Below are 72089 nucleotides of genomic sequence, written 5' to 3' on the forward strand. Positions count from 1 at the left end.
CTGAGATAGGGAGAAAGGAGATGACTAAGAAGGACTAATTAAAGAAGAAAGAGCCAAAGAAGTCTGTATTACCTGGCACCGATGACACATATTAGGACATTGTAGGGGTTGAGATTAGAAGTGGAAACTGAGAGACAGGTTGTTAAAGAAAACATCCCATGCTCTGCTAAGAAGTTTATAGTCTGCCTATGTTACAGAAACCTGTAAGAGAATTTATAAAATTATCTTTAGACAATGGATTCCTTATTCTGGCGGTTCTCTTGGAACTAGAGAAGTCTCTCTGCGATTCCCTCACATTTCTGCACATCTTCCAAAAACAGAGGCAATATCATCTCTTTCCCCAGCTTTTCAAGGACTTTTGTGCAGCCAACAGTCTTGGAAGAATGCCAGTGTTGTCCTTATGGCAGAAGGGAAGTGGTCTCATGAACAGATTTCAGTTTCCCAATCTGGTATCCAAAATTGTGATTGAGACTTACTCATGGTCCCTCTACCTGAGTTTATAGGTATCTCTGCTGGGAGACTTGAGGAGTCCATGCTACTACGAAACTCATCAAGTATGCCGTGATAAGGTTCATATATATTTGTATTTGAGGCTGGAATTGTATGTCTTGGTGACAATGATCATTTAACTATGGCAGGCTAATTTGTAATTTGAAAGTATAGGAAAGTCTCAGCAACTTAATAGTCTTGGCAGACTGAAGTCGTGAAGTTTCCACAGAATTCAGTAATACTAGGTTACTGGCAGTGGGTATGAGGCTGGTTATTGCAGAGATAATGTAACCAAGAAACAGGAGCAATTTTGCACTTACTGGATAAAGCCAATGGCTCAGGAATGATGAGACAAGAAAGACCTTTCAGTGGTCAAAAGATACCTAAGTGGGAGCCTCAACTCCCAGAAGAACCTCTTAACTATAGGGTGATACAATCAAGATGGGCATGCTGAAGAAGACAGGCAGGACAAGAGAGGGGAGGAATAATCATATCTTTTCTTTGAAAAGGCAGGTTTCTTCCAGGAACTTGGGTGCCATCTTTTTCTACTTCTTTTATGGCTTAATATTCCTGGTTATGACAGCAGATGGGTTAAGGCTACAAAGGAGACACCATAGCAATTTGGACACCAGTGCTTATAGTCTTTTTGCAGTGAGCTTGTGGACCTTCTGCGGCCTCAAGAGAAGAGGCAGTGCTTCCAGAAAAGTAATCTTTAAGTCCCTGAAAAGAGGCATAGGCAATTGTTATTGAAAGCCAAGTGACTGAGGGGTTAAATATAGCAAAGCTAGGAAGAGACTAATATTTTCTTGACTGCCATGTTGTGTGTGATTTCCAAAAGTAATGACTGATAAGCTAGCTGAGAGCAAGCAATCATTTAAGGTTTATTTAGACTTTTACTTAGTAGCAATAACAAAGTGTGTACATAAGGAAAGTCTCTAAATCATAATATTTCTGAGCCCTATTTTACATGATATGATATTTGTCTTATGAGAAATCAGTAGCAAAAAAATAAAAAAGACAAATCATAAAATGGGAGCAAACATTACTATCATGAAAGCATGTTATTAGGAGTCAGAAAAAGATGTCCCCAGCTACGTCACTTTTTTAATTTTAATTTTTATATTAATTACAGTTTATTCACTGTGTATCCCAGCTGTAGCCCCTCCCAATCTTACCCTCCCTCATCTTCTCCCTTGCTCCTCTCCAAGTCCACTGATAAGGGAGGTCCTCCTCCCCTTCCATCTAATTCTAGCCTATCAGGTCTTATCAGGATTGGCTGTGTTGTCTTCCTCTGTGAATTGATAAGGCTGCTTCTTCCTCAGGGGGAGGTGATCAAAGAGTCAGCCATTGAGTTCATGTCAGACACAGTCCCTGTTCTCATTACTAGGGTACCCACTTGGACACTGAGCTGCTATGGGGTTCTAGGTTATTTCCATTCATGGTCTTTGGTTGAAGTATCAGTCTCAGAAAAGACCCCTGTGCCCAGATTTCTTGGTTTTCTTGCTTTCCTTGTAGAGCTCCTGTTCCCTCTATGTCTTTCTATCTCCTCCTTTTTTCATAAGATTCCCTGCACTCTGCCCAAAGTTTGGCTATGATACTCAGCATCTGCTTTTATACACTGCTGGGTAGAGTCTTTCAGAGGCCCTCAGTGGTAGGCTTCTGTTCTGTTTCCTGTTTTCTCCCTCTTCAGATATCTATCTCATTTGCCTTTCTGAGTAAGGATTGATCATCTTACCCTGAGTCCTCCCTCTTGCTTAGCTTCTTTAGGTGTACAGATTTTAGTATGCTTATCCTGTATTATATGTCTAATTTCCACTTATAAGTGAGTATATACCATGTGTGTTTTTCTGCTTCTGGGATACCTTACTAAGGATGATCTTTTCTAGTTCCCATCATTTGTCTGCAAATTTCATGATTTCCTTGTTTTTAATTGCTGAGTAGCATTCCATCCTGTAAATATATCACAATTTCTGTATCCATTCCTCAGTTGAGGGGCATCTGGGTTGTTTCCAGATTCTAGCTATTATGAATAAAGCTGCTACAAACATGGTTGAGCAAATGTCTTTGTTGTGTACTTGAGCATATTTTGGATATATGCCCAGGAGTGGTATAGTTGGATATTGAAGAAGCACTATTCCTAATTGTCTGAGAAAGCACCAGATTGATTTTCAAAGTGGTTGTACCAGTTTACATTCCCACCAGCAATGGAGGAGGGTTCCCCTTTCTCCACATCCTCTCCAGTATATGTTGTCACTTGAGTTTTTGATCTTAGCCATTCTGATGGGTGTAAGGTAAAATCTCAGGGTTTTTTTGATTTGCATTTCCCTGATGCAATTCCCATCAAAATACTAACACAATTCTTTACAGACATTGAAAGAACAATTCTCAACTTCATATGGAAAAGCAAAAAAAACCCAGAATTGCCAAAACGATCCTGTACAACAACAGATCGTCTGGAGGCATCTCCATCCCCAATCTCAAGCTGTACTACAGAGCAATAGTGATAAAAATATGCATGATATTGGCATAGAACCAGAATGGTGGATCAATAGAATCCAAAAGAAAACCAGAAATAACCCCATACACCTATGGATACTTGATTTTTGACAAAGAAGCCAAAACCATACAATGGATAAAAGACAGCATCTCCCCCCCCAAAAAATGGTGCTGGTCTAACCGGATGTCTACATGTAGAAAAATGCTATGTCACTTTGAACTTTAAAGAGAGCACCTGCGGACCTGAGGAACAACAAATGCAGCGAAGGGCCTTTTCTGCAATTCTGCTTCTTCCTAAAGCCTAGGGCCATCAGTGAGCATACTTCCTTCCAATGTTATTACAGATTCTCTTAACCAAGGCAGATTAAACTCACATATCTGAGAAAGAGAGTAAGAACTCAAACATTATATTCGAAGCCCCAGAGAAATTTGCCCTACACCTCAATCTTTCATTTTCTCTAAAAGTAATCATCGGCTGGATCCAGGCTGGTAGCTCATATTTGTCATCACAGCACTTGGAAAGGCTAGTCTGGGCTACATACTGAGTTTTAGGTTAGCATAGGCAATAGAATGAGAGTGTCTTAGTCACTTTTCTGTTGCCGTCATAAACAGTATGACCAAAAGCAATTTGGAGAGGAGAGGGATGATTTCGGCTAAGAGCTGTAGTCTGCATGAAGGGAGGAAAGGGCAAGAGCTCAAGACAGAAACCTGAGGGAGGAGCTGAAGCAGAGGCCACAGTGAAACACGGCCTACCTGTTTGCTCCTTCTGCTTGCTCAGCTTGATTTCTTATACTACCCTGGTGTACCTGCCCAGGGTTGGCACAGGTCTCAGTGGACTGCCCTCTTCTGTATAAATTAGTAATCAAGAGTATACCCCACAGATTTGTCTACGGACAATCTGATGGAGGGAGCATTTTTTTTTTTCTCAATTGAGCTATCTCTAGGCAGCATGAGATATATCAAGTTAGCAAAAGACCAACCAGGACAGAGAACCTCAAAAAACAAAACAAAACACTGATATCAAACAGGGAAGAACTGGACCAAAATAATCAAACATCGACTCACTCTGGTATACGTGAGAGACTGAGGCTCAGTGGACCATTCTACACAATACACCCCTTTCTTAGAGCCTAGCATGGGTTCTCAACCTTTCAAATGCTGTGACCCTTTAATACAGTACTTCATGTTGTGGTGAACCCCTGAGCATATAATTATTTTTGTTGCTACTTCATACCTGTAATTTTGCTACGGTTACAGACTGTAATATAAATATTTTTTGGAGATGGAGGTTTGACAGAGGGGTCATGACCCATAGGTTGAAAATGTCTATCTTATGGCATTCCTCAAATGTTCTCTGACGACAGGGAGGAGCTTTGCCAGTCAGCCTGCATAGCTAGCTTCTTCTTCCTGCTCTTCCAGAACACAGCTGGCTGAATTCTATCAAGAGTTAGGGGGTTCCTTGCCAAGGCCATCTACCCAATGTCTGTATCAGGCATCCTGTGTCCCTTGAGTCATATCTGATGAAAAGCATTTTCAATAAAGTCTTTCAAGCTGAGAGGAAAATTTGGAGGGAAGGCCACTCCCTCATCAGCACCCTTCTGGGGGAGATTGCTGAGTGCACTGAGAAGGCCCATGAGAGGCTGCTCTTCCTCCACTTGGGTTCTCTCCTCCAGCACACTTCAAAAGAGACTATGAGGAAGAACAAGCTCGTAACTGTTAGTTTTTGTTTGTAAGGTTAAAGACTGGGCAAAAGAGCAGAAGGACTCAAAAGAAGATACACAGATGGCAACTAAATGTGTGGAAATGTGCTCAATGTCAAATGTTATTAGAGAATTGCAAATTGAGTCAATAATGAGATTTCACTGTGTATCTATTATGTATCTATTATGACTAAAACCCAAAGCCATGAAAACATTTAATGCTGATGAAGATATAAAACAATTAAAACTCTTATTCATTGCCTGCAGGAGTATAAAAATAGTATACTGTGTAACATTTTTTTAAGGCTGCTTATAGGCCTAGACATCTTTACCACATAATACAGAACTTGGTTTTCCTGGTAATTAAAAAATCCCACTACCAAGTATTAGGGAACCTGTTCCAATTTGTTGATTAGGGGTCTCAGAGAGCCCCACAAAACTATACAGGCTATTGCTCTTGGTTGCCCACCAGGTCTTGATGGCAAGACCTGACTGGAAGGAAGATGCCACACTTTTTGATCACAGAGTATGGAAAAGCGAGTGCATCTTGGTCTGGAAGCTAGCTTCTATAGTGCTGGAAGATGCTAGGCAAACTCCTGAGGAAGAAAAATCGACAGGTTTACTCAGTTGTTAATCCTATAATATACAATAATGGTTAGTGTGGCAAGATATGCCAACTGGGGCAGTCGTGGGATGGATGTTGTGGAGTGATGAATTGGAGTTGAAGCTTACCCACCCCAGAGCAGGAAGCGTGCCTGGTATCAATTAATTGCGCCAGGAACCTGTGCCTGGGGAAGTCATACGCCCCAGGAGAGAACACACTACTATCAGTTTACAAAGTGTACATAGCATTAAAGCTGCTTTTTAAATACCTACCCTTACCCGCAGAAATTAGTGCAGCCTTCAGCACTCTTCACAAAAGCCTCCTTTTGCTGATAAAAGGGCAGAGCAGAGGAGCCTGTAAAGTGCTTATCCATAACAGGATAGCGACATCATACCACTTCCTGACCAAGGCTTAGGAAACCTCTGCAACTGGAGCGGAAAGGTTCTCAGAGCCCGAAGTCAGCGAGGATTACACAAAATGGTGTCTTCTGGACACGGAAGGGCTGTTGCTTTCAGACACTCACAGGAGCCGTGGTTTCCTATATAAGATCAAACCAGCTGCCATTCCAGCACAGATAGGAAAGGAGCTCGTGAGGGCCCATCCCTAGCTGAGGAGCCATGGCAGTTGATGGTTGTTGGAGAAGGGACTGTCAATTTTCCTAATGGGTGAGGTTCTTGCTATGTTGTCCACACTCAAATTGATGGCCCCACAGACCTTATTTAATAGTAATGTGTCAACAGTGGCTCACTGGCATTGTGTATATTTTACATCGATTCGAGATGTTAACCTTTTGGGAAATTGTGGTGAGGCTTGGTTTTGGACAATGTGGGAAATCCTTATTTTCCCCTCGATTCCTTTCTAAACCTGTAACTATTGTAAAACACAAGTGTATTAATTCTAAAGCAAATATATCGGATCCCAGTTCTTTGAAGGAATAAATAATTTTAATTTGACAGCATTGGGGTTGCGGTCCTGAGAGATGCTATGACACCAGGGAAGAAACTGGTGTCAAGAGAAAAAGGTGGTGGTGGTGGGGGGGACAAATACAAAAGAATCAATACTAAGAAGAGTAATCTTGAGCGGGATGCTCAAGATGAACCGAATTCAAAATACTGCTTGTATCTGGCTGGTATAACCCCACAGACATTTAACAGAGCTGGGACTTAAGCCCCAAGGGCAGGTCATACTTTTCCCTCATGATTGTCATTAGTTTCCAACTTCAGCAGAACCCATAATATCCTGTTTCTCTAACCTTGCAACCCAAAGAAAATCATGACACGTATCTCTTTTTTCCTTTTATACTCAGGGAAAATTCAAGGGAAAACCGGGAGTGAAGAAAGTCCTCATTCTAGGATGGAAGTTTGTGGGAAACATTTCTGTCTGTACATGCCGTATGTAGCTCAACGAGGAGCGGCATGCAATCCTGGATTCCTGCCTCTTTCTTTGGCCTCATAGAGCATAGGATTCTGTTCCCCAGTATGATTTCTACCTACTGTGGCATTTGAGAGAGATTTATTTGAGTGTCCATTTAAGAACTTATTTTCCAAGGAGCCCTATATTTCTATTTTCTATTGCATTGTACTTAGCATTTACTGAATTTAAGATTTTCGACAGGCTTTTACCCACGAAGGGTTTAAATCCACATGACACAATATTACTTGTCCACACGGTAAGAAACACGTTTCTTTTTTTTTTATATGAGAATGCATTTTCACATCCCTCTGAAATTTCTAGAGGACTCTGGGATATATCCATATATTGAGTGCTTCCTCTTGCGGTAAAATTTGAAGTGATCATTTAAGACATAATTTGATTTGAACACTTCTCATCCTTTCTTCAGTCCTTTTCACTGGGGCTTGGTTCCGGTTAAGTAACTAAAACTGGTTTTCTCTTGAGCACAGTAGTGATCTCCATCCTGCTCAAACCAGTGGCAAGGGGAGTTCTCATCTTACTAGACTTCTCTCTTTGCAACTCTTGGCAGCTCCCCATCTCTCTTGGAATGACATGTTTTTTTTTTTTTTCTCACTTACTTCCTGGACACCACACTGCTGGTTTCCCTCTTAACTCCTTATTAAATGCTTTTGACTCCTATATCCTTACTTCTCTTTTTTTTGTTAATTCTGAATACTGTTCTGAGATAGGACACAGGTCAGAGTTCTGTTATCATCTTCCTTCTCTGGAGGGAGCTTTATTTGGTTCTTTGCTTCTAAATATCATCCACATCACTTGGATATCTACAGTCATGAAGCTTTCCCTAAATTTATATTTTGAACAGCCTTAGGTCACCCCATGGAATTCTCAAGGGACAACTCTCCCTCCTCTTTCTGATAATTTAAAAATCGGTATTAAACACACATACACACACACACGCTCATCAATTTAACCAACCATCATCTCCCATGTAGGGCACTGGATTATATCACTCCACAGCATTAAACTTCTGCTAACTCTTTTATTTCTTAAGATTTTTAAATTTAATGATTTTATTTATGAGTATGTGTCTGTGTGATTATATATGCTTATTTGTGCGTATGGGTTTATACATCTGTGCACGTGCACAGGCCAGAAGAGGGCATCTGGTGTCCATATCTACCCGTCTCTGCCTATTCCTTTAGAGCCAGGGTCTCTGTCTCTTTTTAAACTCAGGACTCACATTTTTTTTTTTTTTTTTTTTTTTTTTTTTTAAGACAAGGAAGCCAGCAAGCCCTATTCTCATGTTCCCAGCGTCCTCTGACCTGGGGTTATAGGTGTGTGCTGATGTCCAGCTTGGTTACTTGGTTGTTGAGGTCTGAACTTGGGTCCTTACAATTTTCCAGCAAGTGCTCTTTAATTACCGAGCCACCTTTGTAGCCCTCCCCTTACTAACTGGCAAGCTCCACTCTCGTTTCTCTGAGTCACAGCCCTCTACAGGATCAGTGTCTGTGTAGGGATATTCACATCGGAGTACAGGTACCCTTGGAACCTCAGAGGCATCAGCTCCCTCTGGCACTGGAGCTGTAGGTGCTTATGAACTGCCTGATACAGGTGCTGGAAACTTCAGTCCTTGGCAACAGTTTTAAAGGTGGAACTGTTACTCCAGCCCCTGTGTTTTTCTCATGTTTGACTCTTCATACTACATACACATGATGGTCAGGGTTTTGTTAGTGTGCCAAGTGTATGTAGTGAGAGTTTTGGTTTCTCTTAAAAAACCCAGTTATGTTGTGTGGATACATTTTGTTTTCATCCTAGGTTTGGGATATGGGGCTGCTTCAGTTTGTCCACAGCCATCACTTGTGATTGTCTCTAGGAGGGGTATGATTTTTGCCAGCTGTAGATAGTTTAACTCTGGGGACTCTGAAGAGGGCATAAACGGGGGAGCCAGCCTGATAGGTGCCTGTGGTGGCTGCTGCTCCCCTTACTCTTGTCCCCACTGCTGCTGGTCCTGGCTGGTCCCTGCTGGTTCCTGTTGCTGTAATTGCTGTTTTGTTTGTTGAATCACTAGATTTCTGGATTGCTGGATATTCTGATGACTAAGATGGGGACTTGCCCCTAGTAACCCAACACCCCTAATCAGCAGGAAGAATTCTAAAGAGGTCTACACCCTCTTTCCTCTATAACCTTCATTCTTTCTTACCTAGTGTTGGGGTGTGGCAAGGGATTAGGGTGGAATAAAGTTTGGAAGGGAGGAAGAGGTATAAGAACTCAGCAAAACAGCTAAACAAATAAGCCAATATTAGAGCCATCGTGTCATTGCCTCCAGCTGTCTGGAATGCTCTTATCATAGGCCTGGGCACGGCTGTGACTTTCAGATCTAGCGGTCCCCGGGTTAACTACCACCTTCCTCATAAACTTTCTAACTCATAATCCTGACACTTCCTCTCCGTCCGCAGTGATTGTTCTTTGCATGCTGTCTAAAACTGGCATGCTGCATGGCCTGCTAGAGCTGTGTGGGCTTCCTTTTTCTTCTGCGGTGCTGTATCACAGCACATGCGGCTGACTACAATCTGCAGTTACTATGTGTCTCATTAGGGTTCCTATTGCTGTGATAGAAAAGTTGCTTAGGGGAAGAAAACTTTTATTCTACCTTACATCTTGTCAATCCATCACTAAGGGAAGCCAGGGAAGAAACTTGGGGCAGGAACCTGGAGGCAGGAACAGAAGTAGAAGTCAAGGAGAATCAGTGCTTACTGGCTTACTGTCATGGCTTGCTCTGCCTGCTTTCTTTATAGCACCCTAGACCACTAGTGCAGAGACGGCACCTCTGAGAGCAATCTGGCTTCTTACGAATCCCTCATCAATTAAAATTCATCACAGGTTTGCCACAGTCCAATCTGATGGGGGCCTTTTCTCAGTTGAGGTTTCTTCTTCCCAAATGATTACAGCTTGAATCAAGTTGAAAGAGAACTAGCTAGCACACCTTGCCAGACAATATGAATGCAATAGTAAAAAAAAAAAAAAAAAAAGATGCTCTTTATTTTTAACAACTTAAACTTTATTTAATTAATAATTTATTCATTTTATTATGTTAATCATTTTAATTTATTATGTTAGTTATATAGTATCTCAATTATTATAGTTAACAGCAATAAATAATTTATTATTAACAACTATTAGATTACTTAGGCTGCTTGTTACTCAGTCTTTGGCTTAAGAGATAATTATTACATGTCTTCTCCACTTCAGAACATGGAGATTTTATGTCACTGTACAGTAAGAAAAAATATCTCCCTTACTTCCTGAATTAAAATTCAAGAAATCAATCAGAAAAGAAAACAATAGGTAGACAAATACATAATACCACGAAAGAAGAAGATGAAACATCCAGATGTGCCAGAGGTGTGTTCTGAAGTGGGAAGAATTGGAAAGCTCTCAGCAAAGATATACTTAGCAAGTCTCAGAAATAGCAAAGGATGCTGAAGTGTTTAGAGAGTGTCAGGAGGGAGGGAAGGAGGCTGGGCAGACAGTTGGGAACCCATTATGTATGGCTTTGGGTTTTATTTTAATAGGGATGGGAATCCATTAGGGTTCAAAGATGAAGAGTGACAATCTTTTGCAGTACAGATTTCTTTTAAGAACTATTTCTTGCTCATGGAGTTTCTGAGGAGATTGGCTGAGAATAGTTTCTAGGACTCTTGACATTCCTTCCTTGTTCTCTGCACACACCAGGCCTTGTGATGGTAGCTAAAGTTTCTGGAATGTGTTCCCATATTTGTACATTTTTGGGAGGGTTCTGGCTTGGCCAGTATGTCTGGCTTAACAATATCTCTTCACACTTATGTGTAAAAAAAAAAAAAACAAACCAAAAACAGAAAAACGCAATTGTGAAGTGAGAAGAGGAAGGATTACAGAGTGATAACAGAAATTCACTGGCTCACTGTAGCTTCAAGGAAGAACATGGCATAAATAAAGAATATACATAGTTTAGGTCCTTTCCACAATCATAATTTTTTTAAAAAGACAGAAACCCAGGCAGGTCTTCTGTGGAATATATTTTTTTTAAGGTTTAATGATTAATGCGGGCAAAAGTAGAAGTCAACTGACTGTGCAAAGCAAAACAATCCCTGGGATTTGTTTGACCTACAGGCATTTGGATGACCCCTAAGACTAATGTTTTTTGAAACACGTTTCGACTTTATCACATGGTTTGTCCACGGAGAGACGTTTCAGAATCAACTATGATGTTAATAAGTAAAAGAATTTCTGAGAAGGTTGGGAAAGGACGCGGTAAGATCTGACCATAAATGAAAAAGGAGCCAAAGAATGTTCTGAGGTACTCAATGTATTAACTTCCTGGTTTCTAGAAAGACTGTGAATGCATTATATTCTCTTAAGGCCTTTTGTTTGTTTGTTGATTTTAGTTTGAGGATTTCATATGCGAGTACACTGTATTTGCACTCTTCCTACCCCTCTTCATTCTCCTCAAAGTCCCCCCATATTTCCAAGCACACCCTCTCAAATTCATGACCCCTTTCCCCATGCATCAGCTACTACCACTCAATCTCCTGAGCCCTATTACCATTTCCCCAATTGCTTAGGTCTGACCCCTTAGGATTGGGGATCTCATCCCTGTAAACAAAAAAGAAAAAAAAATATCTGGTCTTTCCTCTTTCAGCTGTCATTGACTACCTATAGACACTCATTTAGCGATGGGGCTTGTAAGTGGACATGTTGATTGGTGTAGTCTTCTTGGGTCTGTTTAGGCTCCTGTTGTGTTGAGAGTTCATGGAAACAACATTCTATCCTTTCCAGAAGTAACCATCACACAGCAGATGTTCTGGGATTCAGGCTCTTAGAGTTTTTCTGTCCCTTCCTGTACCATGTTCCCTAACCTTAGGTGTAGAGGTCATGTTACACCTATCCTGATTGGGCCTGGGTACCTCATGCTCACTCATTTCTTGCATTTTAACCAGTGGATCTCTATACCAGTCTCCATCTGCTACAAAAGAAACTTTAATGAGATGCGAGGATGGCACTTATCTATGAGTATAAGGAAGAGTCTTTAGGAGGTATTTGCAGGCTATGTTACTTTAATATATGGATGGAGTAGGTTCTCCTGTAGGGCCTATGACCTCTCTAGCCAAGAGTTCTTGGTTAGGTTTACAGTGCCAGGTCTGAGTTCTTTCCAGTTGAGCAATCTTTTGGTCCAATTCAACAGATATTGTTTGTCCCTTAAAAAAAAAGTACTATTATTGTTCCCTTAGGGACATCTTGCCAGTTGTATCTTGTTGCAGTTTTCAAGTTTTATAGCTAGATAGAACTTTGTTAACTTTTGTCCCTTGGTAGCTTGCATAATACCTATGATTGCAAGGAAGGAGACTTTCAGGTCAGAATCAGTTTTGTTTATCCAAGTCCTATGACCAAAGTGGGTGGTGTCTACAGAAATAGATGCTTACTTTTATATTCTGGTAAGAAACCAAGAGCAATGACAATAGTCTATATTGTTTTAGGGATTTTTTTTGGAACCTTTGGACCAACAACTCGAAAGGGTAGTTCCCTGTCCTAGACCTTGGTTAGTGTTAAATAATCTATAGTTCATATGATGAGCATTTTTCCTTTGTGGAATAACTACTGTAAAACTGTAAGTGCATGAACATAGTGTGTTCTTCAAGGAACCCACTTCAGTTGATGGGAATTGCAGCGGTCCTTTTATATGGAGTGCAGTGAGGATAATGGAGGCAGATTATTGTCTTCTCATCACAATGATCTAGGTATTTAGCCACAGGTTTCTGAGGACAATCTCTCCTTTTCCTCTTTCCCTCTCGCTTCATGTCTTTTTTTTTTTTTTTTTTTTTTTTTACACTGAGGAAAAAAATATCAAGTCTCATAAGAAAAAACTTAAAAGAAGAGACTTGGTGGTTTAAGAATCACTTAAACCAGAACAGGTGTTTATTTTTGTTGTTATTTGTTAGTTTTTTTTTCACCTGAGTTTATTTGGGATATATTTTGTTGTTTCTTATGAAGGTGGGAAATGGAGATTGTACGATTTCCTGATAAACGAGCTTTCCCCAAAAATTCCTTTTATTTATTCTTTTCTGGAAACCAAAATGGCCATGCATCATATTCTTACTCTCTTGAACAAATCTTTCTGACTTGGAATTAGTCACTTGTGAGATCTTAATTTGTATTATGAATAAAATGTCTATTTATTCATGGTCAGTCATGGGGAAAGCCTGCGTTGAGCTCAGTGGGTGTTCTGTTGGCTTTCTATTTTAGAGGTTAGTGCCTGACATAAGCCTTAAATACCACTGCTTGACTCTTCTGTTACTATTTCTTTACTTGTAAGTGTTCGTCAGTGACTTTTACTCACTTCTTAATGTTTAATCACCATTAACTCACAACCTAGTCATGCTCAACAGCTAATGGAAGCCCTGAAAACAAGGGAGTCATTCAGAAAGCTCACAGAAAATTGGGCTGTCATTTTAAACTTAAAAGGTGAAAAAAACAGGCAAATATTTGGTACAAAAATGGTCTGTCCAGTGAAGCTGTCCTGGTTATTTCAAAGTCCTGTTTTATATTCCTTTGTCTCTCGGTGAGCGTTGTACTCTGAACATGGTTATGAATCCTAATTTGAAGAAAAGAAAAAATAAATAAAAAGAAAAAAAGCAAGATTAACTTCTGAGATAAGGTAGTAAAGTCTTTAGGATTGAGCAGGTAGGTCAATCATATGTAAGCGAGGGATTTTAAAAGAATGTTGTCTTAGAAGGGGAGACTGAATTGTACTGACAACCCAGCACCCAAAAACCCAATATATAACTCTGTGCCTTGTCTGGAGATTGTTGGCAATCAGACTGGATAGAGCAGAGAGAAGAGACAAAAAACAAAACAAAACAAAACCAAAAAAAAAAACAAAAGCAAAAATAAACAAACAAACAAACTGGTCATAGGTCACGGCAACATTTACTGCAAGGATGCTGAGCCCATCGAGAGCCCCATCAGGAGGGTCTGCCTGGTTGATCGGATTCCAGAGTGAGGCTCAGGAGCCTAGCAGATCTTGGTGAAACATGCCCCGACCCCTTTACTGAATCTCATCTATGCTTAGGGTCTTGTACGTTTTTATTTTTTATAAACAGGAAAAAGATTTTTCTGAACAGTTACTGTCATGTTATAGGTGGATATGTTTCTCATCATAAAATAAAGAAAATGGCGCCTCAGCTCCTGGGAGAACATTTAAGGTAAATCCCTTAAGAATTAGAACACCCCAGGAAAGGCTGGCAAAGCTCATCTTTAAGGGCTGCCAAAGGCCTGACCTTGAAGCCCAGGCACTATCTGGATTTTTTCTCAACTTGCTTAAAAGGAGTATGCAGTGCGACAGAGACACCAGGGAAGACCAGCATCTCAAGTCCACCACGATCTTCTTGCACTTTTAATCACTACATTGTTGTGACTCAATTTTTATCTATAACCATTTATTAATAGATGTTAGAGATCTGCATTCTCTTTCTCTCTTTCACACTTTCCTATTTTCCCTCATACCATGCCCATGGTTAATTGTTTCATGGTCAGAAACAAATCGTGAGTGTTTTATTCTATTATTTTTTTGAGAGACGGTTTCTCTGTGTAGCCTTGGCTGTTCTGGACTCGCTTTGTAGACCAGACTGTTCAAACTCACAGTGATCTCCCTGCCTCTGCCTCCTGGAGTGATTGGATTGAAGGGATGCACCACTGTGCCTGGCTATGAGTATTTCAAAATCAAAAAGATTTATAGAGGGTGAAGAATATTAAATACTGGCATTTGTAATTGTAACCACATTTACTTCTGAGTTATAATTAATGTAAGCACAGCTTGTTGTTTAAAATGTTCTACAAAGGAGTGAGGGGAGTGTCCTCATAACATATGCGTTTTCCCCTCCAGTGGGAATACAGGAAAGGCTTCCTGGGCTGGCTGTGTCAACACTCAGGAAGGAAGCACCAAGCAGAACACCGGATTCGGGCAGGCAGGAGTTAGATTAGAACACAACACACTGGAAGCTCCACTCTTTAGATTTCTACAAAGGACAGGGGTGAGGGCTCCAAATGAGACTAGAGAACTTTCTTCTCACTTTAATAATTTAAGATATAAGATCTGGCTGAGACTCAGAGCCAAACTTTGGGCAGAGCACAGAGAAGAGTTGGCGGGATAGAAGGACCCGGAGGGGACAGAAGCTCCAGAAGAAGACCAACAGTGTCAAAAAAATCTGGGTCCAGGGGGGTCTGCAGAGACTGATGCGCCAACGAAGGACCATGCACGGAGAGGACCTAGACCCCCTGTTCAGATGTCGCCGATAGGCAGCTCGGTCTTCATGTCACCTAGTAAAGAGACCAGGAGTGGTCTCTGACATGGACTCTGTTGCATGGTCTTTGATCACTTCCCACTGGTGGGGTGGCCTAGCCAGGCCACAGAGGAAGAGGATGCAGGCAGTCCCGAAGAGACTTGATAGGCTGGAGTCAATTGGTAAGGGAGGAGGCCTCCCTCCTTCTAAGAGTTAGACTAGGAGAGGGATGGGGGGGAAGAGAGAGGAAGGGTGGGACTGGGAGGAGACAAGGGAGGGGGCTGTGATCAGGATGTAAAGTGAGTAACAACAATGGTAATATGTGGGATTTGACGCCGTTACAATACTCTTCTAAGTACAGTCATCACAACATTACAGCATCAATCTCCTCCCACTGTTACTAACCTTTGAGAAGATGAACTCATTATTTACAATGTGATGCATGTATATCAGAGTGGCAGTAACATGAGCATACAGAGAACAACAGAAAAAAATCTTTTTTTTTTCTTTCTAAAACATGTCAGTAGTTTTTTTTTTTTTAAAATACTTCATTGAGAATTATTGTTTTAATCACTGGATTTTGAAAATATAAAGGGGAAGTGATCTTAGTATAAAATCTTTGAAAACAGATACTTTAAACCTTGGTTTCTAAACTGCTGTGCTCACAACAGTTCGTAAGGTACCCAGCATGTAATTTGGGGGATGGAATTTAGGGCGGGTCCTGTACAGGAGAAAAGACTACCATTGTGACATAATTGTTATGACTACTTTCTCAACAAGCTCTGCCTTTGTGTCTGATGCCTTTAAAACAGAGTTTATAAGAATGCATGAGTCTTAAAGAGGAGAGTTTCCTTTCTTACAGTTCCACAGCTTAGGAAAATTCAAGTCCAAGAGGCTGTGTTGGATGAGTGCTTTCACGCTGCTGCAAAACTCCATGGCAGATGGCGGAAGCTCAGAGGAGTGTGTGTGTGTGTGTGTGAGAGAGAGAGAGAGAGAGAGAGAGAGAGAGAGAGAAATGGAGAAAGGGAGGGAAGGAGAGAGAGAGAGAGAAAGAGAGAGAATGAGCATGGGGGAGAGCATGCTGTGCTGGAAAGGGCACGTGAAAGGTTTACCATGCTTTTACAAAACGATCCATTCTCAAGATAAGAACCCACGAACCCACTCACACCAGAATACGGTAAATCGCTTATGATTACAGCCACCTCTTACAATCTCCACCTCTTGACACCGTTGTATCAGAGATTACATTTGTAGCATGTGAACCTTCAGGGGCTCATTCACATCGTAGCAGCTCCCACGTGGAAATTTGATTGCCTGGAGGAAATGCTGTATTAAAACAAGGACCCTGACCTTCCTGCTTATGCCCTTTCCACCACCCTGAGAATAATCTTTCTCTCTCCCCTGCCAGGATTTTCGTACTGAGGGCAAACTTGACTCAGTGGTGACCTCGTCACGGAGGTTTCTATGCTTAGTCAGACCTGAATTCTACCCTCCTTTATTTACCCTGCACATTGTACTATGAGTAACAGGGATCGGCATGATGGCAATACTAGGGCAACTTTATCCAAATTTATTGGAAGTTTCTGCCCTTTTTCCTAGTTGTCTTCTGTCCTTACAATATCCTATTTGCCATTGCCCCCCTTTCCTGGTTTGATCTTTTATAAGGTCTAAGATTTAAGACTGACATCTCCAACCTCACCTCACCTCACCCACCGTACTCCACCCTACTCCTGCTATATTATCTGAATAACTGGACCACAATCCCCGTCGAAATTAAGGTGCTAAATGACTCAAACTTCAAAATTCAACAGTTGACGCTGGTGGACAGAATCTAGATCTGATAGTCATCACACGATTTTGTTTCTAGAAGAGACATTGTCACAAGCCAGTTTTCGTGAACAGAGTGACACTTTCTTTTTTTTTTTTAAAGATTTAAAAAAAATAGTCCTTGCATTTTGTACTCACATTCTTTTTTTTTTTTTTTTAATTTTAACTTTTATGTTAATCACAGTTTATTCACTTTGTATCCCAGCTGTAGCCCCCTTCCTCATTCCTTCTCAACCCCACCCTCTCTCCCTTATCTCCTCCCATGACCTTCTCCAAGTCTACTGGTAGGGGAAGTTCTCCTCCCCTTCCATCTGACTCTAGCTTATCAGGTCTCATCAGGACTGGCTGCATTGTCCTCCTCGATAGCCTGGAGTGACACTTCCTTAAAATATCCAATTTGAGCTTTTGTTTACATCCACCTTTCAGAAAATATGCCCATATCTGTGACACTGGTTCCAGATATCTTTCTGGAAAGAAATTTTATGGGTGTGTTCATTTGGGCATTGCAGCATAAATGTTAGAAAGTTAACAGTTCCTGAAGGGTTTTAAATACAGCAATGTGATTGATGTTTGGATACTGTTATGTTGTGTAGGTAATTCAACTGGCCTGTCCTTAGGGACCTTTAGGATCCTGACAATGTCCTATGTGTACCTGTATCCTATAACATCATCTGGGCCAAGTACTTCAGGTCTCCCACTCTCTCTCTCTCTCTCTCTCTGCTCTCTCCTCCTCCTTTCCCTGTTGGGGCACCCCCTCTTCCCCATGTCTTTCTCTCTCCTTCCCTCTCTCTCTCTCCATTTCCATCATGCATAGTTTAAATAAGTCATAACAAATAACATGCTCATAGTTTCCCATGGAGCCCCATGAAGGAGTCACTAATTGGACTTTCTGGGCGTCTGGATTGCAGGCCCACTCTCTTTTATCTCCGGTGTAAGATGCTATGACTATCAAGGGGAACGGGCCAGGACCTCTGCTTTTCTGGCATAAATAGTCAAATAGAGAGACACAGATAAGCGAATGTAAGAGGGCAGAGGGGTCTGTGCAGATCGTGGGCATGGGCTGGGGCGATGCTGGCAGATCGTGGGCACGGGCTGGGGCGATGCTGGCAGATCGTGGGCACGGGCTGGGGCGATGCTGGCGCAGCCAGTAAAGTGTCTGTGACAGAGGCCCAGAGAGCCGAGTCTGTTTCTCCAGCATCTAAGTGAAGAAGCGATAAGGCAGATCACAGACATCTGTAGTGGCAGTGCTGGGGGGGGGGGGGGGGGCAGAGACTGGTTCCTGAAGCTCACTGTCCTACTCATCAGTGGAGAACTAATCCTAAATTTGACCTGTTACAGCAAATATTACTGCTAACAGTGCATCAGAAATATATTTATAGTTGCAGAGTAAAGCCATATATCAGTGAAAATTAGAAAGATTCGTTTTGTAGGATAGGACTCCGGTTACTTTTTATAATTGCATTTAATAAAGACTTGAAGGAATTATTTTTCAAACTCCTGAATATACTTCAGGGTTGTTTTATTTAGGAGGCAAGGAAGGTCCTCTGAGAGGCAGGATATGGAAAGATTCAAGATCCAGGTTGTTTTCTCAAAGCAAGTTGTCTAAATAGTTCCCAGAATCCTGCATTTACCTGGTGAAGGTTAATCTCATTAGCACCACAAATAGCTGAATGAGCTGCTTTCAGGAGCCCACAAGCATGCTCCCAAAGGAATTTTCTTTGTCAACTGCCTAGAACCCGAAACTGAGTTAGAGTGGAACTGCTGCTGTAGGTCATTTCTCAGAAGAAAGAAACCAGAGTCCACCTTAAAAACAAACCCGGCTATCAACCCTGGCTACTGAGTCATAAACTGAACACAGTGGGGGCAGTCAGTAGCAGCTCTGGAGATTTTCTTTCTTTTTTCTTTTCCATACAAAGAGGTAAAGAAAAACCCTGAATGGTTTTACCCTAACTTACAAGGCCACCTCTCCTTCAGTTCTTGAAAAAGACAGGTTTTTAAGGGAGCTCTTTTGGGATTCCTTTTGGAGAACAACAACAACAACAACAACAACAACAACAAAACAAACAGGACACACAGCGTAAGAAAGAGAGCACGCATTAATAGTTGTTTCAGGATGCAAGATTGCTGTAACTTAAGCCTGGACGCTTTGCAGGTTTCCAAGTACCTACTGCTGCATTTGAAAGAAACTTTGTGCTCTTATCAAAACGTAATGCAAAATGAAGTAAGACACAAGGCCCATTTATCTGAGAGCATGACAGCCTATTTCCGCATGGTTAGAATAGAGGGCAGCAGTGCCAGCCTCTCCACCTACTATCTGGCTGTGCCATTCTCCACCTCTGCTCCGGCCACTCCCTTAACTTGATATCTGTTTACTCTAGAGGGAGCAGGCTTTGAGAACAGATCATAAATATCCTGGCCCAATGCCTTAGGAGCCATAACAAGGGAAAAGAACATACTCGCCTCAAGATAACGTTTGGGATATTTAAATGTGTGGGTTAATTTTTTATCCACTTCAATAACTGTTTTTTTTTTTTTTTCTTCTTCTTCCGTCTACGTCTACTTCCCTGCTCTCTGTTTTTGCTCTGAAGCTGCAGGCACACAGCTCTCTGCAGGCCAAATCCCCCAGAGCCTACTGCCGGACTCTACTGCCTTAGAGACTAGTTCATCTGCTGTACCTGGGTGGCTGTCCCTTCTCCGATATGGCAGGTGTGAGTGGCTGTTTAAAATATACCATGTTTTTCTTCAACTTCTTGTTCTGGGTAAGTATTTTTCTTTTAATTATCAGTTTTGTACAAGAGAGAGGATCTTGAGATAAATATCATAACCAAGAACAGACTTATGCAGAGCTAGAGGATGAGGAGGAAAAGACATTTTCCATTTAAATGTTTAGATTTGTTTGTTTCTCTTTGGTTGTTTGGAGAACTGAAAATAAGCCAATGACTCAAAAAAGTGTACTCAAGTTCTTAGAAGATAAACATTTCCCAAATGTTTTCATATTGTTGCAAGACTAAACACAGAAGAAAGTATCCCTTAATTAAAGGACAATTATTCTTAGTGTATGTCAATCAGCGTTCTCTGGTTTTAGGACTCCAAGGAAAACAGTTTGGTTCAGCATGGCTTCTAGTTCCCTCCCTTTCATATCTGGGTTTAAAACAGGTGACTAACTAGTGGCTGATGGGGTGATAAATAAATGAGAGGACCATTTTCAGAGCCCCCAGGAAAAATAATAGGTCTTGAAATACTCCAGGAGAAGCAGTAGGAGTATTTAATCATTAGATTGAGCTTAACCAGTGACTACGTATTAGTATTTTGAAGTCAGTATTTTGATGTGTCATCAACCCACTTTTTCAAACAACAGGGTTTGTATCTTGCAAATTATGCTTTGCTGAAGTCTGTTGATGTTGCTAAAACGAATACATTGAAAGTATCATTTAACACTGAAAAATGAGTATCATGATTTGAAGGGGTGGGTTGGGATGTTGGGGAAACAGCCTTACCGCTGTGTAGGTATATGGAATAACTGAAATCTGTCCACAAGTAAAGCAATGGATATATTCCAGGGTGCTTTTTCTAGATTGAAAAGTAGCTATGCATTATTAAGAATAAGGAGCTCTGGCTTTGTGTCTTAACCTTTTGGCCTTTAATAGAGAGATGGCTGGTATCAGTTCAATAATATATATATATATATATATATATATATATATATATATATATATATATTTCTCTTCTTGTCTTTGGGTAACGAGCTAAATAGAGAGATGGACAGGGCATTGGGGTGAAAGCAAAGCTCCAATCTCATAAATTTCTATTTCATTAAAATAATGATAATTTAAACAAACTAATGTAACTTTATGGTCTGAAATGACTTCCCACTCAATGGCCCTAATAAATATAGGTGACATATAAGTGAATGAAATTAATTAAATAAGTATTTATTTATATAAATAAGCAAGAGAATTGAATGTTTTGTTCTTTCTACTTTGTCATTTTTTTCCTAAAATGGGCTGATTCTGAAAATACTAGAAACTAGAAAACTATTCTGAAGCTCGAGAATACGTGCAAATTTTAAAAAGTAATCTTATATACGGCTTCTCGAATTATAAAAGTCATCAAGGGGAATATAAAGGAAGAAATGAATCTGTTCTCTGGCTTTTTAAAAATCTTTCCAACATTCACAAATAAAGACAAATTTGGAAAATGAACTCCATTACTCAGCCTCCGAAACCATGAAACCAATCTGTACATGCGTGTTCTCAGTTACTTGCCCAGGTAATTTGGAAGAAAATACTAGGGTTATTATTCATCTCTCAATATGTTAGCATATGTCTTGAAAGGAAATCACATTTACTAATGTATCTACAATATCGTTCTCATACTTTAAATTTTTCATATGAAATTCTTGATCAGGGTTTAAATTTCCAATTGCTTCAAACACCTTATTTGAACTGTTTTCCAGAAAAGGTCCACAAATTGGGTCAGTTGAAACAGCTTGTGCAGCAATTTTAATCTGTAGATTCTCCCTCAAACCTTATCATTTACCTCCATTTTTGAAATTTTGTGTAGTTTTTTTCTGTTGGTCTTATTGAAGTTTCTATAGTTTGAATTTTGCTTTTCACATACCCAAGGTGTACCTTACTATACTTTTCTGTCTTCTGTATTTCTGTAAGTTAGTAATGGCATCAGACCGCTTGACAGGATTTGGTCTTTTGTGGGGGAGAAACTACTATTACATAAATAATGCTATGGTCTTTCATCAGGATGCATCACTGTTTGTGATGATCTTTCAGTTCATTCTTGGTTCATCAAAAGACTGAAATGACTACTAACCTACGGCTATCAGTATTTCTTCATATGTTAATTGAGGAGAAATTTGTTGTTTGGTTTCCAGGGCATCCAGTGTGTATGCACCCACAGAGGTATAGATACATATATAAATATATGTGATGTTTTATCATATATATATATATATATATATATATATATGGATGTTTTCATAAGGAAGACATATATATATATACAGTTCAACACAGTTTTTGTCCTTATCAATATATAATTTGTTCTGGCTTTTTGCCAAAAAGCACTTCAAGTTGGTTTCTGGTTCTTTTTCACATGATTATAATAATTCTTATCACTTTTTTATTAATAAGTGCTACAAGAGTCATTTATTCATTTTCTGGAAAGAGTTAGAACTACCTATATCTTTAAAAAGTACTAATCTCTTTATTTCTTTTACAGAATTGTAGTCATTGTTTATGTTTCTATGATATATGTATGGACTCATATATTTGTGATAATTTAAACAAGAAAAAATTAATAAATATTAATATAATAAATGACTAGGGTTTAAGATGTTAAAAAATGTGTCTGACAATACAGAAGCCAGAAGCGACCTTCAAATTAGGAAGAAATTAAAATACATCTTTATTGTATAAACAGAAAATGCAAAGGGATGATGGAAATTGTGAATTCATTGTCTAATTCACAAACAGGAATTTGGAATAGATCCAAATTTTAACCGAAAACAATACATAAAGATAATCCAGGAAAGGAATATATATATAATGGGTTTAAGATAAAGGTTCAAGGTCAGTTGCAGCTGTCTTCAATGCGCACCTTTTTATTCCCAGACACTGTCCCAGCTTTCCTGGGGAACTCTGATTACTTTATGGTTGCAATCTAGTCTTCTTTGGGGTCACACCTGAAATCTTTCTGATATTACAGATTTCAGTTAGATTAACTTCTTTCATGGATTTGACTCATCGTCCTGTGTGGTGGGACCTGCAATCTCTGTGTAAGGGACGAAGAGTCTTGGTGAGAACAATAGTTAGAAAGGCCAATGAAAGCTTCTTAGCCATACATCACATCAGCATTTTAAATAAAAATCTAGGCATCTGGAGCTGGTCCTGAGGCAAGGGGACATTCTTATTTTCCCTTTCCTGTCTCCCCTCAGTCCAGAGCTCTCAGTTGGAAAGTTATGATCCTTCATAGAAAATTAGCAATTTGTCACATTCTTAATGTTTACTTAAGCAAAAATTTTAGTGTTCCCATTGATGTGGTTTTCTTGGAGATGTCCCTGGCCTGGTGTGTTTAAAATGCATTCTTTCTGGTTCTGACTTGTGAAACTTGGCTTTGGTAAAGTTGGGCCAGATGTTGAAATATCTCTGAGATATGCATGTGGTCATTTGATCTGAACATCCTGGTTTCCCTTCAGGACGAGCTTGATGTGCCACACAAGTATGTGGTGGTTTGCATTTGACAGAGTTGCTCTTGGGAGAAAAACACATGCATTGAAAATCACTCCTAATCATGATGGAAATTGCTGCAAATGGGAGAATTGGAGGCATTATCAATAAGAGAAACATTGCAGATACAAAACCTATCTCCCTGACTATTATGTCAAACACAGGAAATGTCCAAATTTTCTCACACCCGTCTTAGAGAGGACAGGCCTTGGAGTATCAAAGAAATTGTTTCCTAGGCTTCTGGATAAGCAAAGAGTATGGGACTTCTGTAGGAAGAGGCAGGATAAATTCTAGACTCAGAGCATCGTGTGGCCAACAGGTCTCATGGCGAAAAGCACAGTGACACATTACTAGTTTTCTAATGAGCACAGAGAGGGAAAGGGCTTAAGCCAGAAGGCCAAAGACATTTACCCCTGAAATGATAAATGCATAAGGAAGGGAGTTTGAAGTGTTCAGAAAGTAGTCAGAACATGAAGCAAATCCAGGAACCAGTGACTCAATGTTCATTGTCTTTTCTACAGTGGATGTGCTCAGCTTCATTAAGAGCTTGGATGCAAAGCAGACATTGAGATAAGGGTACATCACAAATGACAGGACACAATTTTATTTTATCCTGTCAGCTGATGAAAAGACGCACAATAAACAGCTGAGCGGGACTGAAATTTATGAACTTTGTTAATACAGTAGCTGCTTTTCATTGCGCTATTAACGCTATTCAGTTGAACTGTGGCAACAGTGTTGGTATAAATGCCCAGTTGTCATGAGCTTAGGTAGAACAGGTGCTATTTCTTCACCAGCTGTCTTTCCATGGAGGAAATAGCTTCTTGATACTTTACAGTTTGTCCTCTCCACAAATTATGACCATAGCTCTGTCTACCTCTTTAGATCATTGTGATGATTAAGGGCGTTAATGTGCATAAGAGACTCAAAATAACAATAAGCCCTGATGAAAAATGGCATTTTAGTCAACATTTTATAGGCATTTTAATGAAAAAAGATAGGAAGCTATTCATATCTCAATGAGTAAATTTTTATGTTGGATTTTGGAACAGAAGAGGAACTAAGACAGAAAGAATTTATGATAAGGCAAGAATTCTTTTCATCACAGTTAAACAAATTTGAAGAAAATGTGAGTTCACACCAGTTGCAATCCAGATCCTGAATCTTGCCCCCTCTTGCTTTGTGTGCTGACATGCTCATTGGCTACTCTGTGCTCCACTTTGTGCATGCATCCAATGCACTTAGGAGGATTAACTGTAAAGATTAACTAAGATACTTTATGACAACTTATAAGTAAGGATTGGTAATCAGTAATTTAATTGACATTATTTTTATTCCAATGATGGCTCATATTGCTTCTTAATAGAAAAACTCACCCCTCAAATGATACATATATATATATATATACATATATATATATATATATATATATATATACATATATATATATATATATTTTTTTTTTTTTTTGCACTGTTGGATTTTAAAACATTAGTCCTAGTCTACCCTCCTCTTTTCTCACAAGGCAAGAAGTCTGTGAGAATAAAGGTAAGATACCCCCAATGATGTGGGCCTCCAGTCTGCATAGAGGAGACCCCAGATATCCCCACGCAAGTGGCTTCAAGCCTGTTGTGTTGATTATACAGACTCTTTCCACTAATGACCATTGGGAACTATTGTAAGCTGAGCTTGGGTTTCTAGGTACCTACATACATGTCTGTCAAGTCCTGCAGAACTCAAATCAAAAGATAGTTCCTTATGATGTCTTGCTATTCTTTCTGATATTTTGTTGATTTCAGCATATTTTTTTGTCTTAGTTAGCTTGGGCCTCTATAAGAAATTACCATGGATTGGTAGTTGAAACAAAATTAACTTCTTACAGTTCTGAAAGCCGGAAGGTCTAAGATTGATGTGCTGCCAGCAGGGTATCTGGGCAAGGGTCTTCTGCCTTCTTCCTATGTTCTTACAGGGTCCTTCCTAGAGGTTAATTAATGGGCAGAGAAAGATTTCTCTTCAAAGGTCCAGAATTTTACTGGATTAGGGGTCTACTTTGAAGACCTCATTCAACCTAAATTTTCTTCTAAAAGTCTTATTTCTTAATATAGGCATTGAAACAGGGTGTGAGAGTAGGGAGATAGTGATCAGACCATTGCTTGTCCATACACAAACACCAAAATTGCCTCTCTTCTCAGAATACTGATTCAGACCAGCCACATCTTAACTGTAAAAAAATCAAAGATGTCAAATTAGAACTGGGTAAAAAGCACAATGTCTCTCCTGAAAGTGAGACCAGAATAAAGATGGAGCAGTTAATTATACATGCCCATGCCGAGAGCCAACTAATTAATTCCTTTCATTTCACAGTCTTACAGCTAAAAATATCCACATCTAGGTATATCTTAATAACTTAACAAATCTTTAGACTTAAAGGAAAAGCATGGGGATGGCCTCATGAACTCACTATGTTGGTCTGCCTAAAAGTAATAGGAATGAACTGGTCTGTACTTAGTCAACTTGACAGAAGACACATCTACTTTTAAGATCAGCGGTAGCATTTATGAAGGTTCTAATGATATTAAGCTTGTGATCCTCACATATGAGCTGATCCAATGAGATGAGAAAGTTTTAAACAATATATTTTCATTTTAAAACTAAAATATTAGAAAAGAGGGGTAGCAGTGGGAATGGACGTGATATTTTAGCCAATTTCAATATCTGCAGAAGGATTTGTCTAATTGTGAAGACTGAAATTAGACAAACTATTCTTGACTTTTGAAATAATTAAATACTCTTCCTTTTCAATGTTTTTGTTACAGATAATGTTCAGTGGCTGAGAAAACCTAATATTGTTTGAGGGTCAAATGAATAAGATATATATTTAAGATATAAGTATTCTAAGTACTTCAAAACAATGAAATAAATAGAAATACAAAATGAAATAAAGGTTTAAAGAATATCACATTCTTACTCCAAGTTTTCTTTATTATTCTTATCTTATTTTTTGAGGGGGCTACAGCTGGGATACAAAGTGAATAAATTAAAATTAAAAAAGAAACAAACAACTTTTTCTTTGACAGTATGATAAATTCTATATAAACAATAGTTACTAGGTTAGTTGACATTACTTGCAGGTAAGTTAAAAGCCAGAGTAGCTATCAATGTGATCAGTATAAGGGTGTGAGGAATTTAAGATCAGGACAGAGGAGGCAATATGGAGAGGGATAAATAGCACGTAAGGCCTTTTGAAAGCCATATGAAAACCTACTACTGTAGAAGCCTCCTAAAGTCTATACACATCTAAAAGGAATTTAAGTGGAGTTACCATATAATAGGAGAGATAGTATTCCAACTACACATCAAACGCTACCAAATAAAACTCCCAGTGCCAGGAATGAGTTACATATTTTTTAATTGTTGGCCAAAAGTGTCCCATAAACTCCCCCCAAAATTGCAGGCAATTGCTAATGCTATTAGCTACCCTCTGCAGCTTGATGGTAACACCTTATTGCTTAAGACATCACACACTCATGTTATCAAACATAGAGAAATCCGACTGGTACCCAGTGAAAACCCCATTCCTACTGCCTAAGTGTTATACAGGCTACTCAAGGAGAAAAGCAATCATCAGTTTCTCCCAGCTATGACCCCTGAGTGCTATTGCAACAACCTGCCTGCAAAATATGCCCACTGGCACACAAGTGGCCCGGCCGACATCAGAGTAACCAACCACTGTTTGAGGGCTTCCATGAGACAGAACCCATTCCTGCTACCGTTGAAGAGGCCAGGAACCTGAGACTAGATAGGTCATGGGGCCCCAAAGGAAAACCTATTATTATTATTTTATTGCTAAATGAACATAGTGATAAAATGACTCCTGATGACATATCACTACACTCAGATCAGCGCGCCCCTCAACCCTCATCAGAGAAGGTTCTTCATGCAGTAGATACATATATGAACTCACAGAGACAGTGAAAGCATGCTTGAGATCTGGACAAACTCAAGGGAGACAAAAATCCCAGCACAAAAAATGAGCACAAACTCCCTGCCCTAGCCAATGAGCTATTCGTAATTGATAGCAGCTGGGAGAGTGCAAATCAGTTTTCATCAATGGAGTGATACTGGCCATAGCAACCATACTCCAAGCAGACTGGCTACTCATGGGCAGTTGGCCAACTCAAATCAGACTCCATGCTTTTTTAGTGGATTTTTATTTTGTTTTTATTTTCAATAGAGAGAAAGAATATGAAATTGGGTGGGAAGAGAGACAGGATAGCTTGGGAATTTGGAGAGAAAAAAATAAAATAAAAATATTCTGTAAGAAATTATGAGGGAGGGGGCTACAGCTGGTATACAAAGTGAACAAATTGTAATAAGTAAATAGATAAGTTAAAAACTACTTAAATGATGCATATACTAGCATTGTCTGTCTAAGTAAATAAAATAGATCATCGTCTATGCTGCAAAAAAGAGTAAAATTTTAAAAATATGATCACTACAAATATATTTGCAAAGGGAGTAGAAAAAAACCCAGAAAATATCAGTAAGAAAATCAATTCATAAGCAAGAAAACTGTGATTATTACAAAATCACTATCAGAAAGTCTTGTTATTATTTGACACTAATTCTCAGTTTCTGACTTGCTAACTAGTAACTGCTTTCATGGGCCTTTATCTTCATTTGTAAATATTAGCTTTATTGGAAACAAGGGACAAAAAGGCTTGCAACTCTAAACTTTTATTAATTTATGTTGTATAACATCTATGCATGCCTGTGTATAAGATAGTCAATTGCAGAGGCTATTGGCTAGTAGACAAAGAATTTTTTTTTTAATTGTGTTAGGATAATTGGGGCAATTTTTGTAGGAGTTAAAGCATGGAGGAAGGATTGATTGGTTAGGAGTTGGCCTGGATTTCAACCTTGTGACTGTAATCTATCAGGATACAGTTACTTTATCTTAACAAACAGTTTGGACTTAGAAGACTCTTGAGGTCTTTTAGGCAGCAGAGATTCCATGTCTCCTCAGCTGCTCAGTGCACTGCCTTTAAAAAACATTTTTTTAAAAAATAATCCCCTTGACCTGATTTCTACTGAAAACTTAGTGAGAAAGCATTAACGGTTCTGCTTGAGGGTTGCACGCATATGGTTCAACCATGTATGCGTGAAAGCAATGACACTCCAAGGTCACTGGATTTGGGAGACTTCAAAAATTTGTTTGTTAGAGTACAGAAAGGTCAGAAACATCTAGAAAGTCTGATAACACCTACTATGTCTGGTATGTTACTGGAGCTGCTCTCAATGTTTCTATGGAATAATGCATCTTTGATTTTTCTGAGGCTGTTAGTATATCTCTTCCTTTTTTAACCTTGAGAGACAAGAGTTTTCCTGACACTAAGGTAAAATGTGTTTCAGATTTTATGTGTTGGCCATGGTCCAAATTAAATAATCTGGAAAAGCCATTAAGGGGATTTAAGACTTCAAATACTGTTCTTCATTGTTTCTTTTCTCTGGGTAGCCTTATTACCTGAAATAACTTATATTTTTTAAAAAAAGTTTATTTGCATGAAAAATATTGATTGATATATAGTATCATTGCTTAGTTTGACATTTTGTCAAATGTTGTACTATTGTCTGTCTTTGCAAACTTTTATCTTCTTCAGAAATACTGAATACATATTGGATGATTAGTAAGTTATGATGACTGGAGTCCAAGAGTCAAATTCAGGGGTATATTAAGGCTATCTTATCTTTAAACCATAAGGAAAAAAAAAAAAAACTGACATGACTGGAATTAGATTATGGGAAATGTCTTTTTTTCTCCTAGCAAAAGTTTCTTCCTGTCTTAACACTATGAATGGACTGCTATTCTTGTCATTCTTATACACCGTAATGGTCTGGTTATCCATGAACTGTGGCAGCAGCCAGATAAATGGAGTTTATGGAATTAGCATTTCACTTATCTCACTTATCTTTGTATTCTAACATTTTGTTTTCCTTGTCTACAGGTATGTGGTACAGTGATTCTGGCACTAGCAATATGGATAAGAGTCAGCAAGGATGGTAAAGAGGTAAATATGGATACACGAAGCAACTTTATCTCCGTAATGAAAGGCAATGACAAATAGTAAATCTTCTATACCATTCTTCTTATAATGCCTCAGTCATCACTTGTGACGTCATGTTGGTTTATAATTGAGGCAATCAAAATTGCTTATTATGTGCCTTGCATGGAGCAGTCCTTCTGCAGAGCTGAGAGGAGCATGCTGTTACTACAGAAACATCCATGTGACTTAAAGGAAAGCTATTTTTCTGGCATGGATAGAAATCTAAGGTTCCAAGCTACACAAAATGCTAAGAGTTGGTCAATCCGATTGGACTAGTCAATCACTTGGCCAAGGGACCAGTCCTCAGGAAGGCCGATCTATCTTAAGCCATTTAAAAAACACAGAAGGAATTATATCCTTAATGAGATAGTGAATTTTGCCATCCCAGAGTCCCAGCCCTCTATGTAGTCAATAACAGAGCACACACATACAACTGAGTTAAGCCTGCCTGCTTTTCTGAGTCCTTCATCTGCCTGGTGCTGATATGAGGCTCACTCTACCGCCATCCCACCCAGCCTGTTTTTCCATATGGCTGTTCGTCTGATCTCTATGGCTGAACATGCATGCTAGCCCAGAACGAATAGCATGGTGGCTCTCATTCTCTTAACTATCTTCCTTATCCAGGAATCTGCCAAGATTTATAGCTCATCTGCCCTGCAGTTTTTCTTTCAAGCTCAAATAAAATTTTCCTTAAGCTTTCTTCTGAGTCCATTCTTAAATTCTTTTTTTTCAATGAGACTAAGGACACTGAGCAATGACCCCAATTTCACTGATAACATGTGTCACCCCAGGTAGGGCTCTTTCCCAAGTTCTAGTATCATTATTCTCAAGCTAGAAAGACTTCAACAGAAGGAGATGTAAGAAGGGGTCTAAGCAGAATCTTGCCTTCCTCCACTACTAAAGGCCAGGTGGTGAACAGCTTAGAGACACAGAACATCTTTCCTCTCCACCAAGAACAACTTCTATATTACATTCTGATTATCACGTAGCTCATCCCAGGGTGCTTGGTCCAAACTGAAAGATGAAATGTCTTCTTGGAGAAGAACGTGACTCTAGATTTCAAGGGCAGCACAGTTCAAGGATAGTTGGTATTTACCTCTTGCAACTGGAATTTGAGGCAACCATGTCAAGCAGAGGCTGCCACTCACGGTAGAGTGACTCAGGTAGTGTTCAGCTTCTTGACCGTATGACAGTTAACAAGACCCATTTCCCCACATTACAAGACTTTTCATCCCAGGGACAAAGCTCTTAGCAGTATGTCCTCAGGTTTGGATGTTTAGGTTATAGGCACAATTCCAGCCCTTTGGACTCAACACATTCTATGTCTATTCCATGCTGAAGTGCCACAAATCTGCAAGAAGGGAGAAAGTGCGAGTGTATGGGGAGGTCATTGTTCCAGATTTACCCAAAATAACACCAGGCTGGCTCCGTTTCTTGTCTCTCTTATTTTCATTCTCTGTTTTCCTCTCAGTTCAAAGAGTATCCTGTCACCCCACTTTACTGTTCCTAGCTCCTGCAGAGCAGCTTTCTCACCCTTGGTTGTGAGGACAGGCTCCTGTCAGGGTCAAATTCTCTATTGTTAGAACCTTTTCAAAGGTTTCGCTCCAATGGTTTTCCTCCCTTAAGAAGAATTTTGATTCCTATAGAATATTATAAAGATAATATTAAGCTAGAAGTGAAGATAATGTTTTAAAATTATTTAGACTATATTATAGTAGAACTAAATGCCTTGGGACACAGCTTAGTTGGGAAGAAGTATTAAAAGTAAACTGATGGCTGGGCTGGTTTGTTTCCTTTTCTAATATGGACAGATTTTTCAGAAATATTCTCTTTCTCTCTCTCTCTTTCTTCCTCCCTCCCTCCTACTCTTCTTTTTTTCCCTCTCTTTCTCTAGCTCTGCCTTTTGACTTTCTTCTGTCCCAAAAGAGTTCAGCGAATCCCAGAGGCAGTTAGCTACTTCCTTATTCTGTACTTCACCAGATGAATGAACTGGGAGAGGCTGGATGAAGCAGGTAGTCTTGCCCTCCCAGTTCATGAGAATTCCATCTGTTATTTATGCTGATAAATGTGGCTCTAAGTTCCTGATGGCCCCGGAATCTGGGGTTTGAGAGGAGGGTTTGTATATACTCTGTCTGACGTTAAGGTTCATAATTAAAAACAAAAATTAACAACCGTCCCTTTAAGAGTACTCCTCTAGATTATGTTGCAAAAGTACTTTTAAAGATGTGTACACAGCCTGAGTTTTATATCATTATTTGATTTCTGGTCAACATTTTCTTTCTCCCAGTGTTTCTGTTAAGCAACTTGGTGTTTAGTCTGTTAGGAAGCACACACTGAACATATTAAAAGAGAGCTGTTGTCCTTGAGAGAATGTGACTCCACATCTGGGAATGAAATGGACTGGAGGGGTGAGACAGCACCGTTAGCTACATTTAGATCCTTGCACTGTCAGCCTCCTACCCAGAACACGACTCAATACCAGGACAGCATCAACCAGCCTGGTTTATGTGAGCTCAGCTTGATTTGTGTTCATCTGCAGTGAGCAGCAAAGAATCAACACTGAGTGAAGAGCTGAATTTTATTACTGGGAAAATACAATTAGTAGTTTTACAAGGGCCAACATGAGCACAAACACATAAAAGAGTGACAGGGAGGTGACATCTCTTTCTGCTAACGTGCCTTGGAAAGATTGTTTGTAAGGATAAACTCAGTAGCTCCCAAGGCCAAAAACATGGGCACCATGCTTGTTTCAGGACATCTCTGCTAATCTAAAGAAGGTCCTAGCATCCTCATCTTTCAGACTCACCAGCCCCTTTGTGTGTTTCTTCAGAACCACACAAACTCTGTTTATCCAGGACAACTTTGGCAACCTTGCTGGGTTTCTGGCTGTCACAAACACCTAGCTCAGATTTCTAGTTCATTCTTCAGTAAGAATAGGTGTTTGTTGGGCTGAGCTTGCAAGAGTGACTGCTGGTGGGTCAGCAGGCAGCTTTCTTTCTGTCTGGTTCCTGGCACTGGGTGGCCCAGCTGGCTCAGCATCACCATGGGTCCTACTACTGCCTGCACAGATATCAGTACTTAAACTCCCTGCGAAGATAGCCCATCTATTATCTCTGTCTCCTGGCTTTCTCTACTGAGTCCTAACAACCTTGCTGGTGTGTTTAGATATCACAGCATGTCCTGATGATCAGACAAAGCTGCCTTCCCAAAGCTCTTTGTCTGGCTTATCTGTTTTGTCTCTGATGTTGTGCCTGCTTGTTAACAACAATGATTTCTCTGGCTTTAATAATTTCCTAACCCTTTAAAAGTATATTTTATTAATTCTTTGCGAATCTCATACATTTATACAAGGTATTTTCATTGTATTCATCACCCAATCCTCCCTTGATTCCAGATCCATCCAGTCTACTTCCCACCTTGTCCAAATTTTTGTTTTTTAATATTTCTTCTTGTTGTAATAAGCCACCAAGTCCAGTTTGCGCTGCCCATGTACTCATGGATGAGGCCATCCACGAGAGCAGTGTGGTCTCTCTACCAGGAGCCAGAACCTCAAAGGAAACTAATTCTCCCTCTGGAGATGTCTGGCTCCGATCTTAACAACAAAACAAACAAAAATCTCTCCCCAAAATATAAAAAAGGACATAAGCAAGCTTTAAATTTATAAATGTAAGCATTATGTGTCAACAAATACTTTTACAGACAAAGGAGGCTTTAGAAATCACAGAACTGGCCTATTTCCCTTTGACAAACCAAAAATGGTCCCAAAGGCTCAGGTTAGCCTGCTGTCCTAGGGTTACAAACTTGTAACATATTGGGACCCCATGTAGGATATGGATATTTGTATTTAGGCCTTCATAATATTGGTATACTCTATCATACCAACTGTTGAGTCAATGTTTCCTATAGGGTGTGAATGGATTAAAAAAGCCCTCAAAACAAAAGGATCACTAGTTGTTCACTTATTTTTTTTACATTGTTTGTTAAAGGAGGTAGGCTATGAGTGGCCTGGTAGAGTAGAGAAGGCAGAGTCTTGAGTACCTTCCTGTAGAGGTGGCCCAGGACACAGGTTCCAGGTAGCATGGGGAATGTATATAGCATGAATACGAAATGCTAGCCCAGAATCTCCACCTTTAATTGTGACTGACCGCTGCTCATGCCTGCAGTAGGACAAGCAGTATGTGGTTGGGGTGCTGTGAGGTTAATGGGCAGGAGCACACTTGTGTTTCATGCAGAAGAACTGAATTATACCAGATGGGTAGCCCACCCGCCATAAGCAGATGTTTTCCACAGTATCCCATCATCTGACAGTCAGGTCAAATTAAAGTGTCTGGGCTAAGTCCTTCTGAGAATGAGAAGATAAGGGTTGATATGAACGACTCTGACATTCATTCACGTAACCAGCAGCGACTTGAAGATCCTGGGATGTTTTCAGGTCAAAGTAATTAGAACAAAGGCTTCATAATGCTACTCTAAGTATAAAATATACAATGTGTAAACCAAAAATCCCATCAAAAGGACCAAATGCACCTTTCCTTTTAAGCTTTTAGAAGCAACTTTAAAAGGTCATTATAGTTCATCCATTCAACATCTACCATTTCATTCTAGGACAACGCAAGGCTGGAAATACAGCTCAGGAAGGTGGCCCTTGATAGGATTTGAGTTCTTCTGGGCAGAGATTTTCACTGGTTTAGATCACAAAAACTCCTCGAGGTCTCAGGATAAGACCTGGCACCCAGTGGGTACCTGCGGGGTATTTGGAAAATAAGAAACATAAATATGAAAAAAAAAAAGAATCCATGCACCAATCTCGTCTTTATTTCTAGATCGTCACTTCTGGAAGCGCTGACACAAACCCTTTCGTTGCTGTGAATATCTTGATTGCAGTTGGAGCCATCATCATGGTTCTGGGTTTCTTGGGATGCTGTGGAGCTGTGAAAGAAAGCCGCTGCATGCTTCTCTTGGTGAGTTCTAGTCCAACCCAAATACCCACCCTTCAGGCCTCAACGGTTATCTGTCCTTGTGATCTGTCAAAAGACTTGCCAAGCTTGATGAAACCCTAATTTCTTTTAGAGAATTTGGTTATGGAAGATGCGACGGCATAGGTTTTGAATTACATCAGCTTAAATCTTAGTTTACTCTGCACTTTAGAGTCTAAAAGAAGACACATTTTAGTCAGTCATGCCTTCACTATTCCATACTTCAGTGTGTCAGACACAGGAAAACTTAAGACAGAACCCATTGGGGGAAGAATAATAAGTAAAAACTACAGTGAGAGCAGCTGAAAAGAAGGGTGAGGGTGAGGGAGAAACTCTCAAGCCAGAGGTAGAAGTAAATAATCTCTCTGTATGGGTGAGGGTGTGCTGTAGTCTCAAGAAAGAGAGCCTGGGGTCCAGGGCTGCTGTGTTCAGGGAAAGGGAATGTCTTGGGTGTGGCTGCAGAGGGCAGAGGCTATTTCCAGCCATTATAGGAGATACATTTGTGTGCACTGTAGCCAAGTCATAAAGTACATGCTGTGCCAACAAAATTGCAAGAAAGATAATTGTATTTGTCACTTCAAATTTCCCAGAAGGATGGATGAAGCTGGGATAGCTCAGAGGCGTTCACTTTCGAACTTATACACTAGAAAGTAATGAGCAGATCTCATAAAACTATTAGAAAGTAAGAGTATTTGTTGGTTATAAATTTGAATGGATCTAAACTTGCCTGTATAATAAAATAAGCATTGTCCATATCTTAGAGTAATGGCCCTTAGCCATCTATTATGAGGGAAGGCAGAAACACGTTTAACCAGAGTCCAGTAACACTTCCTGTGAGAGCTTTTTGAGTAACGAGGACTCTTTTGCCATTTGGGAAATTTAATTACTTGAGGAACTTGTTTTCAAAACAGACTGGTACATGGGTAGAGTTCAGGAGATGCACAGAGAACACAGTTCCAGTGATTTCCACAGTGAAGACGCTGTTTGGAAACCAGTTGTAAGCTTGTATGTGTTCACCTTGATTTAAACAGGAATAGTGAAATAAAATTCAGATCCTCTAGGCTGTCAAACCTACTTCCCTTTCATACGCTAGAGTCTTTCCATTGAAATTTAATTACAACCACTTTTCTCGATCAATTTTTGAAGCAGATGTTTCTGGTCAGTAAAAGATTTTGAATTTGAAGCTTCAACACAACTGCAAAATAAAGTTAGGCTGAGGCTGAAGCTCCACCTTCAGGCAGTTCTGGCTGCCAGGGGTCACGTGACCCTGGAATGCTGTGGTAGTCACTGGCAACTCTGAGGATAACCCATCCTTGTGTCTTTCAGTTTTTTATCTTCTTGCTCCTGATTCTGATTCTGCAAGTGGCAGCAGGTATCTTAGGAGCTGTTTTCAAATCTGAGGTATGTTCACAGATGATGTTTGACAGCTCTGGGAAAGCCTAAAACACTGAAATTCTACACCCTAACGCGAATAACTTAATATATTTTCCTCCCAATTTTCAGTCTAGCCGAGTTCTGAATGAAACTCTCTATGAAAACTCAAAGCTTTTGGCTGGCATGAGTGAGGAGGCCAAAGAATTCCAGAAGGCCATGATTGCATTTCAAGAAGAGGTAATTAGAATTTCTTGACCACTTGGGAATTTGAATATAAATCTTCAATGTTTCATTTTAAAATTAAAAAAAAATGTTGTTGTTATTATTATTTTATGTGTGTGGTGTTTTGCTATGTGCATGCCTGTGTACCACATGTATTCCCGGTGCCTGCAAAGACCAATGATGACATTTAATCTCCTGAAACTGAAGTTATAGGTGCCAGTGAACTGCCCTGTGGGTTCTGGGAATCACACGCTGGTCCTCTGGGACAGTAACCAGTGCTCTAAGCCAGCGAACCATCTCTTCAGCCCAATACCTATTTAAAAAAAATTATTGTATTCTGTGAAGATAAATTCCCCCTTTTGAAGATTTTTGACTGATTGTTATTTCACAATGTAATAAGAAAAAAAAGTATTTGTTACATTCAAATCCAATCCCTTATGAGTTGAAGCCATTTAGGGCATAAATTAAGAAGATACATCTATATCAAAGTAAGCTTTTATGGAACCAAACTAATGACTATTTTATTGTTTATAGTCTAAGAGGGTAGTGTGCTAGGGAATTTACCTCCTTCTCTTCCTCCCTCCACTTTAAACTAACATTTTGTGCTCCTCACAACCCCATGAACTAGTGTCTTAGTTTGTTTTGTATTGCCATGACAAAATGCCCAAAACTAAGTATAAGTATTTTATATATAAAATACATTCGTTTGTCTGTCTATTGGGGCTTTTGTTTGTTTGCTTGGTTTTTAGACAGGGTCTCACTATGCTTTTGTTGTCCTGGAACTCATAATGCAGACCAGGCTGGCCTCAAACTCACAGAGATCTGCCTACCTGTGCCTCCCAAGGGCTGAGATTAAAGGGGTGAGCCACCATGCCTGGAAGAAAAGGGGCTTGTTTTGCTTAACACTCTGGAGGGTGGAGAGCGTAGTGTCATCATCATCATCATCTTCATCATCATCTGGGAAGTTCTGTGAGGTCCTCATGGAGAAGGGCATTACAATGGCGGAGGGAATATGGAACAGATCACTTGAAACAAGAAGCAAGAGTCTAGAAAGACATGCTCTTTTATTGTTGGTTTTTACTTATATTCTTTGGGTGCTCAGATTGTTACAGAGTGTTAATTATTGCTTTCATTGTGTCATTTTCACACATACCTTGCTGTGTGGTTGGTTGGCTTCCTCCATTCTTCTCCCAGATCCTCTTGGCCTCTCCTGCCCCTGGTACCCTTCTGCCCACGGTAGTCCCTTTCTAATTTCATGTCACATGTATCCTATCCCTTTCTCGTTTTCCCTTCTTACGGCAATCCGTTCTTTTAAGAACTAACTCAGTCCTGCAAACCCACCCACTCCTCACAGCGAGCAGTTCCCCACTCATGGGAGCGATTCCTCTTGTTGCGGTTCCCACTTCATGTAAGTTCTCCAATGCTGCAATACAAGATTTCAGGACATGAAGCCTAAGCAGATGGTAGCATCATCTGACGCACACCATTGTTGAGAGGGCTGACAGGTAACAAATGAAGGGGTTGGATTTTGAGTCTAGATCCACACAACAGTTTTTTTTTTTTTACATTTCCTTTTTTAAAATTTTATTTATTTTTTAATTTTTTATTAATTACACTTTATTCATTTTGTATCCCCCCATAAGCCCCTCCCTCCTCCCCTCCCGATCCCACCCTCCCTCCCCTTTCTGCATGCATGCCACTCCCCAAGTCCACTGATAGGGGAGGTTCTCCTCTTCTTTCTGATCTTAGTCTATCAGTTCTCATCAAAAGTGGCTGCATTGTCCTCTACTGTGGCCTGGTAAGGCTGCTCACCCCTCAGGGGGAAGTGATCAACGAGCAGGCCAATCAGATTATGTCAGAGGCAGTCCCTCTTCCCATTACTATGTAACCCACTTGGACACTGAACTGCCATGGGCTACACCTGTGCAGGGGTTCCAGGTCATCTCCATGAATAGTCCTTGGTTGGAGTATGATTTTCTGGGAAGTTCCCTGTGTTCAAATTATCTTGTTCTGTTGCTCTCCTTGTGGAGTTCCTGTCCCTTCCAGCTCTTACTATTTCCCACTTCTTACATAAAATTCCATGAGACCCTTAGCCCCTAGCCCTTTCCCTTTATTCCTTATTTCTTTTCTCTTTCTTTCTTTCTTTCTTTCTTTCTTTCTTTCTTTCTTTCTTTCTTTCGTTCTTTCTTTCTTTCCTTCCTTCCTTCCTTCTTGGCTTTCTTCTTCCAGTTTCTTCTCTCCTTTTTTCTTTCCTTTGCTCTTTCTTTCTGTTTTCTTCCTTCCTTCATCTCTCCCCACTCTTTTTTTTTCCTCTTTTTGCTTTTAAATTAAAATCAAAACTTATGGAAGCACTAAGAGTATTCAACTATCTGGTTCCTTCCTAATCTTCACTAAGTTCTACTTCTTGAGAAAGCTGTGTCCCCCCAGCTTTATCTAGTCAAGGTTCCTTGAACAACTCTGTCTTCCTGTCTATCATTCCGCATCCTTGGAGTGAACTTACTGTGTTTCTTTCCCTTTGTGAATACATGGACTTTAAAGAATGACACCGTTAGATTTTAGAAATCTCATTATAATAACTACATGTAGTATTTCCCACAGATGTGGCTTGGCATAGCAATTATAGCATGGCTGGATTTTATACATTATTCAAGCTGAATTTTCATCAGTTGAAATATTTTACATTTACCATCTACTGTTTAAATATTGAAGTGAAAGCCTACCCTTTTTTGCTCATCTCACTTATATAGTAGTCTGAATCAGTTTGTTCTCCCTCAATTAAAAAAAAAAAAAAAACAACAACAATACATCACCCTAGATAGAATTCACATCATTTAGTCTTAATTATTTATAAATCTCATAGGAAAAAGAAGTCTATGGATGTCTGTAAACATAGCGTTTTCTTTGAAAATAGCTGTTGTTTGACTCCCTAGTTTTGTTTTTCAAGCTGAAATGACCTTGACTCTTTAAAGTATTTATAATATGGCACTGTTTCTCTGGCCATTTACAAGTTCTTATTTGGACAGATTCTAACTTACATAAATTCTGCTTAAAACATTGTTTTCAAGAACAGAGCAGAAATCTGATGTGAACCAGTTCCCACCTAAATTCCTGCTGTTTTTCTAGCTGTACCCTCTGCTTGCCCAGGCCCCTCCTGCATGATTCCTACCCTAGAGCACAGACTAATTCAAGTTGATGCAGAACAATATAGGCAGCCTCCATCCTTCCATGAGGCACACAGAGCAATCTTGGCCTTCTCTAACAAGATGAGCTAGGATAAAAGACCATAGAGATCCAAAAGGATTTTGGGGCAGGTGTTTACTGCCCATTTCCAGGGATTTAAGGATGCTGCCAACTGTGACTTACTAAATGTGCTGTGTGTTGTCTGTGCTTGTAGTCCCTAACACTTAGGACCATATTGCTTTATTATCCCGAACATGTTTTTGTCTGCTCACCCATCTAGCTTTCTTTGTTTTAGTTACATTTCTTTGGGAAGAGGGTCCTATTCCAAACTCTGTTTTATCTGCTGACACAATACATATAGACAGAAGTTTCAGAGATTGTATGTCTTTCTCTGCATTTCAGGAAATTCCCACACAAATTCCCTCCTAACATGCAATGGAATGTCCCCCTCTAGAATTCTTGATACGTATTTATATAAGGGTGATGTGTCATTAACTCTGGCCTTTTCCATCCAATGGTCGTACAACTTACAATTTGTTCTGACAAAAATTTTTCGTTAACTGCTCTATTGCAAGTCCAGAAAGTAGATAACATAACAAGTTTTAGCTTTTCTATCTCCTTCCCTTTCTTCTTTATTTCTCAGGCATTCCTTTTTTTTTTTTCAAATATGGAGTGATATAGATATATATCATATATATGGGATTTATATTCTATTTTATACAGCAAGTCCCCAATGATTGATATTATTCAAAATTACATAATCAGAAAGAGTAAGCCATTAGTAGTCTCTATTATGGGAACAAGAAGGAGGTTGTTTGAAGAAAGCCCTCCTTGCTAATATTGACCTTGGAACTACCTAAAATTTCAGCTTTTTATCATAAGAACATTGAATCATGTGTTTGGACATCAGTTTTTGAACAAAAGCCCAAGAAGATTTACTTGTCTCAACTGAACTTGTTAGTTTAAGCTCATTATTTGGACCTCCTTTGCAACTTCACTGCTCTATAGTGTCTGACACATACTTCCCTGTCTTTACCTAAATCATTTATAATGATGTTGAAGTGATCATGTTCACTTGAGAGCATAGCACAGACAGTATAACAGATAGTGATCAGAACATTATAGTGGTAATATATTTAGAAAGTAGATTTTATATGCTGAGCACTGGGCCTATCACTTTATATAGATTTTCTCATTTTTCTCTTTACAGCAAATCTGGAGATTAGATCCCATTATCAGCAACTGAAACTTTGGCAAGATGGGCTCTAAATAAGAATAGTATGGCCACCTAACTATAGCCATTGAATGGAAGTTCTTTGCCTATTTTTTTTGTGGTTAATTTCTTTCTTTCTTTCTTTCTTTCTTTCTTTCTTTCTTTCTTTCTTTCTTTCTTTCTTTCTTTCTTTCTTTCTTTCCCTCTCTTTCTTCTTATTATTCATTTAAAAGTAGATTCATCTCTCATACAATACATCCTGGAGAGAGAATCTAAACTGGAAAAATTGGAAGTCCTCATCAAATCCTTAGTCTTTATCAAATCCTCCCTTAGATCCCAGATAATCTTGCTGGAGAGGAGGTGGAAAGATTGTAAGAGCCAGAGGGTATGAAGGACACCAGGCAAAGAAGACCCCCTGAGTCAACAAAGCAAGGTGCATATGAGCTCACAGAAAAAAATGCAGCAAGCACCAGGCCTTTGTAGGTCTACTCCAGGTCCTCTGCATATATATTATAGCTTGATGTTTTATGGGCCTCCTGACTATAAGACTTTTTTGCCGGCTCTTGGGACTCTTCCTCTTGTTGTGTTGCTGTGTTCATCTTAATATGAAACTTTATGCTTCATTCATCTTATATATTATTTTGTCATGTTTTGTTATCTTTTTCTTTTTAAAATTAAAAATATATCCTTCTCTCATATAATGCATACCAACCACAATTTTCCCTTCTCCTCCCTTCACTCCTAGCTTTCCATTAACTTCTCCTCTTCCCCAGACCTACTCCCCCTTCTTTTTTTCTTCAGAGAAGAGTGGGTCTTCAAGAGACAACAACCAAACATGCCAAAACAGGATACAATAAAACAAGGCAGAAGACCTCATATCGAGGCTGGACAAGGCAGCCTAATAGAAGGAAAGACGTCATATGGGCAGGCACAAGAGTCAGAGATGCACCCACTCCCACTGTTAAGAGTTTCCCCTTCCCCCCAAAAAACCCAAAGCAACACAACTAACTATAACTTGCATTCAGGAGACCTGCTGCAGACTCATGCAGGCTCTAGGCTTGCCACGTCAGTCTCTGTGAGCCCATATGACCCCTGTTCATCCAATAGGCCATGTTCTCCTGGTATTCTCCAGCCTCTCTGACTTCTATATTCTTTCCTTCCCCTCTTCTTTGGAGTTCTCCAATTTCCAAGGGGAGGGACCCAATGGATATCTCTAATTTAGATTCTCTCTCTTCATAATGTATGGTGTGGGCACCCACTCCCATCTTCTGCTCGAAGAAGCCTCTCTGATGATGACTGGAGAAGGTACCACTCTATGAGTCTAGCAGAATATTATTAAGAAGCATTTTTTTTCTACTTGTGTTTAGTTCTACGCTAGGTCTCTGGGCTATCCAGGCTCCAGTTCCTGGGCATCCAGGCAGTCTAGAACACGGGCTCCCTCTTCTGGTGTGGGCCTCAAGTTAAGCCAGATGTTTCTCTGAGTAGCTCTCTTTGTCCTGTAACTCACTTTATAAACCAGGCTGGCTTCAAATTCACAGGTCCACTTGCCTCTGCCTCCCAACTGCCTCTGAGAGTTAAGATGTGTGCTCAGACTTTGTGCGTGTGTGTGTGTGTGTGTGTGTGTGTGTGTGTGTGTGTGTGTCTATGTCTCACAACATAGTCTTGACTGTCCTGGAACTCACCCTGTAAATCAGACTGTCCATGAACTCACAGACATCTGCCCAATTCTGTTTCCTGATAAGCTGGGGTTAAATCCATGCCTGAAAGATCAACCAGTATTTGTTGTTGTTTAATAACTTTTTCTAACAGTTTCTTCATGAAGTGTTCTCTCCAATAGATGACTTAGGAGATGATGGAGAGATTTTCTTCCTCATCCTCATCCAGTAATGTTCTGTGTCACACCCACTTTCTTGCTTTTCTTCCTGGAGCACAGCCACATCCTCTTTTCCTTTAGTGAGATTAGTTTAGGCTTTCATCTCTATGACATTTTTTTTTTTTTTTTCCTGAACGGTTAAACTTTCGTTTGTGCTTGCTTTCCTATTTTAAGGATCTCTACGAAAATTCAGTCTCAGGGAGGTCCTGGAACCTTTAGTCTTTAAAAAGTCTCTGGCACAGAAATAATGGAATAAAATTTTATTTTCAAATTTTCTTAGAAAAATTGAGCAGTATGTGTATTTTTTGAACTTGAGAACTTGACTTTTTGTGAACCTAAGATGCATAGATTGGACTCTTTCTCTTTTTGTTAAAACTAAAAGGTTAAGAATTTTGTTTATTTATTTAATTTTTAATTTTTTTCTTTACAATTTATTCATTAAATATCCTGATTGAAGCACCCTCCCTCACCTCTCCTCAGTCCCACCCTCTTCCCCCCTCCCCTTCCCCTAATCCACTGAAAGAGAGAATTCTCCACTATTGCCATCTGCCCATAGCTTGCAAAGTCTCATCAGGATTGCCTGCATACTCTTCCTCCATGGCCTGGCAAGGCCACTTCACCAAGGACAAGTGATCAAGGAACAGTCAACTGAATTCCTGATAGAGGCAGCCCCTGATCCCCTCATGGAGATCCACATGGAGACTGAGCTGCCAATAGGCCACATCTGAGCAGGGTGTCTAGGTCCTCTCCATGTATGGTTCTCCCTTGGTGTCTCAGTCTCTGCAGGACCCCCTGGGCTCAGATACTTTAGTTTTGTTGCTCTCCTTGTGGGGCTCCTGTCCCCTCCAGGACACTCTATTCCCATTTCTCTCTTCTTCCATAAGATTCCCTGCACTCTGTCCAAAGTTTGACCCTGAGTCTCAGCATCTGCTATGATCCCCTGTTAGGTAAGTCTTTTCAGAGGACCTGCAGGCTCCCATCCTGTTGCCTCTTTTCCGCTGCTTCTGGTGTCTGTCCTGTTTGCCATTCTGAATGAGATGTAAGCATCTTCCCTAGAGTCCTCCTTAGTGTTTAGCTTCTTTAGGTCTGTAGATGGTTGTCCTATATTATAAAGCTAAAATCCACTTATAAGTGAGTGTACACCAAGCCTGTCTTTCTGTTTCTGGGTTACCTCATTCAGGACGATCTCTTATTTGCTTGTAAATTTCATGATTTCCTTGTGTTTAATAGCTGAGTAATATTCCATTGTGTAGATGTACCACAATTTCTGTATCCATCCTTCCATTGAGGGACATCTAGGTTGTTTACAGATTCTGGCTATTACAAATAAAGCTGCTGTGAACACAGTTGAGTAAATAGTATCTTCAACAAATGGTACTGGTCTAACTGGATGTCTACACGTAGAAAAGTGCAAATAGACTCATATCTTCACCCTGCACAGAATTAAAGTCCAGGTCAATCAAAGATCTCTACATAAAACCAGGCACTAAATCTATTAGATGAAAAAGTGGGGAAGAGTCTCAAACTCATAGGCACAGGAGACAATTTCCTGAACAGAACACCAACAGCACAGGCTCTAAGATCAACAATTAATAAATGGGACCTCATGAAACTGAAAAGTTTCTGTAAAGCAAAGGACACTGTTAATAGGACAAACGACAGCCTGGGAAAAGATCTTCATCAACCCTGCATTTGACAGAGGGCTAATATCTTGAATATATAAAGAATTCAAGAAATTGGACATCAACAAATCAAGTAATTCAATTAAAAATGGGGTACAGAGCTAAGCAGAGGATTCTCAACAGAGGAATATAGAATGGCAGAGAAACACTTAAGGAAATGCTCAACATCCTGAGTCATCAGGGAAATACAAATCAAAACAACCCTGAGATTTCACCTTACACCCATCAGAATGGCTAAGATCAAGAACTCAAGTGACAACACATGCTGGAGAGGATGTGGAGAAAGGGGAACCCTTCTCCATTGCTGGTGGAAATGTAACCTCGTACAACAACTTTGGAAATCAACTGGAGCTTTCTCAGATAATTGGGAATAGCACTTCCTCAAGATCCAGCAATACCGCTCCCGGGCATATACCCAAAAGTTGCCCCACTATTCAATTAGGACATTTGCTCAACCATGTTCATAGCAGCTTTATTTGTAATAGCAATAATCTGGAATTTTGTTCATTTTTAATTTTTTTTTAAAATTTCTTCAAACATTTTCTATCTTAGTGACTTTTCCTTTATTGCTGTTCAGACCAAAATGAACTATTCCTTCCTTTCTAAAAGTAGATTTCATTTTTAGTTTATTTTGTTAAATTATGTGTGTGTGTGCTCTGTATGGATAAGGTGATGTATCATATTTCAGCATAAGGAGCACTGCAGAGGTGGTTTGGGGGCTCAGAGCCACTGAGTGGCTAAGAAAATCGCTGGTGTCAGAGGACTGGAGGAGCTCAGTTCTCAGCAGCTGTGTTTGCTGGCTCGCAACTGGCCATAACTCCCTTAAACACAGCTCCAGCAGCTCCCATACCGTCTCTGGCTTCTGTGAGCATGTGACACACGTGGCATACTTTAGCATATGCACACACACACTCATACACAAATGCACACACACAAGCATACGAACACACATAGTGCAAATGCATGATCACACAAATGCGATGCAGGCAAGCACATGCACATAACCCATAAATAAAATAATATTTATATTTTAGCATAACAGACACCTTTGCAGTGACATTCAGAAGAGCAATTCAGTGAATGCCAATGTTTCTGGTTACATTAGTGACTGAGTTCCCTTCTGCTTTTCTTTTCACAGTTTAAATGCTGTGGCTTGGCCAAAGGACCTGAAGACTGGGGATCTAATTTTCAAGCTGCAAGAGAGTCATGTAAATGTACAGAACCTCCTTGTTCAACTTATCAGAATACTAATGTTTATTCACAGGTGAGAAAAAGATTTACTTTGGCGCAATAAGTAGTTCTGCTATATTTTTTTCCCAGTGGCCTTCTCTATAAAAACTTAAAATACAGCAACCACCAGAAGAACTGAAATATGAAATATGCAATTATACAAATATACAGCTAATCCTTATTAAATATAAAAGAAGATATTTTTAAAAATGAACGTGTTTTTGTCTATGAGCTTAGCATCATTTAAAACCAACTTTCAATGGTCAAAGTTCAGCCAAGTGCAAATTAACATAAAAGTTAATTTTTTTTTCTGTCTTTGGTGACTACAGTTACTATCCTCTAATTTTTTTATCTTAGTAAACGTTCTGGAAATTAATATTTTTACTTCCTTTTTCAAAAGTCAGTCTTTTTCTTTTTCTTAGTCATAAGACATTTTCCCAAGAACCCATGTAAGTATAAACAAAAGTTTTATTTAGGACTTTAGTTTCCAGATGTTAAATATATTTGTTACTCTATCTACTTATCATTAAAATTGAGAAATTGTTTTGAATATGCAAAATTGATTTAAAAGGTGAGTGTCTATCTTCCATGTATTATATACAATTTAGGCATCTGACTTGTAGTTTCCACTTTCCACTTTTTATGTATTTTTTTAATAAAAAATTTATGACTACTTATCAAATAGTTATTGAGTACCTCCTGTAATCCAGGCTATCTGGAGATCCATTCTTCATTCACATTTGATTCTGAAAATCAGTATGGTATAAATCATAGGGTATAAAATCTCTGCTCATGGAATCTGACTGTCGAATAGGGGAGAGAGAGAAGAATAGCCAGGCAGCTTTGAAAGATAACTAAAATGCTTGAGCTGGAGACAACACAAGTGTTATGGTGGTCCCCATCTAAGTTAACCGTTGAAGTTCCAAATATGGGCTCATGTGACACCTGACATGTATTCCCTCACCATAAGGCTTTTCACTAAGCTGTTTCTGCTGCCTGGAAAGGCTTAGTGCAAACAGGAAAATTGTCATTAATGTTTAATTTTTTTTTTTTTTTTACTGCTGTTCTTCAGAGACTACTTTATATTAATTATACCTTTGTAGCATCATAAAGGCTTTAACATCTGATTATAATCTAGTCAGGAGAGAGCCACAAAAGCTACTGCAGCCCACAATAAATAAGTGTCTAGGATACCCAAAGATTATTTCCAATTTATCATTGTTCTTATTTACCAATTGTGGTATCATTAATAAATGAAAGAAAACACCAAATTATAGAGAAGACATCCTCTTCTCTAGACTACTGTCCTTGATCTCTTGAGGGCTATCGAGGCTCTGGTCTGAAGGAGCATTGGCGTCACTCATATTTACAGTAATTCATGGGGAGAAGTTACCAGATGACAATATTATTGTGTCATTTCACTGTCAAAATAATAGCAATTAGATCTCTTTTATTCTAACATTTTACAAGTCTCTCTGATTCCCTCCTGTGTACCAAAATTAGCAACACATTATTTCCAAGTTAGAATGGAAATCATTATCTGGTACCAGCGAATGTATGTATCTTCCCCTTAGGATGATGAGGAAATTCACAGACTCTGTTGACATGAATCTCTACTTCCTATGAAAGACTCAGGAAAGATGATTTTCCTCAAGATATATTCTGAAAAGCACTTATAAAATGATCTTTCCTGAAAGTTCACACATAAGTCTTTTGAGTCTAAGCCAACAGCTGCCCTAGCACCCTACAAGGAAGGTCATACATTCATTGACTACTTCTAGCTGCCGTGTGTCATTTGCAAGTCTGGAAAAATAAACAATCTGCAATGGACATCATTCATGGCTCCTTTTATTTTCTTCCCTCCCTTCTGCCAAGCTAACCTTATTTTCTTGGGTGTAGGAAGACAGGGATATGATGAATATGAATCAGTAGATGCAGTCATTCATCTCCCTCTTGCCCCAACTGCCAGGACAGTCTCAGATGTTTACTCCTTTGGACTAGATGTGAAGGAAGAAGTCCATTACATTAAGGAATGGAGCTGCGGAAAGACCTTTCCAACCTTGGATATTTTGTTTTTCTGCTTCTAGCAAGTAGAATGATTTCGGTCAGTCTTCATAAACATATGGGTGCCACAGGGATGACATAGTTCATTACATAGTTCATAAATAACATTGTGCAGTTTTTCCATTTTACAAAGTTATCCTTGTAATTGTTGGAATGTTTAAAATTTGTATGAAATGTTTTAGAATTTGATTTCCAGGCTGTTTTGAATACATTTCAAGTTAATGTATTAGAGAAACAACTTTCTAAACTCTTTTTCTTAAAGTAATATCAGAAAAGCACACATAGTGGATCTTTTAAAGATAAAAATAGTGGTCTTATTTCTTAATTAAATGATTTGAAATTCTTTGTTTTTAAGAGGAAAATCTACTCTACATTTAGCCATAACCTCAGCAGTAGATTTCCCTCATTCAGGTCACAAGCCCACATAATCCATGATTTTTTGTTTATGAATATTATAGCTTGGAGATATATTGTTACATATTTACTTATAAATTTCTTTTCAAAATTTCACCAGGTCGTATTAACTCCCCCCCCCCCCTTTTTGATTCCCTGGATTCTGCTGGAGGTTTGGTTATGAGTCTTAATATCCACTTTGATACACTGCGAGGTAGAGTCTTTCAGAGGCCCTCTGCGGTAGGCTCCTGTCCTGTTACTTGATTGCTCCTATATCCAATGTCCATCCCATTTGTCTTTCTAAGTGAGGATTGATCATCTTACCCTGGGTTCTCTTTCTTATTTATCTTCTTTAGGTGCATAGATTTCAGTATATTTATCCTATCTTATAGCTCTATATAAGTGAGTATCTACCATGTGTGTCTTTCTGCCTTTGGGATACAGTTTGTCATTTTATTATATCTTAATACTTAAAACAATTTTTAAATTTAAATATATTTTGGTCATATTATTTTCATCCCTAAGTTCTTCCAGATCCACTCTCTCACCTTACCCTCCCACGTTTAAGTACTTTTTCCAAAAACAAACAAATAAAAATCCAGTACAACAGCAAGACCCCCAAGAAACAAAAACAACTCCCCTTCCCCCACCAAATTGTAACCAAATAAACACACACACACACACACACACACACACACACACACACACAAACTGTGGAGTCTGTTATTTGATGGTCAACTTCTCCTGCATATGAGGTGTGTCCAGGAGTGGTTGATATGCCTGGTGTCTCTCTATTGAGTATCCCGTCTCAACCATCAGGAGCTATGTAGCTAAAGGTTAAAAAAGAATGGCTCAAATGATCTTTAGAGTGAAGGCTAGGAGTAGAAGAATAATAGTTCAATTTATTTTTGTTGATTTTGGCACTAATATAAAAAGTCTACCGGAAGTATTAAAACCAATATGAGATAAAAGTTTCACTAAAAGCAATGCTTCTTTCTTTTTTCTTTTGTAAACAGACCTGTCTTGGTTTTATAAAAGATATGGTTGAAAAGAACATCATTATAGTCATTGGAATTGCTTTTGGACTGGCAGTTATCGAGGTACAGTATAACAGCGCGATTGTCTCTGCATTCATTCCACTCTTCATTACTTGTAACAATGAAGAGCCAAATAAGAGTGTTTCAAAAGCACCTGGTATACATGGCCAGCATGTAGCATCTCTTTGAATCAATTCTTGAGTCTGGAACAGGTAGGATTATAGTCCTCTAAACCAAGAAGTACTGAGGCTTGATAGCTATACAATTCTTAGTTGTAGGTATCCTTTTTGCATCAAAACTGGTACAAGTGTTAAAATTTCCTGATGTGGGGCAGAAAGCAGAAAACAAACACGAAGGAACAGCCCTCAAAGTTGCTTATTTCTAGCCACCATCTTGAAGCAGGACATAAAAGCTAAAGTCAAAGAAATGAGTAAATGCTTTCTTGTCACTCTTTCTAGAGAAATCCAAGAACTATGAACAGTAGATGTCATTTCCTTGCCTTTTCTCAGCTTAGGTACTATAAACAGACTTGGAGATGTTTCCAGGAAAGCTCTGAGTGAGGCAAGAGTATCACTTCATCATTTCAATTATTGATGTTGAAAAATACATTCTCTATTGGATTTTTATCTTGATAGACTTTCCTGGCATTTCTTTTTATAACTTGAAGAATAACTTTTATATTGCCTCCATATACTTGCCAAGAAGATGAAATAAAACATTTTCAAAGGAGCATTTATGAATTATCTCAGATCTTGAAAAATATAGATATCAAATGAGTCAGAGTCACTCATGAGCTTATGTCAATACAGTAGCAAGAATTAAAACACTGTGTGGTATCTCCCTGCTAATCTCTGCTGAATGACATTTGCTTCAGTCTCATGGAATTCTGGGCAATATTGTTTGGGTTCTTTAGTAGACTGCAGCCTCCTGTTTCATCAGTGCTTGGTAGGAATTTTTGCCTGAGACTAAAGTAATATAATTTCTAAGTGGTTCCTGCTGGAATTTCTCAGCCAAATATCACAAAAGACTAGGTACTACTAGCATCTAAAAAATATTACTTTCTCATAGCCCAAATTAAACAGGTTATGCTGATAGAGCAAGGATTTCTTTGTATCTGATGGTCAAAGTCAGAAGTTACTTTGCTTTAGGTCTATTTCTGTTGATTCTGCCATTTGTCTCCTGCCCTTTGTTCATTTGCTTTATATTCTGGCTTCATGCCAATTTAAAAATTAGAGACATTGGCTACAAAGGTGAGAAAAGACTCACATATGTACTCATGTCATATAAACACATGGCACACATTCACTTGTGCTTCGACAGAGTTGAATTTAAACGAGTGATCATGCCTGAGAATATAGCTTGGTGGTGGAGCATGAGGACAACACGACCAGAGACCTGGGTTTACTCACTAAATAACTAAGATTGGGTTAGCAGGCCTTAAATGAGGTTAAGCATTACATTTCATGCTGGACTCAAATTTAGAGAGACGGCTATGACAGAATAGAGCTCACGTATGCTTTTAAGAGGTTTGTTGAAGCTGAGCCAATAGTAACATGACTGGTTGGAAAGATTGGTGGCTTACATATTGTAGCCAAAGTTATTGCCAAGAATCTTAACAGATCTAGTGGAAAATAGGATTGTAAGAGAAATAGCACATATCAATATTTTGTGAACTCGATATACTCCTTTTACTTGTTACACACTCAGGGACATTATTAATTCTCCTATATGTCTTTCCAGTGAAATACCTGAATAAAACCATTATGTTCAGTAATTTACCACTATGGAGTTAGAATGGAGCTGTTATTATGTGTAACCATTAGTGAGATGGTTAAATGGCGATGTCTGTACTAAACATAGATATGGTGAATAGTTGATTGAAAGAACTGTTGGATATGTTTCTTGTTTCATTTCTCAATCTAAAGTCTGCCTTCCCTCTAGAGTTTGATGTAAAGGAAAATATTTGATGCCTTATTCGAAGGAGACCTTTGCAAATGGTCCTCTGTTACCCAGTCAGTAGAACTATGCCCCCAGTGAGACTTTAGTCTTAGAGTCATTCAGTACACAAGTCTCTTAGCACTTTTCTTTTTTGCTTCCTAATTCAAGGGAACATGAAGATGCATAGAGAGAAAAATCTCTTTTTATAAACATTTTAAAAGAAATAGAAGTAGTTTTCCACAGACCTAATACAGAAAATATACATAGACTAGCCTCTCAGGAACAACAACAACAAAAATCATATTGATATTTAGGCTTTAGGTGGAAGTTTTGTTAAGACTGTGTACCTAAGAGTGCATATTAGAAACTCAAACAAGGTGCTCATACTTGATTCTGAAAAAGAAATCATCTGTGGATGTTTGGATTCCTTATCTAGAGTTAAATAAGCAGATTATTATTCTTATTAAAGAGTTGTCAGCATTTTTCGGTTTTACCTTAACTAAACCAAAAAAAAATTGTCATATGACAGAATATTCATCACTTAATAGGATGAAAGTTAGCTTCACAGGAGGTCCCAGGAACAAAGCAATTGTTTTACCACATTTGAAAAAAACAGCTTCTGCATGCGGGAGTCTGTGAAGAAACACTGAGTGTCAAGTTTGCCTTGAGTCTTAGTACACGTATCATAAAATGATGAACATATTTTATGGACATAAATATTCTTAACAGATGTAAAGAAATGAAGGAAGTGTGCTCTTAGTAATAAAACATTGATATAAACAACCGTTCAAATGTGTTTCGTTCAGTTCTTCAGTCTAAAGCTTTTTCTATCTCGATGGGTGATAGGCGTCTATCTCACGGCAATGAAGGCTATAGATGCTGTAGCTCGATATTTTGGACATTTTCTTTATTTTTTGTGCCCCATGCTTTAGAGAACTGCTATATACTTGGATTTTGTGTGTTGTTTTGTTTTGTTTTTCTTTTAAGACAGAAAAAAATTGGCAACAGTTTTCATCTGAATTATGTTTCTAGGAAGATATTAGTGAGAAAATTAACACAGTTCTAATGGCGCCTTCTTCCCCGCCCCCCAGGCCTCCTTTCAAAGGAGACAGGGAAGGGTACAATTTCCATTGATCCTGCACGCAGCTTGTTTCTATCTTTTGCACATCAAAAAGCAAAACATTCAAGTCACCAAGTACAAAGCCAATTAGAGCTAGTTCCAAGGTTCCTTACTTTTGGAGATGGAATTCACGCCCTAGATTTTCAGTTGTGTTTTGTTACTTCAAAAGGAACTTCCGGAGTTAACCTATTACCCATAATTTATAAGTGCTTTTCTTCTTCAAAAATTACTTCCCCCCCCCCACTTCTAAGCATTGCCTAAAACTTTAGCAGGAGAAATTTTAGACCCCTTGATTTCTGTGCAGATGATCCAAACCAGATGACCATGGTTTTTCAATGCAATCAATAAGTGTATTTACTGCGCAGGTTGGCGGTACCCTGAGCTCAGAGGGAAATGTTTACTGAAAAATGTGTGTCTGCTACAAGAGGAGAGAATCCTGTAGTAGTAGCTGGTACTGCACAATTAAGCAGGGTCATTGAAGACTGAGTGACAAACTGAAAAGCCCCCATTTCTCTCTCTCACAGAGAGAGAGAGAGAGAGAGAGAGATCTGCAATCAGTCTTCCGTATTGCCCTGTTCCACTGCAGTCTAATTTCCCATAAGACAGTCAATAGACATCTTCCCTTTTCCGTGTGATCCTTTACAGTCCACATTAATCCTGTGCTTTTTTTTTTTTTTTTTTTTTCTAGATTCTTGGTTTGGTGTTTTCTATGGTGCTGTACTGCCAGATTGGGAGCAAGTGAACCTGAGCACTTACCAAGTTATCATAAATACCATTTCCGTTTTTGCTTTGGGTTTGTAACGTTAAATTCACAAGCACTGTAAATATCAGGAGCAAATGTCTTATTTGAATGTCTCGCCTAGGTTGGCTACAGATATCTTCACATATAGTCAGCATATTTAAATGTGAGGGACATAATAAAAATGGCTGTTTACTTTTTCTCAGAATAAAATGTGTTTGTGTCGAAGCTTTTTTTTTTTGGTGTCTGGTCATTGTGTTCAGGTGGTTCTGTGCCTCTAGTAACACTCATCTGTGGCTTCGCAGTGCAATAACCACATTTCTAAGTGACAAGATTGTAGAAAACAGGGCAATGAATCTGGGATTTTTCAAAAACACAGGTATATCAAGTGCTGATGATGAGATTGTCTGCAGTTGAAATAATTAAGAATGGTCCAGCTGTGTAAATCACCATCTTTAAAAAAAAAATTTGTGCCTCTATGGTGCAGGTGAATTCTGAGCACAAAAACCAACCAACCAAAGAAAAAACTACCCAGAACAACAAACAAAACCGGTGCCCATACCCCAACCTTAGAACCTCCTCTACCTCTCTGGATCTTCCTATGGGACACAACAGTTAAAACAACATTTTTTTTCTAGTTTGTGGAAATATGTTTTTAATTTTACATTCTGCTGAAATATAACATACAGTGAAATTAATAACTTGTAAGTGTGAAACTCTGGGGTTGTGCGTACGCCTGTGTGAGCACTGTCCAATGAGGCTGTTCTTAGTACACCGCATTGCTTCCTAATGCTACCTCCCAGTTCTTTCAGTCAGAGAGGAGTATTCACATGCGCATTTCTTTACAAATCTCTGCACCGAGGTCTGCTGGAGCTTCAAACCCGTGACAGTGGGAGTGTTTGTTCAAAGTGACAGCCAAGGAGTAGGAAACTTGGGACATGCTTGATGAATTGCAAACCCTCCTCTAGGGTCCCCCATCAATGACAAAAGTAATAGTTCTTCTGTGGGAATGTGCCATCTGCCAAGGACTCTATAGCAAAAGGTTCACTTATTGTCTCACCTTTCCCCACACTTCCCAATAAAGTAGACACCATCACTGCACCCATTTTTCGGGTGAGACAATGAAGGCCTAGCGAAGTGACTCAAACAGTTTGTGATTGGCAGAAGAAAGATTCTTGACTGAAGCCTCCCAAAACCCAAAGTTCAAGTTGGCTTTCTGATAGCACACCAGCCCATTAATTTGTCATATTTTTATAATTACTGTTTTGTTCATGCCTGTGGTGTATCAAAACTCTGAAGACAGCATTTTTTATTTGTGCTTATATCCATAGTACATAGTGGTTAGCACAGAATGTGTACACAGTAAATTATAGCTAAAAGTTATAGATTTACTGAGTACTTTCTCAACCTCTAAACATCTTCTCCACACTTTACACAGAACAATCCTCTTATGTATTACTAGCCCTGTTTTCAATTAAGAAAACCATGGCCTAGAAAGGCTAATTCAACAGCAAGTGAAGGAATTGTGACTGGGTCCAAATGACTCAGGACCTATACTTTTTATGTCATAGTATCTAAAGTAGTTGTGATCATTCAGTAGCATACAAGAGAAATATGATAGATTCTTTCCCTTCTTCTGAGCATGAGGGAAGCCAAAGAAGGCAGTTTTTTTACAAGAACAACTTACAGTATTTTTGAAGAAAACAGTTAAGAAAATGAATATTAAATTTTCTTTTGCATGATTTTGGACACATGATAGGAACTTAATAAATACTACATTATCTTGGTGAGGAAAAGACCTTTTGCCAGTCAGGCTTGGTGGGAAACCAGTAGCCCTCCAGCCCCTTCAAACAATAAAGGCATAGTACAAGAAGCTGATGACTGCATCAGGCACCGTGTGCTGCCATAACAAAATACAGCTAACAGAATTTCTCATCCTCCTGGATGAGAAACATTTAAGAGCAAGGTACTGGTAGATCCAGTTCTTGGAGAGGACTCTTTTCTTTACTGTAGACAACTCCTTTAATCTCCCTCCTCAAGTATAGAAGGGAGATTAAAAAAAAAAAAAAAAAGGTGGAGAGCATTCGGTCTGGTATGTTTTTCCTAAGCAACAATGATGCTATCGGAATAAAGTTCTACCTCATGACCATATTTAACATGAATTACTTCCTATTCAAATGCTTCCACAATGGGAGTTGGGGCTTCAAAATATGGAACACAGGTCGACATAACTCATTCTGTGGCAATTACTTGCATAGATGATGGGAAAGGAATATAGTTACATGGAAATGTGAGACAAGCCAGAGATTAGCAGCAGGAAAACATTGCTAACATATTTCAGAGCAAAGGATGGAGATAATGCTGAGATCCGGAAGACAGAACCAACAGAGGGACAGAAGAGGAAGGATTTTACTAGCAGGATTAAGAGCCCTGGAGGTCATACAGCACCAAGACCTTGCTTCTTCCATTCCACCAACCTCATTCCTTTGTTATCCCTCTTCTGGTTGAATCCACCTATGGAGCCAGACAAGAAGAGAGCCTGGGATTACAGCGCTCATTGATGTAAAGCAATGCTGGGAATGGGGAAACCCAACTGAGAGCAGAAATGGAAAAGATCATCGTAGAAATGGCAGACTTTTCGAAAAGGCACACAGGTGCTCAACTTTTTGAGAAAAGGGCATAAGCATGGTGAAAACAATAATGAAGAAATTTTAGAATCTGTAAGAGAATATGCACAGCTTCTCACATTTCCCCCCCTCTTGGCTAAAGTTGATGGTATTTCAAGGACAGGGAGGATTTGAGAACAATCGTTCTTAATTGGAGCCATTTTCCCCCGAGGGCATATTTGTCAGTATCTGGAGACAGTTTTGGTTATCAGCATCTTGAGGGGAGGACTGTATGACTGGCAGCTGGTGGGGAGAGATTAGGAAAACTACCACACTCTGCCGTGCATGTAGGATTGTCCAACTGCTAAAACAATCCAGTCCAAAATGTCAGGAGTGCTATGCAGGGTGGGGAGAGCCTGATGCGACAGCCATCTGTGAACAATAACAGCGGCCACAATAATAGAGCCTTACCTGGAGACAGTCTCCTGATGTAGCTATTAAAGGAAACTAGGTTGGGGTAAGAGTTTGACAACTTGTTAGCTTTGTGACCTTCACAAGCCGCTTGAATTTTCTCTTCTTTAAGTGACAAATTTTGTCAGGAGGACATTAACATTTCCAGACGTTGCTCTGCAAGTACTGGCTGCTGAAATATGTTCAGACCTCTGCTTTGAATGTTTTAGAATGTTTAATTTTTCTGATGATAATTTGCTTGCTTTAAAATTTTGTTTTGGTTCTGAATGTGATTATGAAGAAAGCTTTTGCTTTTCCTGAATGATGTTAAATCCTGAGTTAAAAATAAATTCATCTTTTACTTTACGGTTCTAAGATCAAACCAGAATATTATAAAATATATGAAATGTTATTAATCTCTTAAGACTCAAACAAGAAGAAAAGGAAAGAAATTCCTCACCAAACTGTTACTTCAATAAAAATGAAAATGATTCTCCAATCAGAGAGCTTACAGGCTTTATTTTTCTTTATGTTTTACATTATACTTGGCACTGATTTGGATCCATGAAATTCAAATGAACGCTTGGTCATGTTTCTCAAATCTGCTCAGTTCTCTGTTTCTCTTCATTGCTGTCCTATTTTCATAATCTCCCCTGAAGTAAAATCATTGTGATAATACACTCTCAAAATACTTACTACTCATCTCTGTGTACGTGTGTATGTCCATGGATGTGCCCATTCAGGTATGTGTCACTACCCACGGAGTACAAACATTGGCACTGGATTCCCAGAGCTGGAGTTATAGGCAGTTGTGAACTGCCTGACAAGAGTGTTGGGAACTGAACTCTGGTTCTCTGCAAGAGCAGCAAGTGCTTTTAACTACTGAGCCATCTCTCTAGCTTCATTGCAATGACACTCTCAATGGGATCTCCCATACTTATTCCTTCTCACCAATTGCCTTTAGTGGCACTGGAGCGACCTGTCTAGAATACAAATCTTATTACGTCATACCACGTGCTCAACTTCTAAGATAATTTATGGTCTTTTATAGTTCATAAAGCTCTTCATTCAGATCAAGTCTGGTTTCCCTGCTCATCTCTAGGCTCTTTTACATGTATACCTCCCAAGCCTTCTCATCTTTGCCTAGTCCCCACACTGTTAATGACCTTTGCATCATTTAGTTGGGTTTCCTTTAAGGTCAAGCTGAAGTCTCACCTTCTGCACGGTGCATTTCTGTATATATATATATATATATATATATATATATATATATATATATATACATATATATATATATATAAAACGTGTATTTGCAATATTGTTCAAAATAATTCAAGCACATTCCAGTCTCACAACAATTCTCTTACTAAAGCTACTTTTAGTATTTAGAGGAGAAAACTGAAATACAGGGAAGTTAAGCAAGCCATTCAAATTTACTAGAGCCAAGATGCAACCTCAGGTAACCTGGTTCCATGTTACATTATTAAGCCCCAATACATATCCTGGAAAGAAAGCTGATTTTGTTAAAATTTGAGTTTTAGGTTCTTTCCAGAGAAGGCAAATTGCCAGGGATGTTGTGTGAACATCTGATCACGTTGATAGAGTGCCACAACCCAATGGAGTGTCTACCCCCTCCACACCCTTCTGCTGCCTGTATATCCCATCATGACATTTACCACACACTTGTTTCTGAGGCCCTGTCTTTTCCCAGAGGAGCAATTTGAAAAAAAAAAGATATTCATTCTTTCTTACCCATATGTTCTACCCATTTATGGCCTCGCAAGTGGCAGATAATCGTTTAAATAAATCACTGTTTGAATAACATCATCATTTGAATAAATAAGAAGAAATAAATTCTATGTCTTAGAAGACATTAAAATGACCATGCCCATGGAGGACAGTTAATATGACACGCCACTTACGACCGATTCTTAAGACGAGAATATAGTGTTCTTTTCCATGAGAGGAGTGTGTTTAGTTACCTCGTCCATCTCCTTCTTCTGTTACAATAGATGGTGACTATAAACTACAGAGTCTGGAAGCAGATTCCTTAAGTTTCCAGTCATGGCTTCATCTCAGCAGCTGAGTGATACTGGACACGCTCATTTTCCTGTGACTCATCCAGGAACTGAGAATAAAGAGAGGTCTCTCCAGAGCTGTCATGATTAACTAAGATAACACACACAATTTGTTCAGCATGTACAGAATGATTAGTCCTCAGTAAGTGTTGGTATCTATAACACCATGATTACACAAATCATTACAATTAAATAATTTTAAAGACACATTCATCAAATTTTGTTTTTGGTTAGGAAGCTCCTTCAGACTTCAAAGAAAGTTTAGGGCCATCAACAACTTCCTCTTCAAAGCCGTGTAATTTGAAATGGATTTTGACAATAACTGCTCCAGAAAAGGAGAAATCCTTAGGTCAGGGTCTCACTCCAAGGCTGCCCTCCAGATAGCGTGTTAAGCAGTAGAACCTAACAGGCAGAGCACAAACAGGGGTCCAGGAACGGAACCGCAGGGAGGGAAAGGCGGCAAATGAAAAGGAATGGAGCTGGCGATCAAGAGCTGGCCACCATCCTGATGCTTAACAGCGTGTGTCAGGATGAGCACAGAGCGAGGGTAAGGTCAGCCCTACTGGCAAGCCGAAACCTAAGTAAGTCACGTCTGCCTAATACAATCTGAACATCAGTTGTGGAGAAGCCAAGAGCAATAACTAGCTGAGTCCAGCACGGCACCACACCTGGCTCTCAGGATCTCCAAGAGTAATCTGTGACACCATTTCAAGTGATTCCAATAGAACATGTTGTTCTCTGAAGAAATTGTGATTTTTGGAAAACAGGTTAGGGTTCTTGGCAAGTGGGAAGATGAAAACTATCAGGAACATTGTAAACAACCAAGAAGGCATTAATTAGTTCATAAACAAAAATATAATAATGGACAACTGAACTTTTTAGTTAAAAAAATAAAGAAAACTCAGTGCAGGGAAAGTAACACATACTAAGCCAAACAAATACTCTGAAATAACAAAATAAGTATCAAATGTGTATAATGATGGATAATGAGCTTTGAGAATGTGCGCAGTGCTTGCTGAATTAAGGACAAGAGTCTCATGGGCCTAAAAGCTGGCATTGTGGTCTGTAAATTGGACATTGGCTGGCTCTGTGTGATGCTATCTAAGTCTCCATACCCCCCCCTTTTATCTTAGATAATTATCCCTCAGTGGCTCAAAAAAATCTCCACATTGGAAAATACTTTCAAAAGATCCAAAGATCTTACAAATCCTTAGATAGAAGAAACAATTTTCTGAGAGAAAAGCCAACTTTCTTTTCTGGGACACATCCAGCCATAAAAATACATCTAAAAATATCTTGGAAACACTGTATATTGGAGAAATATAAACCAGAACTTTTATTTTCCTTACCACCTAGCTTACTCTCACATGTAATTATCTTTATGGTCAATGGTACTAATGTAGCTGGTTAAAGAATGAGGAAATGTTATATATCCAGTTGAGGGAAGAGAAACAAACAAAGGGAATCTACGCATGACTATGGGACCACAAAGTCAGCAGAGGAAAAACGGCTCTTCAGTTGTTTTTTTTTCTTCCTTCAGCTTCATGGTTTACACTTGAATTGGATTAGTTACTGTTGTGGAGTCAAATATTGGTAAGCTAATTAAAATTCTTTGTGCCACTTATTCAATCATCAGATGAAAATCAAAGGCCCAGGAGAAGGGATGGGGACAAGGGGGACAGAGCTACAGAAGATACCGGCTCTTTGTCAGTCTTAACCCTAGGCACTCCACAGGAACTGTCTCAATACCAAAGCCTTGGTCCTGTCCCTTGAGATTTTTGAAGTAACTAGCGGTGACAAGCGGTTAAGTTTCCAACCTGGGACAAGCGGCTTGTGTGAGACTTCAGAGTGTACCTCCGCTCCAGGTTCTCCCAGCATCCCTCAGTCCCCACCTGTTATAGGGCATGGCTGGCACACCCTGCCCTCTACCCTGAACGCTCCAACCCAGCGGCTGGGCTGCCCTTCCCCCAGAGGCTCTTCCCTGTATAATCCAGACATTTTAATTACTAGCTCCTTTCTTGCACCTTTTGTTCCCTTGACTCCTGGCTGCCATACTGGGTTGCCCTCTCCCTCCCTCTCCCCCTCTTATCACATGGTTCAGGGTCGTGACAACTCTGGACGGTCTCAGTTATGTCTGCCTCTGTTATGCTCTCCCACAAATCTATAACAAACTTTCTCCTCCACCATACCTAGGGGCAGCCTCGTCCTTTCCTTTCCTTTTTATTTTTATTTTTATTTTTTTTTAAATTTCAGTAGTGTGCAGCTGAGTTTGAGAACTGCTCACTTCAGGAGACTCTTGGAAACTAGAGAGAGGTTTCTGCTCTCCAGATAATTTGCTTCTTCTGCTCCTAAGTTCCAGACATTCTTTCAGGGTTATATTTGTAAAGTACCTGAATTCTACCTACACTAAAGAATTAACTTGAAACACACCCAACAATTCTTGCATATTTTCTTGCTCTTGAACCTGTTTTAAAAACTCCCAAGTTCCAAGGGCTTCCTCCTTCTCCTAACTTAAGAGTGGAATCTGTGGTAGCTGATCAAGCGCGTCTTTGCTATGCAGCCCCTAACGATTTACAGTTGCAGTTTTCCAGCATCAGGCTTGCACTGATCTACCTTTCATGGTTCTGTCTAATGCAGAATGATCAGCGTCTGCCTCCAACTTGAAGCGTTGCCTCACCTGTACCCGTGGAGGAAAATGTGATGGCCTACATTATTAAAGCCTCCAATATTTCTCTAGGATGGTAAAGTGGTACTCATCCATCCTGAGGTTTGCGTTGTATCCCTCCACCATCCATTCCCTGCACCCCAGTCCTTCCTTCTTCATACAGTCTGAAGCCTGCGAAATACAAAGACAATGTGTATTGAAGCCACATACACATAAATGTTAATTTAAGAACACATAAATGTTCTCAAATGAACGTTTAAGAAGTGGGGCATCATGGGAGGTCTGATCATTAGGGACACATAGTCAAAGGGACTAGAAGATGCCAGTCTCCCTCTCTTCTCTCTTTCTCTGTCTCTTTATCGCTGCTTTCTCTTTCTCTTTCTTATTCCTTATCATGAAGTACTCAGGCTCAGCCATCACACAATCCTACCTTGCTGATCTATTTTGCCATAGGCTCTAAAGTCTTTCGGGGAGACATTTGACAGCCCAGTTTAAAAGAATAAATTCCTTTCAATGACAGCATCTCAAGTTTACAAAAAAAAGGGACTAGAACTATAACTATTAGAATTAATAACATAATTAATTTAATGCGTATAATATTAGGCACTTTCTCTATGTGCCAGCAACTAAAAAGTAGGAAATGGGTAAAGTAACATGTCAGAGCAAGATTAAAATAATCATACATCTGCAATTAAATTAATGAAATATGTGAAAAACTACAACAAAATTATGATATAATATTGAGATGAATTATGAGACTCCTATGTGAGTAGAGAAGTGGAGGGACTTGTAATACTCATGGATCTCTCTGTCTCTCTCTCTCTCTTTTTAAAATGATTTATTTACTTATTATGTGTACAGTATTCTGCCTGCATGTGCGCCTGCATGATAGAAGAGGGCACCAGATCTCATTATAGATGTTCCTGAGCCACCATATTGTTGCTGGGAATTGAACGCATGACCTTTGGAAGAGCAGCCCATGCTCTTAGCCTCTGAGCCATCTCTCCATCTCTATATCTCTTGATTTTATATAAAAAAGTTAATATTGTGACATCCACTCATTTCAAATTGCTTTCCATATTCACAGGAAACCAATTAAAGCCTCAGCATATTTTGTGATGAAAATCAGGAGATTAATTCTAAAATTTTAGTGAAATTTCCATGTCTAGAAGAGCCAAAGCAATACTTTACGGGAAAAGAAGCTGTAAGCCTTTGACTAACAGATACTGAAACTTAATGCAATAATAGCATAATTAAGACAGGGTGTACTGGAAGGAGAAGTGGCCCGTGACATAATGTAGAGGCCAGAAGCATACCCATTTATATGAAGTCACCTTGTTCACAGAGCTAGTCCAACCACAGCTCTGTGAACAGATGGTGTCAGGAGATGGAAACCGCACTATAAAGTGAACAGGGAATTTAATATAAATCACTGCACACAGAGTAAAATGTTATTGGGTACTAAAAGAGGAAACAGAACTGTAGGGTGTAGCAAGTGCAGAAAGCAGTTACCTCCCATCTGACTGAGGGATCAAAGGAAAAAGCTGGGAAAGTGAGAGAAAAGGCTTCTGAGGCTAGTGTTGATCTGGGGCTTGCAGTTATGGTCTTGGAAGAGGAGAAGGCCTGCGGTACAGGATCCTCGGTCTCCAGGGAGTACACTGATCAAGTGCCACTCACAGAGATCATCCATCACAGAATATCCCAGTGGGGATGGAGACAGGGGTAGGAATCAAACAAGTAATCAGGGAGACACGTGCCCTTTGTCTCCATCATTAGAATATTTTTCTAGCTATCCTAATAAGTGGAATCCAAGAGTAAGCCAGCCAGCACAGTAGAAAATAGTTTGAAAGTCCTCAGCATAGCAGCACAAAGCTGGGGCTAGGGAGCTAGAGCTGAAAGTCAGTAACTCAGTATGGCATACATAGTCTTTCCAATAAATGGCAAACATTTTTCAAGTTGTTAAAAATAAACTTTAGCCACTACTTCAAATCATATATAAAAATTAATTCAAGATGGATCACAGACCTAAATATATATTAAACTTCTAAAAGACAATAGGATATCTTTATCACTTTCAAATAAAGATTTCTTATATATATAGAAGAGCATTAATTTGTTAAGAAGTAATTGATTACCTATTAGAAGTGTAAAAACACAAGTGATAGGCCAGAAAAGGTATTTTAAAAATATATACGTGATGGAAGAAAAGCAATTTGATTATAAACATGACGAGGTGATAGATTTTTTTTAAGTTGCTGGCAATTTATGACATGGATACTATCCATCTTTGATTCAATTAGAACTAAACTCAAAAAACTTAAGTTTGGTATACATATAGGAGACCTTCAAATCATTAAGATAAAAGAAGCATAATTTAAACATGGAAAACTTAAGAATACAATTCACAAGAAAACTATCAAAGTAGCATAAAGACATGCACATTATTAATCCCCATAGAACTACAAGTCATGATGAGATAGTATGATTTACCACTGGATTGGCTTCAAAGACTGATAAGGTAAAGACTTGGGAGCATGTGGGATAAGAAAAACTCTTACACTGATGGAGAATGTCAGTAAAAACCATCATTGTGGAAAACTGATATACTAAGAAAAGCTAAATGTTAGAATACTCTACAATAGTGCTTGCATTCTCTACTGAATAACTAATAGAAATTAGTGCTTACTATAGGAATGTTTACAGCAAATTTATTTGAAGTAGATTTAAATGGATAAGCCCAGTGTGATAGTACACACTTGTTATCCCAGATTTTGTGAGGCTAACACCAGACCTTGTAGAAAACAACCAAACAAACAAACAAGGGCAATAAGAAAGAGGTTTTGAAGACACTATACAAACCAGCAAGCCTTGCCCATCACCGTCTCAAAGATTTGTTAAGAATAGAGCCTTCTTTGATCACCTCCCCCTGAGGGGGGAGCAGCCTTACCAGGACACAGAGGAAGACAATGCAGCCACTCCTGATGAGACCTGATAGACTAGGATCAGAAGGAAGGGGAGGAGGAACTCCCCTATCAGTGGACTGGGAGAGGGGCATGGGAAAAGAAAAGGAAGGAAGGGTGGGATTGAGAGGGGTTGGGAGAGGGGGCTACAGCTGGGATATAAAGTGAATAAATTGTAACTAATGAAAATTAGAAAAAAAAAAAAAGAGAGAACAGAGCCTTAAGATGCACTGTAGAGAAAATGCTACCCAGGAGACTTTCCCAGAGTCCCTTATCCTGTGTTTGATCACTGTGGGACACACAGAGACTTCTGCATCTGTGGTACCGCAGGGTTCACCAACTGCTCAAGCTGGTGGAAACCCCACTTGCCATTTTCCATATAATGTTGATTTTTCAGGCACGTATATATAAGAGCTGTAAAGCTGTGGAAGCTTCCCCAAATGATTTGAGAGGAAACTCTGGGAGTTCATTCAGGGGTGGAGTGTCTGCTGGCAGCCTCTGAGAAAACCATGCACGAAAGACATGAAAACAATGGTGTTTTACCATTGGTAAAGTTGAGTTTCACATTTAGAAGTAACCAAACCTCAAAATCTTTATGAGAAAGCTAAGATTGGATAGGCAATATTACAGTGTGAGGTTGTTATAAACAAAGAAAATATCAAATCATTCACTTTTACCAATGAAGACTCAGGAGCCAGATGCTAGGGTGAAAACCTGCTAGCTCAGAGAGGCAAAGAAAGCTGATCTTCCTACTCAGCCCATGTCCCAGGAGGAAAAAGGCAGCGTGCTAGTTCGCACAGTAGCGAGGAAGAAAAACATAAAAATCCAATGCCAAAGAGCCAAAAAGCTAAAGAGCCAACAACCTTTTTCTTCTTCTCTACACTCTTTTAAATACTCTTCTCTCAAAGTCCCTCCTTTCTACTTAATCTTTGTCAGTCGGTTACTTGCTCTGTCTCTTGGTCTAGGGTTAACTTTATTAAATCCTGTGTGTAGAAAGCTCCTGGATTAAAGGTGTGTGCTAGGGTTTAACCACACCATAATCACCTGTTTACAATAAACAGGAAGTTCTTGGATTAGAAGTGTGTATTAGGTCTGAATCACATCAAACAATAAACAGGTTTTTACAGCTCTCAATCTCGGGATCAAATATCCTACATTTCTTCCTTTTTGTCTAAATAAAAGATTTTTCTCTAACGTCTATAAATTATATTCTATTTGGTAAAATAAAATACCTTCATAATGTCAGTCCACTAGTATTTAGCATACTTGAAGAAAGTACTCTACTATCTATCCTATCTTGGTGAGTTCAAAGTTCTGTACCTAAACCACTTTGTATCATAACTTGCATTACCAAACAAAAAAACATCCTTTTAGACATAAAACATCTTCTTGAATCCCAAACAACTTACGGTTAATTGTAAGACTATAGCTATATAGTTTTCAACTGCATCAGAGACCTCAGAAGGATAAATATTATCTGAATAAACAAGAAGTGTAGAGCAAACAGCTTCCAAAACTATAGAAATGATAGAGAATGCTAGCCACCTGAACAGTCACCCAAGATTTCTCTATAACATTGGAGCATCATCCTCAGCCTTCTGGCTCAGAATATCTGGTAGACTTTACTGTAAAGCAGGTGTCATGAAAGACTTGCCTACCTGTCCTTGCAAAGCTCAGCAGTTGACTTTTCTAAATCCTGTAATTTCTTTTCTACCAGAGACAATCCTCTCTCAGCCTCAGCTGATGATTTTCTTGGACTATTGAAGTCCTTATTGCCTTGTAGGGTTTCAAATAAATTATTTAGCTCTTGAGTGATTAATCCAATTGTGAGCCTTAGCCAGTTAATATCTCCCGGCAACTCTTGTAAATCATTAGGAGTTTGTAATTGGTCTCTCCTGATTTGTACTTTCTGTAATCGAATTTTTTGTAAGCCTAGCATATATATTAGATAATTGATAGAATTTCCTCTTTGTATTTTTTCAGGAGCAATTTTTAATTCCCAGAAAGGCAAAATTCTCTTCATCAAACATTTTTTTCTAAAATGTCACATCTGAATCAACCAGTAAGACATCATCCATACAATGGTAAATTTTAGATTTCAGAAACTGTTTATGAATTATTTCTAATGGCTGTTGTACAAAGTATTGGGACAAGGTAGGACTGTTTAACATTTCTTGTGCTAAGATTTTTACAATGACATCTCTTTATTAGACAACTATTATTATAAGTTGGCACTGAGAAAGCCAACCTTTCCCTATCAGGCTGTGGTGGTGCATGTTGGTAGAATTTGCTGACGGAGACAGAGGCAAGCAGATCTGAGTTCAAGTCTGGCCTGGTATAGAGCAAGTTTCAAGTAAAGAAAAGTTTAGGTCCAAGTCTTGGTGTCAATATCTGGTCTCTTTTTTTGCGGAGGGGTGCCCTCTTTTCTTTTAGTGGCTGTTGCCCACTCTGGAGCCTAGGTAAGTGTAATATCTTTTTGGAGATATGCACTGTGTAAAGTACATCCATCTAAATATATTACAAAAAAGCTGGGTGTTTCCATTTAGAATTTGGGAAGAGAAAACTTTCTTGAGGGCCAGTGAGATGGCTCAACAAGAAAAGGCACTTACTGTTAAGCTTGGTGGCCTGAGTTTAACCCCATGTGATAGAAAAAAGAACTGTTGCACACACACATGCACACACACATGCACACACACATGCACACACACCTAAGGTAAGTGAAATAACACAGACAGAGACAACTGGAATATAAGAAGTTGATCTTATATAAATTGAGAATATAACTGTTGACATAATAGAAGGAAGGGAGAGATGGGGAAATATTGATCAATGGCTACCAGGTTATGGCTAAAATTAGGAAGCTTGGGTATGTTATTGTGGATTATATGTAACACATTCTTAAAACAAATCCCCTAATCCCTGTCTCTACAATCTTTCCACCCCAACTTCCTGAAGATACCCTGGCTTTGGGTACGAGAGTTGTCAATAATAGCTTTTGAAGTACATGAGTGGAGTACAAACACCAAAAAGGCCACCTTACTGGGAACCAAGGGCAGAGGTGGAGGAAGAACGCCTTGATTTGCTATAGCGTGCTGTGACTTTTATTCCTTCCGTTGCTTAATACATCGAAGTATTCTTCAGCCTCCCTAGGACTGTAGCACTTATCCTTTTCTGCCTTGCACTTGGTCATCCTGATTTACATTTATCATCTTATTCCTGACCTTATTTCTTCCTATGCCTTCTCTCCATTCCCCCAACAACAACAACTACAATGACAAAATTAAAAGTTCCATAATATTAAGGAATTCTTCTTTTCTTTTAAATGCATACAATAACTGCTTTCTAAACTTTATAGTTATGTAATTATCCCAATACATGAAAAATTCCTATGCAGATTATTCACCTAATTTATCTATATATTTATAGATGTGAAGCATGAAAGCAGAAAGGTGAGTGGGGAAGGAGAAGCCTAAAGAGAGAGAGAGGAGGTGGAAACAAGGGGTAAGAGATATACATATCAGGAAAGCAGAAAGTGGTGCTATTTAGGAGAGAGGGAGAGAGAGGGAGACAAGCAGGAGGGAAAGGAAGGACTGGATGAATAAGAGCACACTACAATGGCATATATGTATGAAAATGTAACATTTTCTTCGTCAGTGGACCAATAAACAAATAGATAAATACATAAAATTGTGCATTTAAGTTGTAGCCAGAAGGTATGATCTTGGAAGAGAGCTTTCTTTGTGGGTATCGTATTCTTTATTCTTGTTCTGCTTCCTAAACAGAGTGTACTTGCTACCTCAATGAGCAATTACCTTTCAAGCATGGTGACTTTATAACTGTTTAGAATTATTTATAAGGCTAAGTTACAGGTCAAGTAAAACTTTCCACAAACTGCCCCACCATGGTTCATTTCTTACCATTGTGTAGAAACCTGATTCTTTGAAAGGGGATAAAAGGCTCAGGAAATAAGAATGACTCCATTTATTCCCTTAGCGGTCTTATCAATGGGTGGCGTCAGATGAAAGGAAGGCTAATATTTTTAAGAATTGAAACATTATGCTCTGACTCACACAAGGAAATAATCTCAGACATAATTGCAAACTCAGAAGTATCTTCTCTCTGTGTGTTTTGCCTTCCCTTTCAGCACAATTTTCCGCATGTCCTCTACCTCACTGCTTCTTCCCACCCTCTTTCTACCCTGTAGACACACAGCTGGGCCTAAAACGTGTTTCCATCTATGAGTCTTTTGCTTTCAGTTGATTGCTATTTTTTTTTAAATCAAGAATTAACAAATCAAACAGAAGGCCTTACAAAGAGAAATGACTACTTGACCAGTTAAGACCTGTGGTGGTTTGCATGAGAATGGCTCCCACAGGCTCATGTATTTGAATATTTGGTCCTTAATTGGTGGAACTATTTGAGTAGGATAAGGAAGTGTGGCCTTGTTGGAGGAAGTGTGTCACTGGGGGTAGGCTTTGAGGTTTCAAAATCCTATGTCATTCCCAGTTAGCTTTCTCGTTCTGTCTCTCGGTTGTCCCAACATGTAACCTGTCAGCTACTGTGCCTGTACCATGCTTGCATGAATGCTGCCATGCTCCTTGCTTTGGTGGTCATGGACTCTCCTACACTCGGGAACTGGACCAAGAGCCCTAAATTAAACTCTTTTATAAGTTGGCATGGTCATGGTATTTTGTCATGGCAATAGAAAGGTAGTTAAGACAGGAGTTAAACAAATGGATTTCTATTTCTTGCATGCAGCATGGTAGGGTAGAGGAATATATTTGGGGGCAGGAAGCCTTTTTTACATTGCTAAATCACATTATCTTCATACCTACCTACTCAGAGGAGAAAGCATAACTTGATGACTAATAGACACAGCAAATAAATATAAATGCATAGTCACTGCACAGGCAACTATAATTAAATTCTAGGAACATCTTGTTCATTATAATAAGGTGAAGAATTTGGTTATGATTGAGAGTGAAGATTAAAAGAGTGGCTGAACTCTTGGTTTTATAATCACAATAAAATAAAATTTTAAATTATTTTTTGAAAATAATAAAATTTAAATTACTTTAAGGGATTATAATAGAGTGAATAGTTAACTGTTTCCAAATGTTAGAACATGATGGAATTGTGATTTGAAAACAAAAACAAAATATATAACCTGAATAAAAGTTGGCAAAGGAAAGACACTAAGCCATGAGTGCAGAATAGACACACATCATTCATGTTTATGGTACTGACATGAGCACGATTGGTTTCCTCAGTAATTCTGGAGGAATTACTGGTCCAATCTTGCCTGTTGATTGGATTAGGCCCATTGTCATACTATCTTTATGTGTCCTGTGAGCTAAAAATGCTTTAGTATGTTTTAAATGGCTGGCAAAAGAATAAAGAAAAATAATTATTTGTGACACATGACATTGTATGAGAGTCACATTTCAATGCCCATAAGGAAAGTCTTATTGGAACACCCGTGCCCCAGTGTTTATGAATTTTCTATGGCTGCTTTTGTGTTACAACGGCAGAACTGGGTGATTACAGCACAAACCATTTGTCCTAAAATGAAGGAAAGAATCAGTTCTTCACCATTGAAAGAAAAACTCAGTATAGGTAATGAGTTGGATAAAATAAACTAGAATAAAACCTGCCAAATTTGAAATGTTCTTTCTGAAGATATGCCTCAATCTGGCAAAGCTTGTTTTTATAAGTCTCCAGAACAATTGATTTCAGCTCTTAATATCCAAGACTGGATCCAGAGCAATGGATTTCAGCTCCCAGCATCTCAAACTGAATCAATATGAATGGTTTCATGACAAATTTCAGAAACGAAATTCACAGTGCTGTCTTCTCCCTTCAGACCTAACTTACACAGAATCTATTCATTTCACAAATGGCTCTCACGTTGTTTTCAGTGCTTCATTAACAGCCTAAGAGCCTAAATGACAGATGAGGGTTCCACGACTGAAAGAAATTTACTGGTGCCGCCCTTGAGTTACAGATAGTCAGGTGGGAAAAGCAGGCATATTAGCAACTGCTAATAATTTGATAGTAAATGTGTCCTAATATGTTTCAAAATGTATTTATATGAATTTTCCTGCTCTCAAATCTGCCTTTCTCTTGGGTTTAGAATTATTTAACTCATGGTCACATTCCACCTCCTTGATTTAAGTATTGAGCTTGTTGCCTTCAAAATTTCCAAAGTCTGGGTTTCTGGGTCCTTCTATACAGAAACGCTGTCTAATAGTTTCACTTGCCTAATGTTTGCCCTTGGTACTATGCTTTGGAATTTTCCTCATGCTCTTTGGATTCTAAATACTGACCATCCTTCTACTCTTTTCCCTGCTTTGGGCTGACCTCTCAGCTGAGTACAGAGAAGATCCTCCTGAACTTTTAAGTCATGTTGTGCTTCAGGTGACAATTATTGATAGCCTCTTGGCTAGGGTTGGGACTCTGTTTTCACTTCAGCGGTTGGCTGAGAGCAGGGCTTCATTCCTTAACCAGCGCTCAAAGGGAAAGCCAGGGTTCCTGATGGAACTGTGAGGGCACAGACAAGCCATTTTACTGCTGAGCGGATCAGATTGTGCCTTGTATGCCAAAACCTTGACTTCTTGGTGAAATGAGCCACTTATCTCCCATAAACAAGTTTAAGTTGAGTTCTTTCACGTAAAACAGAGAGAATTCAGACACTATAGATCTCATAAAAAATTGACAGCTTGGGGAGTAACAAGCGTTTGTTTTAATAGCAAAGTTGATGACAAAGCATCATTTTTAAAGGCCAGAGCACAGATGATGGATTTTCTTTCACAGTCTACACAATTTCATAAAGTTTTTAGAATCACAATTTAGAAAGAGCTACAATATGCTTGACTTTAAAATTTCTTCCAAATGTTTATTAAATCAAAAAAAAGTTGATAAGATTTGACCAGTTAGATTGCCAGTTTTGCAAGAAACCATTATTAATGAGACTATATCTGTTGTCTTTGCCTCGTTAAAATCAGAAATATGATTCCTTCCTAGAAATAAGCATGGAAGGCTACTTTACATCAATTTTTTTCTTTAAAATGAAAGTTTGGAAGGTATTTTGCTCTTCAAAACTTAACAAAAGGGATGACACATTGTATGTCAATTGTGACAGTTTTACTTAAAAAGAAACAAATAGAAACATCAGATGAAACAAAGCTAATGCCCACTTGGACATTAAGGTGTATATACATCTTTGTCTTCTGTAGTCTTGGATGTATTCGCTCACTCACTTATGCAGCAGTTTGTGAGGAGCCCAATAAGAGACTGGCCCTGATTTGGTACTGAAGGAAGTACATTATACGAGTCAGTTTCTCTTTGAATCTAATAGAGAAAAATAAATTACAAACAAATTAATGTGTAATTCTGGGCACTGACAAGCGTCATGGGGTGGGGGAAAGGCCAAACATTAGGGCAGGCTGCCCCAGCTGAACAAGCTGAAAATGCACAAGAGCACTCTCAGTCACTGTAAATCACAGGGAATTTGTCAAATAGTTTAAGTGTGCAGAAATTCTCAACCTGTGGGTCATGACCCCTTGGGGATCAAATGGCCCTTTCACAGGGATCACATATCAGATATTTATGATTCACAACAGTAGCAAAAGTACAGTTATGAAGCAGCAAGAAATAATTTTATGGTTGGAGGTCACCATAACATGAGGAACTGTATTAAAAGGCTGACACATTAGAAAGGTTGAGAATACAAATACAAGTAAACTAGTTAACAAAAATGTCAGTAGATGAGAGTGTCTATATTTCCTGAAAGAAATATGATGGAATTTAATAAAAATTTGCAACAGAGTTTACCTAATCCCAAATTATTTTTCATTTATCTTTATAATTTTCTTTAAAAGAAATTAGTTACTTCGATGAGAAAATTTGTTTCAGAAAAAAAAAAACAACACATTATAGGAAAAAAAAATTCAATAGAAAAGGGAGCTTAGCAGGTATTGTAGGTCCTGATCATAATGATTAAATTGGTTTTGTGCATGTATTTTAGTGACATCATCTTATAAAAGTTTTAAATATTTACTCACTAAAATTAATGAATTGGTTGGTCCAAATGAAGAATGCCCAATGTAAATGCCAACTCACATGCATTTTGCCTCTATTTGCGGTGTAATGTCTTTTCTCAGACTTTTCGCTTTGATGGCACCATTTTTCTTGTACCACACTTCGGAATAGCCTTTACGGCAGGAAAGAGAATTGAAACAGTGCAATAGAAAATCAAAGGTTGTAGCAAAGCAGGCTGTGTGCTGTTCTGTTTTACAGTTCTCGCTTCTCTCCTGCTACATGTCTGCTCCGGTTAACTCTCGGCTGAGGTCTGGCTACAGTACGGCACCAACTGAGTTCTTCAGTTCATCTATCACAGCTTATCCTACGGCTTTATGACTCACACAGAAGTCTAAAATTTAGGGAAAGTGCTTGCTTTGCAACTTATGATGAGAACATAGCATAGAATTTTAGTTATTACCTGAACAGAACTCACGCTAGAGACCATAGCTTTTTCACAAGTTGTGGATATTATCAGCCCAAAGCAGAGTGAATATTTATACACGGCACATGTGTGTCTCAGCTGGGAAGAGGGGTTGCTTTGTCTAAAGTAGGAAGCAGTCAGTTCATGCTTGATTAAACTGAGGAAGCCATGCACATCCCCTCCAAACATTACAGGGTCAGTCACTTGCCTGATATTTGAGACATGTATCCAAACATGGCCTTGAGGAATCCTGACTTTGTAAATCAGCAAGTATACTACTCCTTTAGTCCCAGACAAAGGTAATGATAAGGCAAGTCCCCAATAGTTCTCACTGCCTTAGCCTAAACTTGTTTTGTGATATCTATTCCATTGATTTAATTCTCCAAAAAGCAGCAATAAAAAAAAGTCCTCATGAAATCAGGTTATGTCATGCTTAATTGAACTCCACGACTTTCCATCTCACTTATAGTAAAACCTGAGGTGGGGCTGGAGATAGTTCTCCTTGCTTGACATATGTAATGCCCTGTGTTTGGTCCTCATAGACCAATAAGTAAGTAAACAAATCATCAAAAGCTCTTTACATTTCTGCATGTGTG

At 39.0% G+C, this 72089-nt stretch overlaps 1 protein-coding gene across 1 annotated transcript; it reads left to right on the top strand.

Moving 5' to 3' along the window:
• The first annotated feature begins 19253 nt into the window (after nucleotides 1-19253).
• Tspan8 (tetraspanin 8) lies at nucleotides 19254-52459 on the top strand. The gene is made up of 8 exons (XM_055625828.1): nucleotides 19254-19603; nucleotides 29092-29154; nucleotides 34014-34151; nucleotides 35493-35567; nucleotides 35670-35777; nucleotides 44849-44974; nucleotides 48414-48497; nucleotides 52181-52459. The coding sequence occupies exons 1-8, from the start codon at nucleotides 19544-19546 to the stop codon at nucleotides 52232-52234; spliced, it is 708 nt and encodes a 235-aa protein (XP_055481803.1). The 5' UTR covers nucleotides 19254-19543; the 3' UTR covers nucleotides 52235-52459.
• The last annotated feature ends 19630 nt before the right edge of the window (nucleotides 52460-72089 follow it).

The sequence above is a fragment of the Psammomys obesus genome, unplaced genomic scaffold, assembly GCF_907164565.1.
Source record: "Psammomys obesus unplaced genomic scaffold, mPsaObe1.curated_primary_1811, whole genome shotgun sequence".
Taxonomy (NCBI): domain Eukaryota; kingdom Metazoa; phylum Chordata; class Mammalia; order Rodentia; family Muridae; genus Psammomys; species Psammomys obesus.

Excerpts from the sequence above, each read along its gene's own strand:
- Tspan8 (XM_055625828.1), top strand. The coding sequence starts at position 19,544 with ATGGCAGGTGTGAGTGGCTGTTTAAAATATACCATGTTTTTCTTCAAC. Across the intron at positions 35,778-44,848 it reads TGATTGCATTTCAAGAAGAG|TTTAAATGCTGTGGCTTGGC; the intron begins GTAATTAGAATT and ends TTCTTTTCACAG. Across the intron at positions 48,498-52,180 it reads TTGGACTGGCAGTTATCGAG|ATTCTTGGTTTGGTGTTTTC; the intron begins GTACAGTATAAC and ends TTTTTTTTCTAG.